This window comes from Triturus cristatus, chromosome 5_1, assembly GCF_964204655.1.
Source record: "Triturus cristatus chromosome 5_1, aTriCri1.1, whole genome shotgun sequence".
Classification (NCBI taxonomy): domain Eukaryota; kingdom Metazoa; phylum Chordata; class Amphibia; order Caudata; family Salamandridae; genus Triturus; species Triturus cristatus.
In genome coordinates this window covers 467808069-467880157 of record NC_140587.1, presented here as the reverse complement: position 1 = coordinate 467880157, position 72089 = coordinate 467808069, and positions in this window count along the sequence as shown.

Sequence of the window (72089 nt, the reverse complement as noted above, 5' to 3'; positions counted from 1 at the left end):
CATCCCACTTAGGGCGAAAAGCGTTACAACAAACAAATGATGGACGGAATGCTGACAATGCAGACATTCTCCCCCAGTCAAGAGATCTGGGTTAAATCCATTGTTCTTTTGCCCACTACGCCACCCCAGTTTAGACATGGCCATATGCAAATCAGTCTTGACCCTGTGCCTCATGGGAACAGTCCAGCCCGAACTGCCAAGCCATGTCTTCCCTGGACCGGAATCAAGCATCCTAGGACCGGTTTCTGGCTATCAGCCGTCATCAGCCAGGATAGCTTGACTCCAGTGGCGTAGTGAGCACGGGTCCCACGTCTGGGAATACCCATCCCACTTAGGGCGAAAAGCGTTACAACAAACAAATGATGGACGGAATGCTGACAATGCAGACATTCTCCCCCAGTCAAGAGATCTGGGTTAAATCCATCGTTCTTTTGCCCACTACGCCACCCCAGTTTAGACATGGCCATATGCAAATCAGTCTTGACCCTGTGCCTCATGGGAACAGTCCAGCCCGAACTGCCAAGCCATGTCTTCCCTGGACCGGAATCAAGCATCCTAGGACCGGTTTCTGGCTATCAGCCGTCATCAGCCAGGATAGCTTGACTCCAGTGGCATAGTGAGCACGGGCCCCACGTCTGGGAATACCCATCCCACTTAGGGCGAAAAGCGTTACAACAAACAAATGATGGACGGAATGCTGACAATGCAGACATTCTCCCCCAGTCAAGAGATCTGGGTTAAATCCATCGTTCTTTTGCCCACTACGCCACCCCAGTTTAGACATGGCCATATGCAAATCAGTCTTGACCCTGTGCCTCATGGGAACAGTCCAGCCCGAACTGCCAAGCCATGTCTTCCCTGGACCGGAATCAAGCATCCTAGGACCGGTTTCTGGCTATCAGCCGTCATCAGCCAGGATAGCTTGACTTCAGTGGCGTAGTGAGCACGGGTCCCACGTCTGGGAATACCCATCCCACTTAGGGCGAAAAGCGTTACAACAAACAAATGATGGACGGAATGCTGACAATGCAGACATTCTCCCCCAGTCAAGAGATCTGGGTTAAATCCATTGTTCTTTTGCCCACTACGCCACCCCAGTTTAGACATGGCCATATGCAAATCAGTCTTGACCCTGTGCCTCATGGGAACAGTCCAGCCCGAACTGCCAAGCCATGTCTTCCCTGGACCGGAATCAAGCATCCTAGGACCGGTTTCTGGCTATCAGCCGTCATCAGCCAGGATAGCTTGACTCCAGTGGCGTAGTGAGCACGGGTCCCACGTCTGGGAATACCCATCCCACTTAGGGCGAAAAGCGTTACAACAAACAAATGATGGACGGAATGCTGACAATGCAGACATTCTCCCCCAGTCAAGAGATCTGGGTTAAATCCTCTTTCTCCGCGTTCGTTGGCTTGTCCCCATCCTTACGCTGTTCCTCGGCGTCCTTTTCGACTTCCTGCTTCTGTTCACCGTTCTGGCTCTACCTCCCTTCCTCGGCTGGATTCTCTTCTTCAAGGCCGCCTCTCTCAGTTAATAGGCTTCCCAGCGAGACGGACCTGCCATCAACCTGCATGGGGGAGCTGAGAGTTTTAACCCTTTGGTCACTTCCACTTTTCTGTTCATGCCCACGTTCTGCGCCAGCTCAAGGGAAAACAGCACCAGGTAGGGATCGGGGCTCCGGTCGTGTCTTTCCCTCACATCCCTAGCTTTCTTGCCTGCAAGAGAGGGGTCTACAGTGTATCGGGACAGGTAGTCAGCATTGAGTTGGTCTTTGCCCTTCCTGTGATGTGTAATAAATCTGAAGGGTTGGAGCGCTAAGAACCACTTCAAAACTCTGTTGCTGTGCCCTTGATTTTTAGCCAGCCATTCTAGTGGGGCATGATCTGTATACAAAGTGAACTCTCTACCTTCCAGATAGTACCACAATGTTTCAACAGCTCATTTTATAGCCAAGGCCTCTTTTTCTATGACAGAATATCTGCTTTCTCTAGGAAATAATTTTCGGCTAATGAATAGTAGGGGTCTTTCCTGGCCTTGTGAATCATGCTGGGATAACACCGCGCCCAGACCATGATCGGAAACATCAGTTTGTAGTATGTAGCATTTGTCATAGTCAGGACTTAAAAGAACAGGCTGAGTAGTGAGTGCTCATTTTAACTGGTTAAACGCCTGTAGGACCTTGTGGGAGGGATGTCTAAGTTCCTTTTCCGTCTTTGCATTCTTCTTGAGGAGATCGGTTAGTGGGGTCGCGATCTCTGAAAAAGAAGGGATGACCCTTTGATAATACACAAGAAGGCACTGAGGCCTTTCCTATTTTGGGGGTAGGGTAACCTAGCTATGGCTGCCACTTTCACTTCTTGAGGCTTAATGAAGTCTTCTCCTAGGAGATACCCTAAGCACTTTACTGATCGAGCGGCTAGACTGCTTTTAGCTGGATTTATGGTAAGGCCGCTTTTTTCTAGGGAGTTAACCACAGCTTCCAAATGCATTAGGTGTTGTCCCCACGAATCGCTATAGATGACTAAATCATCATAATAAGTTGGCTGCAAAGGCTTGATGTGGGTTAAGAACGAGATTCATAAGCCTTTGGAAGGTAGCTGGGGCACCATGTAAACCAAATGGAAGAACCTTGAAGAGGTATAACCTTCCGGGAGTAGAAAAGGCATTTTTGTCTCTATCTTCCTTTCTTAAATGTACCTGCCAGTACCCCTTGCGTGGATCTAGAGAGCTGATGTACTGAGCTCTCCCCAACCTTTCAATCATCTTGTCTACCCTGGGTAAGGGGTAGGCGTCAAACTGGGATATTTTGTTGACTTCTCTAAAGTCGATACAAAATCTTACAGAGCCATCAGGTTCCGGAACGATAACAATAGCAAGCTCCACTCACTGGTTAAGGGTTCTATGATACACATATTCAGCATTTGCTGGACTTCCTTTTCAACCGCCTCCCTCCGGGATGTGGGTATACGATATGGTCGCAACCGCACGACCCTCTGTGGCTCGGTTTGGGTGGCATGTTCAATCAACGAGGTTCTCACCGGCTTGAGGGAGAATACATTCTGAAGGGGGGATGGATAAGTACTCAACTCTCATCGCTGTTCTCTGGGTAGATCGGGATCTATACATTGTTGTAATAAGGAGTCGTTGTTGTCTACTATCGACATTAAAGTCGGTCTGCTCCCTTCCCATCTTTTTATCAGATTGATGTGATATATCTGGGTGTTCTTTTTATTCCCTGGATCTAGCTCGAGACGATATGCAACAGGAGCTACCTGATCAAGAACTTTATATGTGCCTTGCAACTGACCCAATAGCTTATGGCTGCTGCTGCTCTGCGCTGTTGTTTGTTGAATAAAATAATCTGCAACAGGACCTGATTGGGAAACTTCTTTATATCCAATTACAAAAAAAAGGGAAAACAAAGGACACTCCAAACTACTATTCATGTTGCTGAGGTTGTGACTAAAACCTTTGGATTATAGTGACTCTACTTGGGTGTGCTCAGGTGTATTTTGACTTTGTACGTTGCCTTGGGACTCGTCCCATGGTTGTTTATACCCTGATGGGTGGGTATTGTTGACACCGTGACAGCACCTCTATATGCGATTCGAAATATATATGTACATTTGTGTGTTTTACTGTATTCGTGGATGTGCAGATCATATATGCAAAAACCCATGTCTTTTGTGATTGTAGCTTATGGTCAGAGGTAGGTCTCATTATCAGTACCCAATCTCCTATGTTTAAGGTGCGTTCTTTTGTGTTTTTTTTCCCTATTGTTTCCTTTGGGCTTCCTGGGCTTGTTCTAAGTGGTCTTTAACTATACTCCGTATTTTATGCAGGCATGATTTTAACCCTGAATATATATTCAGGAAGGGGTTTAGCCCCTTCTGGTTCTTTTTCCCACTCCTCCCTCATCATGTCAAGCAGGGTACGTGGCTGCCACTCATACAGTTATTCAAATGGGGAATACCCTGTGCTTTTCTGCTGTTTGCATCGGAGAGCAAACAAGGCTAAGGGTAGCATGTCCTCCCAATTCCTAGCTTCGATATTGAGCAGTTTGTTTAGTGTGATCTTTAGAGTGGCGTTGTATCCCTCCAACAGCCCATCCATTTGGGGGTGGTATGCTGCAGTACGTATCTGTTTTATACCTAGTTGGTGACATACTTTCTTCCGTAACCGAGAGACAAAGGGAGTTCCCAGGTCTGTTAAAATATCTTTTGGGAATCCGACCCTCGAAAACATATTAATCATCGGCCTTGTGATCTGTGTTGCGTTAGGTTGTCGTAGGGCTACAGCCTCGGGAAACCGGGTAGTATAATCAACTAAGACCAAAACAAATTGACATCCACTACGGGAAGGAGGGAGAGATCCTATGATGTCCATCCCAACTCTGGAAAAAGGCTTGTCTATTATCAGTAGGGGCCTCAAGGGGACCTTGCTAGGTTGTCTTTGGATATTCTTCTGACATATTGGGCACTCCCTACAGTACATTTGGGCCTGATGGTAGACACCAGGCCAGTAAAAGTTCTCTAGGATGGCTTTCTACATTTTTTCTCCCCCAAAATGGCCTCCTAACAAATGGCTGTGGGCAAGGAACAAAACTTGTTCTTGATACTGCTGGGGAACCAACGATTGTGGGGATTGACCTTGCCCACCTTTACGGTACAGTAGCCCTTACCTTTCCAAGGAGTGGGGACCTACTTGATTAGGATCTTCCTGAGTAGATGATCTTTTCCATGCTTCTCGCAGACTTGGGTCTTCTCTCTTTGCTACCCAGCGAGTCTTGGGCTTCAAATTCTTAAGGAAGCCCTGACATCTCAGGTGGCTTGTCAGAGGCAGGTAATCAATCTGCAGCATCTAAAGGGGCTATAAGTCTGCCTTTAAAAGCTGATCCTCGCAGGCGCCTCGCTGGATTGCGCTCTTCTGAGCAGTCAAGGAAACCGGGAACAGGCCTAGGCAATTATAAAACTCTGAAATTATGAACATTTCACACATCATGGCAACCCGAAACCTTGGGTGCAGGTAATGCTCTCCAATTACAGTGGGGTAGGAGGAAGCTCTGTTGAATTACACTGATGAAGTACTGCTGTGAAAAAATGAAATCATTCCTACGAAGCTTCAGACCAGGATAGGAATCAAGATACGTCGTAACCTCATAAACACATGACACTTCTGGCGGAAGGGGAGGGATGTATAACCAATAGTATTTAGATGATTGGTGGAATACACAGGACTTTCATTGGTTCTTCTTTCTGTTTACCCAGTGGTAAAGGTAGTTTATGGTGACTGGCTGCTTGTTAATTAAAGCAAGAAAATAAAACATAATATGGGCCATGCCGTCTGATAATTTCAAAACGTTCTTTTAATAATGCTAGGAAACGTATTATCTCTAGCTTCTTGAGCACTAAATCCAGTCTTCTTTTACTAAATTACTTACTTACCTTATGTAAAGTTGCCAGTTGCGTGTCACACATAGCTGCCAAGGTTTCAGATTGCTAAGTGTGACATTTTCATAATTTCAGAGTAATTATGAGTGACATTTCGACGACTATGAGTGACACTTCCTTGCGAACAAAATCAAGCAATGAAGATGAGGGAAACATAAAAATATTAGAAATTACACCCATTTGAGCAACGAGAAACTCTAAGATCTTACAACTGCAGAAAAGCACCAGATAATAAAGGGCACTAACTTAGTGCTCTTGTAAACTGAGCTCACGGTTTAACAAATGTATAACCATGATACAGCCTGGAAGACAGTGACTGCAATTAATGCAGACGAGCTGTAACTTTACTTATAGTAGAGGCTGATTGATGACACGCTGCGCTCTTCCAAAGCAAAACATAAAAAGCAATGAAAACAAAGTTATTCATTCATATAAGGATTATATTTCAATTTTCAATTTTATTTATTATGATTTGGCACTCCGAAGAGGGCCACATAAACAAAATACACAAATACGAATACATATTCCCAAAAAATAAAAATTGCAGCACTCTCTGCTGAGAAAGACAGACTAGGACACAGACCTCCACATTTCATCAATAAATAGCTAAAAAACCTTTAAAAAAGTTAAAAATGTTGAAGCAAAACATTTCATTAGGAGGGGTAAATAAAGCCTGCAGAAAAGAGTTCATATCCAGGATACCCAATTGCAAACATGTAGATCTTAACCATTTTAAACGAAGAGGACGCAATACCGGACATATAAACAATACATGATTACGATCCTGTGCAGACATATTACATAAGTTACATAAAGGGGAGGACCCATACCATTTTGCTAAAAGAGTGTTAAGTGGCAATAGATCCTGCCTCAAGAGGAACCAAAATCTCCGAATACCACGAGGTAAATTCCAAATAACATAAGGTTGGACAAACTTCCTTAGGTATGAATTAGTCAGATGCACACCTCCCTTCTTAGCTTCCATGGACTTCCTGTCCAACATAAAACAAAGAGTCCAGGAAGTCTGTTTCAGAAGAGATTTTAGCTGGGAGGGAGAGATAACAAAAATAGAGCTCTCATCTAATTCAAGAAGAGCTACAGCCTTTCTGAAGTTTTTAACAATTTGAGAGTACTCTTTAAAACTTCCCAACAATTCCCCCCTGAGAAGGGATCTCAGAGTCCCCTTTTCACCTCTGGCGAGGCAGGCAACCCATCGTACTAAAGCAACTAGGCCCTGCACCCAACAGCTGCGAAGACCAAACTCAAGTCTGCACGAAGCTACAGTACAAGCAGAATTAAGAGAGGTTATAGACCTTAATAATTTTCCTTCAACCGTCTGTAGAAAACCCCAATGCTTTAAATCGACCACTTCTATTCCATACAAAAGAGTTGATGGAATTTTTGCCCTATAAACCTCAAGAAAACAAGCAAAGTGTCTTCTCCCTGTAGCGGAATTAAGAGCACTCAAACTTTTACCTTGGGACAGGGCTTTACGAGAATTGTTATCGATATGAGGTTTCTCACTCAGGTTTGCAGAAATTATTTTTCCTAAAAAGGTATATGTTTTAACCACCTCCAATTTCTGACCACCGACAGACCAGCCAAAGTTCTCAGATTTGGATTTTTTCCTCCCTGTAATGCACATAATTTTACTTTTTGTGGCATTTATCCTCATGAAGTGGGACTCTGCAAAATGATGTAAAGCCTGCAGACGATTAGCTAAGCCTTTAGGAGTTAAATCTAGGATAAGAATATCGTCTGCATATAAAAGGCAGGAAATAGAAGAGCCCCCCACTACCGGGGCTATGCCAACACAAGATGTAAGCAAAGCTGGAAGCTCAGCAATATACAGGGAGAACAATAGTGGTGCCAGAAGACAACCCTGTTTTAATCCATTAATAGATGGTATGGCCCGTGATAAGCCCCTTTCTCCACCCTGAAGGACTCGACACCAAGTGTCAGTATGTAAGGCTCGGACTAGATCTAATAGAGGTGGGGGCATACCCAAAGTTGCTAACTTTCTCCACAGCAAAAGACAATCTACTTTGTCGAATGCTGTGGAGAACTCAATAAAAGCTGCATACACTCCTCCTCCCCGAACTCTTACATATTTATCCAAAATAACCTGTAGTGCTGTAAGGTTATCCAAAGTGCCATGCTCCTTACGGAAACTGGTTTGTTCGAGGGGTAATATCTGATTCCCCTCAACCCACTCAGTAATTAGGGATAGGAGACATTTGGAAAAAACTTTTCCAATAGCATCAAGAAGAGCTATCTGGCGATAGTTCATTGGCTTATCCCTATCGCCTTTCTTGAATAAAGGAACCAAAATGCTCCCTTTCCAGGAAGAAGGCACAGTTTTACTAAGGAAGGACGCTCTAAATAAAGGAAAAAGTATCTTGCTCCATAGAACAGGGTTTAACTTCAATATTGAAATAGGAAGTTCATCAGGGCCCATTGCTCCAGAGGAACGCATATCTATAATAGCTCTTTCAATGGTTTTCTCTGAGGGAACTTCAATGGGAAATTCAACGTCTCCAATGGCGCTAATGGGTCGCTCACTTTCCAGAACTACACCATTCCCGGCATAAAGGTTGGAAATAAAGGAGATCCATGACGATTCAGCAATAGGAATAGGGAGAGGCCTAACTCTGACTCCACAACCTTCACCAATAAGGGACCAAAATTGTCTGACTTTGCCATGGGAGACAGCCTCCCGTAGACTTATCCAAAGAGAGTCCTCTTTTTCTTTTTTTAGTTTCTTCCTAATTTTACTTCTCCGTCTTTTTAACAAATATATTTTATTTTTTATTTCAATGGATCTGCACAGGAATTGCTCCCGCACTAATCTATTTATTTCCCTATTTAACGGGATAATTGAACTAGGAACATGGGTCCTTTTTTTGAAGGAGGTGGATTTTTTAGCAACACGAGTAACCTCCTTCATAAAGTTCTCAAAAAAAATCAATTCAGAACCCTGCCAATCATTCAATTCTGAAATAGTTTTGCCTAAAATACACTCCAGGCCCTTCTTGGCTTTAAAATTCCAAAAACATTTTCCAGAGTCCTTATGAAAATTAACTATATCACTATTAAGGGACCAAGAATCGGAATCTGGAAAAAATAAAGAAAAGTTTATAGTAATCACATTATGGTCACTAAAAGAAGTCGGTGAAACCACCAAATCTTTCACTAGGGAAAAGATATCATAATCAGTAATTACATAATCCAGAATTGACTGGCTTTGAGAGGTTCTATGAGTGTATTTTGCAGGGACGTCAGAGGGGAGTCTACCGTTCACTATTATCCCCTCAGCGGCAGAAAGTTCTTCCAGCAGCAGCTTCCCTCTCTTATTAGTTTTAATTTTATTAGGGAAAAGAATCTGAGGGATATAATATGCTTCTTCTTTGCATTTATTGCTAAATAACTCTAAACTGGAGTTAGAGACCTTACAATTAAGGTCACCTACTAACAACACCTGGGGGGGCGGATCTAGCGCTTTAATCTGTTTGATATATGAAAAGACTTGCTTCAATAGGGAATTAAAACGTTCATACGGGGGAATATAAACATTTATTATTACCAAAGAGTTACTGTTACCCCTGCTGATAGAAGAGCGGAGGGTCACCGCCTGGAAAAGGTTACTTGGGTCAACATAATGTGTAAAATTCCAATTTAATCTATTCGACAAAAGGCACGCGATTCCCCCTTTTGCGTGCCCTTTCTTAGAAGGCAAAGCCATTGCCTCAAGAACAACATAATCTCTCCCTCCGCACAATCTACTGACACACCAAGTCTCTTGGATGCAAATAATGCTAGCTTTTAAAGAAAATAAGTATTGTAATTTCTCGGGACTATTATTTATCCCGGCAGCATTCCAAGAGATAACTGTTAAATTATTGCTAAAGGTGTCGAAAGAGCTTAGGATTGTTTAAAGATTTAGTTGCCAAAGCACCAGGCAACCAGTTCCACAGTAGGTTATCTTCTATTGGGGGAATATTCTGAGTTAATGGAACAGGCTTGACTTGCGTCACCAGACGTATATTTTTCGAGACCGAGATTTTTAAATCATCAGTTAAGGTAGGAAGATTGTCTTGGAGAATACCCTGCTGAGAGGATCTATTCTGAGGAAAGCTAATTCTCTCAGAGGGTAGAACAGGTAATACGTCAATTCCCCTACACTGAAAACTCTCAGCCTGTTGCAAAATAAGATTAACTATAAGTTTGGAATAAAACTTGACCCTAATAAAGGGTGCGGTGACTGATCCTGATATAACGACTAGATCAATATCGTTAGATTGAATTAATTTAAGGCTCTCTATATCCTTAAAATATTTGAGTAGCCATGCTCTATTTAAAGGTAAATCTGAGTCAAATAACGATAAAAAATCAATAGTCAAGGTGTCTACAAAAACTTGTGATATTTTTGTAGGTCGATAATGCGGCCATACCGCACCGCCACCCGGGGCATGAAAAGCAGGGGCGGAAGGATCAAGAGGTGCAGACAACGAGGGGATCAACCTGGGCAACTCTACCACTGGGTGAGAAATTGCCGACCCTCCTGCGTCCAATTGGGGGCCAATCCCGGGAGAGGCTGGACAATCAGGGGGGATTTCTATGCCCAATACTGAGGGCTCCAAAGTGTCACCCACAATTGTATATCATGTCATAATGCATACTAGAACGTGTGCCTTTTATTTTGAAATCCAATAAATGTAGTATTAGTGGAGAATGCTTGCCTGATATATTTAGCTAAAGGTGACTATGTCCATTATATTTTGAAAAAGTATACATGATAATATGTCCAATTATAAACTGATTCCTGCTAAATAAATCAGTGCTATTCTCATCTTTGTTGCTCTGCTCTCTGGCTATTTCCTGGCCCTTTTCATCTTGCACTGTTTGTCTCTTTTCAGTTGTCAGTGTTTTGCTTACAATGTGTCTACTTCTCTTCATTTGTCCCATATATTTAACTGCCTGTTTCTCCCCTGCCCCATGTCTCATCCTCATTGCTGCTCAGCACCTCCTTTCCCTTGCTCTATTTTCTCTCCCAAGCCTCACCCTTTTCCCTCTCAGCTTCCCCCTTTCTCTCTCCAATACCTCTGCAACCGTCCATGCTCTCCCCTGCCTTATTATACAAGTATGCTCTTCCTATCTTGACTTGTCTCTCTTTGTCTTAGTGTCTTGTCACAGCCTCATGAAAAATGAGGTAGGGGCATTCACTCCCTCACCCATCCGGCCGTGCTCTGTGACATGAAACTCTCTGGTGTCAATGGTGTCGCATTCAGGCAGTGAAACTCTCAGCATTGGAATATTAGGGTGGGATGTCCCCAGAAACCTATGACTCCCTAGCATGTCATGGCCGTTTACACACATCGAGTACGGTCAGAGCAGACAGCATGTGAGTATGTGCCTGCCATGTCTAGGGCCCTCTCAGGACTGGAGGCCACTGCAGCTGGCACCACCCACTGCAGCTTTGGGCGCTGCCAATGATAGTAATAACACAATTACCATACCACTCCGACAAGTGTGACAATTGGTACGATTACAGGCCCCCAAAGCTATAAGAATGGCTCGGTAACAGTAATTTTAAATGTATATTGAATGAATAACTAATTGTTGTTGTGATTATCTTAAAATTAGCCAGAAAGCGCCACCTTATGGCAGACTGTCACAAGCACCCCCGACTGACAATTTTCCCAGTGCCGAGCACCTGGCTCAAATGAAGCAAGCACTGCGCCCTACAGACATTAAATGTATATGTGAAGGGCTTGGTGTGTTCGCTTTTCTGGCAGCACATAAATGAACTCTGATTACCTCTGTGTTGGTGAATGAGCTGTATACTACATAAAGTAGAGAGAGTCGCGTGCACCTCAGAAACCATGACAGGTTGTGCTGGCTCAGTGCAGTGCTGAGCACCAGTTTTTTGCGTCTGAGGTGTGTAAAGTTCATAAATGTAATCAGAATTTCTCTGAGTTAGTACGTGAGCTCTAGGCAGCATTACATGGAAAGGAATCTGCAGCTCTGTTTTTCGGAGCTGTACTGTATGCAGCTCATGCACTAACTCTGAAAATCTCCTACATAATCGACATGCTGAACCGAGGGAAATTTTAGGACAACACGCGCACTGACCCCATCTGCATCTCTCCTCCGCTCTAATGACGTCATGATACTGCCCCGGATGACGTGACAAACGCGAACGCAGTTGGTGAATTCTGCGTTGCCACCTTCATAAAACGCACTCCTCTGGAAAAGAAAAGTTAGCTTGAAAGTTTCTTTTCTCGCTCAGGGTGGATACGGTCCACCTCACATGCGACTGACTTCCCGACACCTGACCTCTCTACTCTGTCGGTGTGTCAGTTTTACCGGTTTAGTGAACTCTCTAGCTATTTCCCTGGAGCCCACTCGGAGATCATTCCCCAGTGGAGCAGGACGTGAGTTTATGTTTGTAGGTTGGCATGGCAGGACGGAGCCTCGGCAAGTACAGCTCTATAGGGCACGTCAAATAAATGAGCAATTAACAATCACTGGGGACCAGAGGTGGAATGCAAAAAGGGCACTGTGCAGAGCAGCACAGACGTCGGACGCACGCAGGCCTGGCAGCAGGACGGCCTTCTGATTTTGTTGCTGGGGGCCGATTTTTAAAAAATCGGCCCCAGTAACAAAACCGGCCCCCTGTAAGGAAACCGGCCCTCACCCTTTCCGGGATTGCCCGGTGCCGGTATTACCAGTCCGGCCCTGCGTACAGGTACAGACGGGGAATTTGTCAGCAATATAATGGTCTCTGTTTACTTATCGGGGGTTCTTGGTGGACTTTGGCAGAGCTCCTCGGGAAGGTCTCCACGGGGCGTCTTCTCGTCCCCTCTGGGTTTCCTGTGCCCTACTATAGGCGCTGGCGATCTCTATGGCTCTTTCAAGGGTTAATTGGGGTTGTTGTCTGACCCACTTTTGTATGGGAGGGTGCAGGGATGATAGATATTGTTCCAGGTATACTTTTTCCATAATCTCTTCCTTTGTAGAGGTTTTAGGTTGTAACCAGCAAGCCGTCATATCCCGAACACGATAGTACAAGGCTCTAGGTGTCTCTTTGGGTCCTTCCTTGTTTTGGCGTAGACGGATCCTATATGTCTCCTTGTCCACTCCCAACCATTCCAAAATACTTTTCTTGACCTCCTCATATGGTGTTAACCCAAGCGGGTTGGCTGCCTGATAAGCGTCCTGGAAGTCACCTGTAAGGAGTGGTCCCAGATATTGTCCCCACTAATCAGATGGCAAGGAGGCAGCTCTTGCCATTTGCTCGAAATTGGAGAAGAAGAAATCTGGGTCCTCCCCAGTAACATATTTTCGTAATACAACTGACGGGACAGTGGCTTGGCTTTGTGGTTGCCCAAGGTGTCTGCTAGTTTCTGGACCATGGTTTCTTGTGTTTGGTTTTGCTCGGTCAGAGTCTTGTGTAACCTTCGTGATCTCCCTCGGCTGCGACAAGGAACCTTTCCATAATCTGTCCCAGCTTTTCTTTTTTTTTTTTTAAAAACCTTTATTCATCAAAAAATAAGGACACAGCTATTCAGCCGACAACCCGGAGGTACGGCAGCTTCAAGAGAGCAATACAAAGAAGCATCCACAGTACATAAAAAGGAGAAACAAAAAGGTTCTATTTTAAATAAACACAAACACAAACCAAACCCAAGCAAGGCGAAGTACACTGAATACACCTGGTGATTGCCCCTCAGGGGAGGCCGGACCCCCTTCGTCTATCAGTCACAGCGCTGTGATAAGAGGAAAAAGGTTAAAAGCAGAGGCCCAAGAAGTCAATTAACAATCAAAACATATGTACAGAGCTGGAAAGAAAGCTAAGGAGAGAGCTGCTCCTCGGGGGGATCCAGATCAGGGGCAAGGCATATGCCCCCCCTATATTGGTTCCACCGCCCCAAATGGCATGCCACTTCCGAGGGCGCCCTCTAGCGCAATATACCGTCTTTTCCCTGAACATATTCCAGTCCATGTTTTCCTTCCACGCAGCCAATGTGGGGGGTCCCGCGGAGCCCCACAGGCGCGCGATGTCTCGCTAAGCCACCATGTTACCCAGAGTCACCCACTGGGTCTGTGCCTCATCGTGATCAGCAGGCCCCCAAACGTTCAGGAGACAACACCGCGCGTCCGGCTGCATAACAATGCCCGTCACCTCCCCCATTACCGCATGGACTCTCCTCCAGAATTCCATGATGACGCCACATTCCCAAATGATATGCAGGAAGGTACCCACCATACCACAGCCCCTCCTACATAAGCCCTCCTCAGAAAATCCCATATGAACCAACCTTGGCCCCGTAACATAGACTCTGTGGAGTATTTTGAGCTGCACCAGCCGCAGACGCGACGGGATCGCAACCTCCTTAGGAGAGGAAACCGCAGACTGCCAGTCCTCGTCATCCAGCTCAAGTCCGTCCCTAATCCATTGATCCCGCAGCCCCAATAGCAGGTCAGCCCGAACATTAATCAATTTCTTATAGATAAGAGAGATCGTACTCTCCGGCATATGGCCATCGAGGATCCGGTCCTCCAATGGAGAGGATTCAGGCACCTTCTCACCTTCTACGAGAACTGACCGCAGGGCATGACGCACCTGAACATAGCGGAAAAACTCAGATTTCCCCAACTCATACTCCTTCTGCAGCTCTTCAAAGGACTTCACCCTCCCCTTGATCAGCAAATCTCCAACCCTGGAGATACCGATCAAGTCCCATTTCTCAAAACCTTTGGTATGCCAAAGCTTCCCTAGTTTGTCAGACTCAAACAACGGGGTAGCAAGGGTGAGCCTATCCTTCCAGCCCAGCGAGTCAGTCGCCAACTTCCACACCCGCACCGCCACCCCCGTGGGCCCTGTGAGGGACGAGTCCAGCGATCTCGAGTACAACGCTCGGTGATAATTACCGCCGCGCAACAACCATCGGTCCATGGCGTAGCCGGGGCTGAGAGCCGGACCATAGAAACCATGATTAATCGCGCTCAACTGGGTGGCCCAGTAATAGCGTAGAATGTCCGGAAGCGCAATACCCCCGTCGTACCACGGAAGCGTCAACTTAGCAATCGCAATGCGCGGCCGCCCATCCCACAACAACGATCGTTGGAGGCTCTCAACCTCCCGAAAGTAACTGGCCAGTACCCAGTCAAGAGTATTCTGCAAGGCGTAGAGGAACCGAGGAAGAGACATCATTTTGAACAAAGCGGCGCGTCCGAGGAGGGAGACCGGCATCCTCCGCCAGGCCGCAACATCCCGCCGCAAACGCGCCAGGGGAGGGAGCAGGCTCCTCTCATACCGCAAAGTGGAGTCAGTGGAGATAAAAATCCCCAGGTACACGAAGCCCTGCTGGGCGATCTGAATCGAACAAGTTCGCGGGACAGGTGGGACGTCGCCGCTCAGAACATACAAATATGATTTACTCCAATTGATGACGAGACCAGAGTTCTTACCAAAAGATATCAGAACGTCACAAACCACTATAAGCGAGTTCTTGGGCGAGGCGAGATATAACAGGATGTCATCGGCATAGAGCGAAATACGGTCCTCGTGATCAGGCGACCATCTAAGTCCACGTATATCCGGGTGCCAGCGTATCCACGCCGCCAGCGGCTCGAGGGCAAGGGCGAACAACAAAGGCGACAGGGGGCAACCCTGCCGGGTGCCCCTCCCAAGCTGGAACGGAGTCGGCGCTCGCCCATTTACCACAACACTCGCAAGAGGACCCTCATAAAGCAACCTCACCCAGCTCACAAAACCAGGGCCAAAGCCGAACTTGGCAAGCACCGCCCACAGGTATGCCCATTCCACCGTATCAAACGCCATCGTGGCATCAAGAGACGCCACAATAGCTGGTTCACGCAGCGTGCTCGCCCTGGCAATTACTCCATGAAGTCGCCTAAGGTTTAACGCAGTGTTACGGTGTGGAATAAAACCCGATTGATCCGGATGGATCAGGTCTCCAAGTACCCTGACCAAGCGGCCCGCAAGGATTTTAGCCAGAATTTTCGGCTCAGCATTAAGGAGTGATATCGGCCGATAGGAGGCACACTTATCCCGGGGTTTACCATCCTTATGGATCACAACAATCGTCGCCAGTCGCTGGTCCAACGGAAGGGACCCACTCCCCCGCGCCTCCACAAACATGGCGCGCAGGTGAGGAGCGACCCTATCCGGAAACAGCTTATACAAGTCAATCGGCAAACCATTTGGGCCTGAGGCCTTGCCCGAGTGCAGCGGGCGGATAGCACCCGCCACCTCATCAACCGTTATATCTCCATCGAGGTCATCTCTATCTACGTCAGAAAGGCAGGGCAGAGCGATGTCACGCAGGAGGTCACGCGAATCCTCAGTTGGCCTATCCGAAACCGAAGTGTAAACCATACGGAAATAATCCGAAAAACACTGTACTATACCCTCGGGATCAACAACCACCTCTCCCCCCTCTCTCGTCAGCTCCGGCACTACTCTATTAACACGTTCTTTTTTGTCCAGCCACGCTAGGAGTTTCCCGGCCTTATCGCCAACATCATACAAGCGACCCTGCTGTTCCCTACCGAGGGTCTTGGCGGCATTTGTCACCAGGTCCCTATATTCCACTTGCTTCAAGCTCAGATCATGCAGTGAGGCCGCTGTAACCTCCCCCTCCAGGGCCACCTCTAAAGCCGCGATCTCATCCTCAACCTGCATAACCTCGCCATCTCTCCGTCGCTTGGCGGCCACTACCAAGGAGAGGGCCTCCCCCCTCAACACGGTCTTAAATGCTTCCCACAACGACACAGCCGAGTCAACGGAACCCTGATTGTCCTTAAAATAGTGATCAACTGTCTTCAGCAGCGCACTACGCATCTTGGGATCGCGGAAGTACCAGGGGTTAATAGGAGCAACCCTGCCCCCTCCCTCGCGGCCGACATCCAGCTGGACCCACACTGGCGAATGATCAGATATGCCCCGCGCCATATGCCTAGCCTCAGATACCAATGAGGTGTGCGCAGCCAGAGTGAGCAGATAATCAATCCGGGAGAGACTACCATGCGCCCCGGAGTGGAAGATATATTGGCTCTGTGTGGGGTGCCGGAGCCTCCAGCAGTCTACCAAACCGAATGTATCTATAAAGTCTGGAAGCCACTTCTGAGCCCCCCCGGTGTCCCTGGGCGGGTACCTATCCAGCAACCCAGAGCCGACAGCATTAAAGTCTCCCCCCACCACTAGCATACCCTCCGGGAGGTCCAACAAGGCCCTGCCCAGATCTGCAAACATGGAGGCCTGCAGGGCAGGAGGGACATAAACCGAAACCAACACCAACGTTCTTCCCTCCCACCTCCCCGCCACCGCCACAAACCTCCCCCTATCATCAACAATGTTGGAGTCCACCTCGAAAGGTAGTGAAGCTCTAACTAGGATACCCACACCCCTGGAGCCTGAGGAGAATCCCGAGTGAGCGATGAATTTGTAATACGATCTCCCAAGCCATTAACATTCCAGCTAATAATATTGAAGCCCCTACCCCCCATCCCCACACACAAAGAGGCCATCCCCACACCCGAAGTGCCACCAGTAAACAACCCTGACAAACATTACTACGCCTTGCAAAAACAAACCCCCCAACAACAACCCCAAAATCCCAACTCCACTCCCCACCCTGCACCCCTGCTGCAGCTTACAAAGCCCCCCCAACTTGCAGTGTGCCTGTCGCCCTACCATAACGCAAAACTACAAAAAGTACCCTGAGGGAGGAAAGAGCTCCCATCTTCCTCCCGCAACCCTCCGTATTACTGCAATCAGCTCAAGTCATTGTCCGGAACCAAAGCAAGTCAGACTGGCCCCAAAGGCATCAACCCTGCCCATCCCGGTCACCCTCCATGTCTGTGGCAGCATCCCCGCCAGTCCGTCGTTGGGGTAAAGCGTCCATTCAGTCTCCGGCCATAGCAGGCGACTCAAAGAAGAAAGTCCGGTCCTCATACACCACACGTAATCTGGCAGGGAAAAGCATAGCATACTTCAGGTCCCGCTCCCGAAGACATCTCTTCACCCCCAGGAAACTCTGCCTTTGCTTTTGCACCAGCTGGGTGAAGTCCGGATAGAAACTCACTGATGCGTTCTGATAAGGGACCGGGCCCGTCACCCGCGATGCTTGCAGGATAGCGTCCCGATCTCGGAAGTGAAAGAGCCGGGCGACAATCGGTCTCGGAGGGGCTCCCGCTCTGGGCCTCCCGCCAGGAACTCTGTGAGCCCGCTCGACTGCAAAAAAATTTCCAAGGCCCTTAGGCTTCAGATGGTTAAGCACCAAGTCCTCCACGAGCAGATCCGCGGAGATCTCGTCCGAGGATTCCGGGACCCCAGTAATGCGCACGTTGTTACGCCTGGCCCGGCCCTCAAAGTCCTCCAGCCGGCGGGCGGAGAGGTCGTTCTCGGCCCGCAGCTTACGAACTTCGGTCTGAAGTTCCGAGACATCATCAGCGAGGCCTGTGGTCTTGAGATCAAGGGATTTAACCCGCTCATTAGTTTTGCCCAAATCCGCGCGGATCAGGTTGACATCTACCAAGATAGTATCCACTTTATGCGCCAGGGCATCAAACTGTCTCCCAATCGAGGCCTGCATCCCCTCGAGCGCATCCATGACATCCTGCAACGAGAGCTCCGAGGTCGGGGATGAGGCAGCCTTCTGTACGTCCAGCGACTGGCCCGAACCACCAGGCGATCCCTTCTGCTGGGCATAGCGATCCATATTATTGGATTTGGTATAGGCTCCCCGCCTGGTAGCCTTGGGTTTCAGCCTATCCACCTCTGCTTTACCCGACATATCTGGCACCGAGCAACCCGGTGCAAGGAGACGACCCTCTCTCAGTCAGAGGGAACAGGAGAAACCAGATCTGCAATAACCAGGCAGAGTAGGGCGCAAGGCGTCCAGAGGATAATAAAGCATCTGAAGACACTCCCGGGACAAGGCAAACAAAGGTCGAGAAAGTGAAAGTGAAAGTACGGCGTTCTCCGTCCGCCAGTTCACACCTCGCCAGGCCGCTGTTGTTCAATTAGAGGCCGGGCATCCTGCCAACGCCAGCCCCTGGCATCCCTCGGAGATAGGCCTCAATCTTCCGCCGTGCACAACTCCGGTTCCCGGTGGGCGATCCGAGCCCGGGCAGCATCAATCGCCTCAGCAATGAGTCATCTGCAAGATGCCGTGCATATAAAACAGGATTTAAGACAGGATAATCGACGGAGGGCGCGTGGGTCCCGGGAGCTCAAAGCTCACGCGGCCATCTTGGTCAAGCGCTAGGCTCCTCCTCCCCTGTCCTAGCTTTTCTTGATTCTCTGCCATCTTCTGTAAGGCGGCCTCCATGTCCCTTGATCCCACGTCTGACACCACTTGCCGGAGGGATGGTCAGAAATAAAATCTAGGAGGCCGAATTATGGGCTCAATTTTGACTGTTTATTGTGTTATACAAAAGAAAACAAAGTAAAGAAAAAAAAAGTTCTTCATTGATCTATAGTCCTTCTTTCTTTCTTTTCTAGGTATTCCTTGAGAATGTGTGCCCACAGACTATAGGGCTTTAATAAGATGATGAAAAGTTGTGAAGAAATAGATAATGCATCTCAAACACATGCACCCAGGTTCCCCTTTTTTCTCCTCCCTTTCTTTTCCTTTGTGAGCCCGGGGACACGATTTCCCGAGTCTTAGTGATATTTATGTATTAGATCTGGGTGAGGGACTTTGTGTGAACAATAAAGGTAAAGGTGAAAAAAAAAGAAATAATTAAAAAAAACAAAAAACTTTAGCCTTTCTAGCGATAATTTCATTATGTCTGGTTAGGTTCATGCAGCGCAATGAAGGAGAGAGGGAGTCAGTTATCACTCCCCCACCCACCTCCCCTGTCAGAGCACTCACCATGATAGCTGCAACTTTCCTGAGTTGCGGCAGCGCTGTATCGGCTCTCCTGAGGGTTCTGCCACTCTTCGGACCAGCTCTCCACAACGTCATCTTCTGGATCCTCTCTATCTTCCAGGACTTGGAATCGGCGTATGGAGTCCTCTTTCTCCGCGTTCAGCATCTTGTCCCCGTCTTTACGCTGGTCCTCTGCGTCCTTTTCGACTTCCTCCTTTTGTCGTTCTGGCTCCACCGCCCTACTTCGCTGGATTCTCCTCTGCAAGTCCGCCTCTCTCAGCTGATTGGCTTCCCAGCGAGGCGGACTTGCCGTCAACCTGCACGGGGGAGGTCAAAGGTTTAACCCTTTGGTCACTTCCCCTTTTCTGTTCATGCCCACGCTCTACGCCATCTCCAGGGAAAATGGCACCAGGCAGGGATTGGGGTTCCGGTCGTGTATCTCCCTCACATGGACTTAACTATTTGTCAAGTGTTGGCAGGTAGAGATTGAAATTACTACAGCTACCATGAGGCCCTGTTTCTCTAACAGAAAACAAGATGCGATAGTGAGTTTGCCCATTCTCACTTCTCTCACACGTAAAACCTGATGCTCATTTCTCATGGGCTGAGCAATCTAGATACAATTATCTACTCAGAGACATTTCTGCCTACTTAGTTTGATGTTGTCCTGGTCTTCTCGACTGAAACTATTGATGGCATGAGTGGCGCAATGCCAAGTGTCAACCTCAAATATTTGTAAAGCATTAAGGTAACTCAGCTGATTAGAAGTGGCAGGTTACTCATTGGCTCTGCACTGGTCACATGATGACTAGTATAAAATATACAACCAAGTTGTGTGTTCGCCTGTATTGTACACAACTAGGCCTTGAAATGCTCAAATGCACATGATACCTCTTCACTGTGTTGCTTTAAATGTTTGAGAGATGTCATTTTCATTCCTTATTTCAAAATGCAAAATATCAGCACATCTAATGAGCTTCTCAATTCTAGTACATGTATTGAATGTCGCCAAATGACTTCTTAACAAGTTCTATACCATGTAAATATATCTCAATAGTAATCTCTACCTATTTTGTTTTTCCTATGTCTCTACTTACTGTGCCAAAAACATTTGGCTGTAGGTACCACACTTACAACTACAAAACTGTTTCTATTTCTCAAAAGGTCGATCTAACACAGCACATGCCCCGAGCTTGGCCAACGAACAGACTCCCACTCCACCTCTGGATGAAGACCTCAGTGTCGACAACACTACTGGAGATGTGGACATTAATGACAGTCTTGGCACATATATTTAGCCCGGGCAGACAGTAATAGTGAGTCTCATTGTGCCCACAACAACACCTCCCACCCGAGCTGCAACACCTCAGCCAACCCTTATCCCCCCAACCTATGTACCTAGCCCAGTCATTAACACTGTGTGCCCCTCCCCCAGTCCTGGATCCTGAGATGACAATCCCCTACCCAGTCACTCAGGAACCAGAAACCAGTGGAAGGGTGCACCCTGTGCCAAGGGCACAGGCCCATAAGGGTAGGGTTTGTGGAAGGGAACTATGGGTCCACTGAGTGAGGCCTCTGGTGCCACTCACACCCAGGCTGCTATCGACCAAGTCTTGGAAGCCTATTAGGAGTCCTAAGGTGTGATGGGCCAAGTACTAATTGAAATCTGATAGATGAAGCAGCAGCAGAGGGACATATACCAGGGGCTGTCCACCCACAACACCAAAATGGGCCATCTAATTTGGGTGCTGAGGACATACACACAACCCTCTGCAGGACTTTTCCACCACCATCTAACTCTTCTTGTGGTCCAACCACATATGGCCCCTTTACATCTGTGGCAGCCACAGCAGGAGAGGCCCTGTAAGAGGAAGACAAGTCTGCACACACACCTGCCTTAGCAGCAGCAGCAGCAGACCCCCCCGCACTAACAAGCTGGGTCATCCACGCAAAATTCCAGGATGTACATATGACAAGACATCCACCACCGCCAGTAAGAAACCTCAACCTTAATGTCCTCCAGTGTATGCAACACATTCACTTTGTGGACTATTTCTGGACACTTTCCCATTTCTAACGGGAGTAGTATTTTGGACTTTGGAATTCAAACAATTTGGCATCTACAACTATGGTTTCATTCACCATGACTGACTTCTTCACTTTTGGTTTTCCCAGTTTGGTTTCGCACAATGTTTATTTTCTCTTTGTTCACTGCAATACATACACTAGTCATAAACTCATTACCTGCTATAGTATATCTCACATTTAGCTATTTATTTATGTAGTTGTATGTACACAGTGTTTAACTCAGGTGCACAACCATGTCACACCAACACATACATACGTCAGTGATATTATGTTCAGGTGCATACTTTAACAACATGGAAGGGGGGGATACATAGGAAAAATTCCTACTGAATAGGCAAAATAACATTGGTTTATGTTATCAGCTGGAGCCATATCGCCTACCTCACAAAAGGAATACCACATAATTGAAAACAATAAACTACTAACCGTCAGTACAACAGTTTCTGATCACAGGCTCATTCCAATCCAGTGTTGCACCATCTGGTGGAATGTCACAAACATATGTCAGTGATGTGCCACAAACACTTTGGCCTACAATAAGAAGACATAGCAGCAGCTATATATAGTTTATATACAATGAGGATTTAGCCCATGTGAAGGGAGACTAGCATGATTTGGGCCCACAACAACATTTTGTTGGAGCACATGATGGCACACATTTCATATTAGGACCACAACACGACAAGGAACAAGTCCAATGGATTTCTCTTAACTTTCATCCTGTCGCTGTAGAAGCTGTCTTGGTAGTGACTTTGTACACCAAAAGTCTGTGCCAGTCATTCCCAGGAACAATACATGTCCACTTCGTACACCCAAACAGCATCATATACCTGCTAATGTCACACCTCTGAAATTTCCAATGAAGATGCCATGGTGAAGTACCTAAAACAGACCAAAACAAAGAGATTAGCTATCAAACCATACATATAAGACAATTTGCATAGTCAACTTCTGGTGAGTCCTACTGCTTCTGTTACACCTGCATCCTTATCAGCTACTCACACTACCATCTACCCCCTCCCTCTTGCTCCCCCCCCTCAGTTAGCATCTGCTTCCCTCCAGGCACCTCACCCTCTACCCCTATTCACCCTGCTGTGCTGAGTGAGGAGGCTATTGACTTCCTCAGGAACATCTCTGTAGGCCAGACTGCACAGCTGAATGCCATCTAGGGGCTTGGCTGCCAATTGTAACAACATGTAGCCTACCTGGAAGGCATGTACAGTGCTGTGTCTGGCCTACATAGTTATTTTTAATGTCTAGACTCCTCACTGACCACAGCCTCCCAGCCATCCCAAACTTGTGCCCCACCTCCTGTCCCTGCCCTTTTCCCATCCAAATTCCTTATTCCCAGACCTGTCCCAAGCACACTCACACCTTTGCACACACCCTCTCGCACATACACAATCAGCACACCCACACAGAAACGCAAACACCACAAAAAGCACAGGACCACATCTAAACAGGCAGACACGTCCCCCCTCGCAACCGCAGACACTGCAGCTGGCACCACACACATATGCACCACTCACCACCAAGACACCCACAGAAACTGCAGCCACTACCACACCCACATGAATCACACCTACATCCAGAACCTCAAGAGACACCAAATCCACATCACACCCGCAGCATAATCTCAGCCACCAGCACCTTCACAGACACCCCAGATACCCCTACACCCACAAGCATCACACCCAGCACCTCCACAGAAAACGCAGCCACCACCACACCCACATGCACAACAGCCCACATGTACCACAACCACACCCACACCTCCACAGCACACATATCCACACTCACACACACATCGGAATTCACAGCCACAAAACTGAAATGGCCACACTCATCCAACAGTAGACACCTATGATGTAAGACACACCCAAACATGCACAACATACACCAGCCCTACAGACACCTGCATCCTCAATAGACATATGCACATCAGATACTGCCACTCCCTCTGTCTCCCAAACTGAACTCCCTCCCTAACACCCTACCCATTTTCTCATTGAAGATGTCTTTATCACCCATGCCCTAACCCCTATCAAACTCCAACCTACCCCTATCAAATACCAATCTACCCCTCCCACACCCCAATCCACCCCATCGACATCCCAATCTACACCTACCAAATGCCAATGTATGTCTTCTACACCCCAAGCCACCCATCCCACATCCCAAGCCACCCATCTACCCTTTCCACATCCTAAACCACCCCTGCCAAATGCCAGACCACCCTTCCCAAAACCACCCCAGCAAACTGAAGGGCAACCCTCCCAACCCCCCCATGTAACATCTTAGAGGTGGCTGGTCTGCCCACTAGATGCCCCTTCCTGAGGGGAATACCCTGGCTGTGTATTTGGAGGCAAGCTTTTTGCCACTGTATAACAGTGCAGAGGTTTGACTTTATGGACTGCCATTTGGCTTAATTATTCTTTTGACAGCCTTATCTCATTTTGTTTAATAAATACATACTTTTGATTGAACCAAATTTGTCCTAGCATTAATTTTCAATTCCTAGCAATGGTTTAGAGTAAAATGTGAAGTACTTATTTTTCTTTACCACGATGGCAGGAAATTCAACTGATTTATTTAACTTCTACTTTATTAAATGATTTAGGAAGCTGTCTCTGAATATACTATACCAAAATAAGGTATAGTGTGTACACGGTCCAGGGAGTCCCCAGAGGTATAGCAGAGGCTAAATTAGGTAAGTACTAACAGCTCTCTTTTTGGTAGTGTGTGCGAGCAGTTAGGCTTATCCAGAGAGTGTGTTAAGCATTTATTGTGTTCACTCAATCAAGACTGATGCACACACTCAGAGATTGAATCCAGACCAATTGGCTAAATATATAAAAAAATATATACTCGTTTTGTTTTTCTTGAACCAAGCAGGACTTGGTACAGGTAGGTAAAATATATTTTCATTGGAAACCTTTACACAGAAATGCAATTAAGGATGGATTTGCAGTTGTTACAGGTTGGCATCACTTTGAAAAGCAGTATGAATTACACAGTAATTACTTTTAGGATACTTTTTGATTACTTTCTGATTGCATTGAGTACTGGGGTGGTATGCCTAGATACCACATCTAAGGATCTTACAATACAAGGTAAGTAAGACTTTTTAGACTTTTCAGTTTATGTATCTTTTCTCCATCCAAACATCAATTCAATACTTAAAAACATTTCAGGCACAAAATCTCATAACATGGGAGAAAAAGTATTAGCGGTTTCTCAGGTGAGTACATGACTTACGAGTGGGAGTTTTAGGGGTGAGAACCATGGTTCCCCAAGGTCCAGGTAGGCATACAATTTACACCACCAGTGGCAATGAGGTGGCCAGGTGCAGAGTGCAAGATGCCAATGATAGCCAATGGGGCACCTCGGTTGGGGGCTGCTCACAGGCATGCCACTCGGTCTCGGGAGCCAAGCTCCTAGGGTTGAGGTCAGGGCAAAGGGTGTCCTAGGTCAGCACCAAGTCCACACCACCAGCGGTGCAGGGGCGGCCAGGTGCAGGGTGCTTAGGAGAGGCAGCAAGCCTAATGCAATCCTATGGAGGTTGCTGGTTTTGGCTGCAGACCAGGTCCTGGAAGTCTTCCGGGAGGAACCAACAGCAGGTCAGGTAAGTTAGAGGGCTTAGGGATGTAGGTGCACCTCAGGTCCTCTTCTCCAGGGTGCAGGGCGGCCAGATGCAGGGGTGCCTTTGGAGGTCGGATTTCACCTTACCGAGCCACTCACGGTTGGTGGTGTCTCTGTGCAGAGGCTGTAGTTGAGGTTGGGGAGTACTGGAGGGATCAGCCCGGGTGGACACAGGTTCTGGAGTGCTGGGGGACCTTGCTGGGACCAGTGGGCCACCTGGACTTGGACCGTTTGCTATGAGTGCAGTGGTGTTTCCAGACGTCAAGTTTCTTCGGTCTCAGCAGGCTCAGAGTCTGTCTTTGGAGTTTCTTTTGAACAGAGTTGCTGCTCACAGAAGATCCGGCTTTGTTGAAAGCTGTCAGTTCTCCCAGGGGTATTAGAGGTCGCTGGCTGCAGGACAAGTCGACTTTTGGCGCAGGATCGCTGGTAACTGCAGACTGGTCAGTAGGGCTAGGACCAAGTAATTTCTTCTCTGTAGTCTCCTCTGCTGTGCAACTTCTCCCGTCCTTCTTCTTCATAGGTTGCAGGAATCTGCCTTCTTGGTTCAGGGCTGCCCCTTAAATGCTGTATTTAGGAGGCGTTTTAGGGGTCTTGAGGCAGTAGCCAATGGGCTACTGACCTTAGGGTGACTCTACCCTTGGTGTGCTCACCCCACACGGGGGAGTGGGAACAATCTCTAATCCTGATTGGAGAGTGCCTGCCATCTGCAAGATAACGAGCATAAACTGGTTAACATTGAATGTGATGATCATTTGAATTTAGGTGCAGACATTCATCAATGCAATGGCAACTTCCACCAACTAATTGATGTTACAAATATTTTTGGGATGTGTTGCTGCAGGTGTGTCTGTTTCACCTTGATTACTGATCAGTTTGAAATGTTTTGTGACTATTGAAATTAGATACATTAAAGAACTTGCACTAGAAAAGGGGGGAAATGTTACATGGATGTATATGTTCAATACTTCTAATTTGAAAATGACATTGATTTTACAGGGAATTTCCAAGTTAAAGGTTATACCTTGTAAGGTAAACATCCTTTATGATGAATGCGTTACAACGCATGCCATTACCCCTCATTTTTTACTCTGCTAAATCTTTTACACCGCAAACCATTACAACGCATTCCTCAAAGCAGGGCCCCAGTGGAGTTACAATAGTAAATTGTGTTGAAATGGGGATGCGTTGTAATGGATTGCGTTGTAAAGCCCAGCGTTGTAAAAAAATTTGCGGAGTAAAAAATGCGGGATAATAGCACACGTTGGAAATGCGTGCGAAGTAAAGTGTCCTATTCTTCTGTAAACACAACTGTATGGTGACTTTTTGATTTTTATTTAGAGATCCTTTTTTGTGATAGTGTCCATTTTTTTGAAGGCAGCTTGCACCAAATTTATACATGCAATAGGATCATACAGGTGTGTTTGTTTAAATTTCTTAAACATCAGCATTACAGACATATGCATTGCACATTGATATACTATTGCTTGTAAGAGAGATTTATGAATCCATGAGTCCTCTGGATATGTGAACAGACAAGTCAGTAGGTAACAGGTAAGAGTGTTAGCGTTGTGTCCTCAACGGTATTGGTTTTGTTCGTCATCATGCAGCAGTGGCAGGACTTGGGATATCAGATCCAGAGAGGAACAGGAAGTGTGTAGGTGAGAAAAGTTGAGTTTCTGTCTTAAATCCCTTCCATTCCGCCAACTCAGGTGTGGAGGTTTTACCACCACAGTCATGTTGACGGGAAAGCACATTGTGTTTGGTACGGCGGGAAAACTGGCGATATTCCCTCCGACAGCCGCTTTTGCCTCTTCCACTGTCGACGCGATTGAGATTTCCTGGCGTTGATGGTGGGACCAAGGCAATCTTTTGTCTGTAGACCAGCTAACATCTAAATGGGGCATGTGGTCCGCCAAGCTGACAGGCGGGAAGACCACCAAAAAATCCACGGTGGCACTTGATCCACCAAGATCTAAATCAGGCTGTTGTGTTGCTTGGTAACTAGTTACCTTGCATCCTCGTGATGTATAGAATGTTTGGGTTTGGAAGGGATTCTGGTTCCACTGCGTGGGCTACCAGAATCGTGGTTGGAGTTGGAGATGAAGATGTACCTGACAGATGCTCCTCAGTTATTAAAGGAATCTACATATTAACTGTGCCATCGTCTTCACTTCAATTGGCGACTGAGGAGCTGAGGAGCATCGAACCCACGTTGGACCCCTGGACATTGGATTTTTTTCCTTTTGGATCATTTTATGGAATCGGAACGTTCGTTTTGCATATGAAACAGTGGATGTACTGAGTGATTCTTCGATAGAGTGATCGATTCATGTGTTCCCGGTGTTTTGGCTACTGTGTGAGAGCGCTCAAGTAAAGTGCTTTCATTACTGTTATCGCGATCGCTAAACCTTAAGGATTACCTGCCGTTGAGCGATCGCATCTTTCGAAGTGGTTTTGGAACCCTTCGCGATCTTGGATCTTCGGCAGCGTTGTGTTCGGGGTGACGTTCTCCATGTTCCTCACTGAGGCTTCGTAGCTGTGGAATTTCGGTGACGCCCGGCTGGATAACAAGCGTCATCACGTGGGGTCATCACGTCACGCAGCGCCATCACGTGCTCACGTATTGCGGAGCAACATCCCCACGCTGCGTGACCCCTTTGTCGGCCATTTTGTTGTATATTTTGTTGCCTGGTTACCAAGGACCGGAGCCGAGTGATCGAAGAAATCTACGGCCTGAACTGCTGGAAATTGCTGTTTTTGCCTCACATAACTTACAAGAAGGGATTTGTTTTTCGTGTCCATCATATTGAGGTATTAAGAATAAAATTTTATGTACTTACATCTTGCTGGAAACTGGTCATTTGTGTGTGCCATTGGATTTCAATTATAAACGAGACCTCTAGCCTGTATTAATAGTCATCATGTCTACAGAGGGCACAAGTTCAGCTCAGACAAACAATGCTAATTTTAGCATTTCTTCCCCTCAACCGTTTTGGGCCACAGGAAATGAACCTTCCCTCAAGTGGTCTGAGTGGAAGGCGTATTTCGTTAATTACATCGAAGCTGTTGATGAAGCAAAAAAAATGGCAGCTGAACAGAAGAAAAGATTGCTACTACATGCTCTGGGTGCTATGGGACTTAAGACCTTCCACCAATTGACTGGTAGCATTACTTCTGGGGATTTTAATGTTTTTGAAATCGCATTACTACAGCTAGACAATTATTTTAAACCAAAAGTATGTATGGGTGTTACTAGGTACCAATTTTTTCAGAGGAAACAGTCAAAATCTGAAACTATTGATAACTATGTGTCTGATTTAAAAAGGCTGGCTCTTGATTGTAAATTTGGGGTTTTGCACGATGATTTAATTAGAGATCAGGTTGTTATGCATACCGCCAATCCTGCAATCCAAGATAGATTGTGGGTGAACGCCGATGCCCCACTGGATGATATATTGGCTATTGTGAGGAAAGCTGAGATTTCTGGTCGATGTGCTGTTGCTTTAAAGAATGATACTCAAAATGTTGCGCTAGTAAGTAAAACAAGTATCCCTAACGATTTCAATAGAAGTCCGCACAAGTTTAAAGATAGACCTCCTTTTAAAGAGCGTGCTAAATGCTATAGGTGTGGAAGCTTAGACCACCTTGCTCATAGTAAGACGTGTCCCGCTTTTAAGCAGAAATGTACTAATTGTGGTTTGGTAGGCCATTTTGCGAAAGTGTGTAAGAGAAGAAACTACAAGGTTAAATGTGTCACGGATGTGAACTGTGAAAGTGTGGATGAATCGAATCCTGATCCGTGGATATGATTTTGAATGAGGATTTGTCTAAAAACTTTAGAAGCAATTTGATGCTAAACATTAACGACATTGTATGTACCAACAAACCGATTTGCAACATGTTGATTGGTGGTGTGAATATTGACATCATAGCTGACTCAAGGTCACCTTACACCATAATCGAAGAAAAGTTGTGGAAAAGTAAATTTATTAGTAAGGTGGGTGAACAATTGTTCGAACCTGATATCCATCCTGAGGGTTATGGGGGTGAGAAAATTGACCTCGTTGGTTTCAGATGGTTTGTTTTTGAGTTCAAAAACAGACGTTGTTGTGCTAAATTGTACATTGCTAAGAGTGGTCCTCCTGTTTTGGGATGGTTGGATCAGAAACTGTTGCATATTATTCTTGACCCTAACAGCAAGGAACAAGTGTGGATCCTAGAGGAAGGTGCTTCGTTGGGCGAGAGAATGATAAAACAATTCCCATCTGTTTTTAGTGGAAAACTGGGCAATTTACGTGGCTTTGAACATCTTATTCGCCTTAAAGAAAACGCTGTCTCCAATGTGCACCGTTATCGCAACGTTCCCATACTGGTTAAGGAGGATGTAGCCAAGGAGTTAGAGAAATTAGTGGCATCAGAGTGGATTTCTCCAGTTGTGATTGCCAAACGTTCCAATGGAAAAATCCGACTCTATGTTGACCTCCGCCACCTCAACAACAATATTGTTATCAACAGGTTTCCCTTAGCCAAAATTAATGAGATGGTGAGTTGTCTTAAGGGTGCGAAGTGGTTTTCCACGGTTGATCTATCTTCAGCCTATCACCAAATTTCATTGTCCCATGATTCCAAACACCTCACGTCATTCATAACACCTTTTGGGTGTTTTCAGTTCACCCGCGTGCCCTTTGGCCTTGCAACAGCGGGCGCGGTATTCCAACGTCTGATGTTTCACTTATTTAAAAAGGAGATGGGTGTGACCTTTTTCCAGGATGATATTTTAATTTATGGTGGAACCAAGGAGGAACATGATTCTAGGCTTATCAATGTTTTGAGAATCTTGGAGGGTAAAGGCCTTACTATTGAGTTTGCTAAGTGTAAATTTGCATGTGAAAGCGTAACTTATCTGGGACACTTTATTGATCGTAATGGTGTTAGACCCAAGGCGTCTTTAGTTTCAGCTATTGAAGAGGCGCCAACTCCTTGCAGTAAGGATGATGTTAGATCCTTTTTAGGCATGGCTGAGTTTTGCGCTAAATACGTTCGTAATTTTGCGGACAAGTGTTTCAATATTCGGCAGCTTCTGAAGAAAAATGTGAATTTTGTTTGGTCTACCGAATGCGATAGGGATTTTAATGCTATCAAGACCGCTATTGCCAATGCAGCCTGCCTCAGTAGCTTTGATCCTGCTGCAGAAAGTTTTTGTGACTACTGATGCAAGTAATAAGGGATTGGGTGCAGTTTTATCTCAGTACTCGAGTAATGGCAAAGAGAACATCATCGCCTTTGCGTCTAGGTCTCTTTCTCCATGCGAGGAGAAGTACCCTATAATTGAGAAGGAGGCACTGGCGTGTGCTTGGGGTCTTGACCATTTTAAATCATTCATATGGGGGAAGGTGTACACTCTAAGATCTGACCACAAACCCTTGGTCAAAATATTGTCCTCAGATGGTTCTTCTAATGTCTCGTCTAGACTGTCTAGAATTTCTATGCGGATGCAGAACTTTACGTATAGAATTGTTTATACCCCAGGTAGAGACAACCTGGTTGCTGATTTCTTGTCTAGAATGCCTGTTATGCTGGAAAAATGTGAAGATGAGGAATGGAATGACTTTCAGGTTGCTTTAATTCACAGTCAGGGTCGCCCTGCTATCAACAAAAGTGAATGGGAATCTGAATTCCGTAGTGATGAGACATTATCTAAAGTTGTGTCATTTATTTTGAATGGTTGGCCTCGTAAGGATAATATAACCGACTTGGTCAGGCCTTTTTGGGAAGTCAGATCAGAACTCTCCTTTTGTGATGGTTCTCTTTTAAGAGGGGAAAGAATTATTCCGCCTATGAGCCTTCGTTCTTCCATTGTGGAACTGTGTCATGAGGGTCATTCTGGTATTACTAGAACCAAGGCAGTAATTAAAAAATTATTCTGGTGGCCTGGTTTGGATATTGAGACGGAGAGAGTGGTTAGAAATTGTACTACATGCGGTAATTCGGACAAGTCTTTGAAGACCTTTAGACCACCTATGTGTGATACTATTGTTTCAAAAGAGCCGTGGGACACGGTCGCTATTGATATTTTGGGTCCCATTAAAGACCAGTGTGGTGAGTCTCAGAAGTATGTTTTCGTGCTTATGGATCTTTTTTCGCGCTGGCCAGTTGTAAAAATTGTGGCTAAGGCTGATACTTCGGCGGTTCTTGTGTTCTTGGATGAGGTTTTTTCTTCAGAGGGTATTCCGGCATCATTAATTAGTGACAATGGAGTCCAATTTGTGTCCAATAGGGCTAAGGAGTACTTTGCAAAACTTGGCGTGAATCACAGGACTACTTCGTTGTATAACCCTAGCGGGAATGGTATGGTAGAGAGATTTAACCGTGTGTTAAAAGGGCTTCTAGTAATGCACAAGATTGGATTTCACAGGTGGGAAAGACTGTCTGGGTTTACTGAGTGACTGCCACCGAAGCGACCGGTTTACCTCCATTTATTATTATGCTTGGACGTAAACCCCGCGCTAAATTTAACCCTAGCTGGTTATTTCCATCAGGTTTGGTCAATTGGCCGAAGGATGAGGTGTGGAATAGGATGCAGCGTGTTCATAAAAAAAAACAGTGACTACTATAATGTCAACGACTCCACCAAACCAGTTGTGATTGAAGTGGGAGATTGGGTTAGGGTTAAAAAGCCTGGGTTTGTATGCACGGGTGATAGCGCTTTCTTTGATGCTGAAAAAGTGGTAGAAGTGCTTCACAATGCTGTGAGACTTAAAAATGGTGAGGTTTGGAATTTAAAAAGGATTGCTATGGATCACCCTGGTAAGTGTAGTAAGAAATTGGGGGATGATCCTTACAAGTCAGATTGGTTGGAAGATGATTTTAATGATGTGGCCGCTTCTTCCTCTGGTTTGGCAGATGGCTCTAATGTGCAGCAGCCTGTTGTGGTTCAGGAGGGGGATGGGGTGGTCTCGGAGGTTCCAAAGTTGGCTGGTCCTAGCTCTGGTGAGAACATTCCTATCTCTGGTGAGAACATTCCGTCTTCTGATCCTCCTGCTATTAACCAGAGGGCGCCACGTTCAAGGAAGGCTCCTGTCTGGCTTAGAGATTATGTGGTTAACAATGAGTGAGGTTGAGTTACGATGATAATATGTGCGTTTAATATTTCTTGTTATTCTTCTTGTCCTTTACCCTTTGTATTTTGTTATTCCCTTGTGTATATTATGTATTTCTTATTTTTTATATAAAGAAGGGGGAAGTGTTGTGTTGCTTGGTAACTAGTTACCTTGCATCCTCGTGATGTATAGAATGTTTGGGTTTGGAAGGGATTCTGGTTCCACTCCGTGGGCTACCAGAATCATGGTTGGAGTTGGAGATGAAGATGTACCTGACAGATGCTCCTCAGTTATTAAAGGAATCTACATACTAACTGTGCCATCATCTTCACTTCACAGGCCCTATATCATAATAAATAGATCAGGCCTATAGCACTGATCTTTTGCTTACCACGCCAATCAACTCAGTTCTGCTGTATGAAGTATAAACTTTACCATAAGTCAGAAAGTGCCATACAAGAAGTCTTTTAAGTGAAAGCACACAAATTCACCCCTCTACTAAAAGGGAACCAATATGTGGATAGAGCTTAAACCCCTCTCTCATTGAGGCAAAATTTGCACTGTCCAGCCAGACCTAGAAATCTATGTAGAGCAGTGTAGCCCTGGGCATCCTATACTACTCTCAAACACAAGGCTGCACTCTGAAATCTAACGTTTATGATTAAGAGGAGGGATCAGAGACTGCACTCTCTCCGATACATTCCTTATTGCTACCCTTCTACTATCTGTGCTGCTGCCAGATAAAGACAAACATAGTAAATTTTCTAGCTATCCACAACACTTTAATAGCATTATAATGTCATGTGTGTGCCCTTGAAAGTTCAAAATTGGGCATGTTGATAAACAAACAAATGATCACAGCTGCGTGAAGGTCAAAACATGTATACTTGGCTCCCATCAGGTGGGAAAAGCCAAAGCCCCTCTCTCTTGGTGATTCTCACATAATTTTATGGCAACAGGTGCGCTGTGAAGCCCGACTATAAAAAATTAGTGGGAGGATGGAAAGTTGGTGAATTTGCTCACAGCAACCCTATTGGTTTCTTTTTATGTGGCACATGCCTGAGCATTCTATGGTCCTCATTCTGTGTGGGATGTTGAGTTCTGGAATAGTCGGGTGCAGCAAGGATAGTTGGAGACTGAGGGCTGAGGTCGGACAACATTTCTTGTTTTTGCCTTTGCCCAGTACTTCAGTAAACAAAACTTTTCCGCTGTTACTCCAACACTTGCATCTTTTCTTCTTACCTTAAGACTGGAGACGAGCGGAACAGTTATGCGTGTCGTCCTACAGTTCAATCTGCAATTAATCTGCAGGAGTTCGCTGTCTGGAGGTAATCTATGAAGTGGGCAGCAGCTTCACAGCACAGTGTACTTATCTGTGGGCGTCCTAACAGCATTTTCTTATCTGACTGATAGTTCAAACTATGCGTCATCGTGTGCATGTTCATTGCTAGCACAAACTTGTTTCAATTGATGCTCAAGGCAGCCATCTTGGATCAGGCAACTTTTCCTCATCTACTTCGAGAATTCAGCAGCCATTTTGGATTGGGGAAGTTAATCGGCGTGATTAGCTACCATCTTTGTTTGGGCCTTTTTCTTTATTTACCTGATATGTTTTGTGGCCATTTTGGATTGGGGTCTTACTGAAAGGAACTGAACCCCTATTTCCTAAAATAATTATTTTGCCAATATTTTCAAGTTGAATTACTCTGGATTTTTTTTAGAACTATTTCCTATCATCCCTGGATGTACTTAATTTTGTGTTCCTTCTGCATTAATTTTTCATCAGTACTCATAGTCTTAACACTTCACTGTGACTATTAAGCAGTCTATAATTCTTCAACCACTGTTTTATCAATTGCCTGTTGAGCCTCCCAAAAGATGGGCACAATCGTTTACGGCTTTCACTGCATATTTAGGCGCTGTAGGTATGTTTAAATGTAAATGGTATTTCAAGTAAGCATGTACCTGAGTAACTGTGTGCATAGCCATGTGTATTTAACATTAACAACATTTTCCAATCACTTTTACATCATGTACATGATTATGAGTAATCACACATTATAATTATTTTTAAACCAACTCAATATATACAGAAAACAAACATCAATGCAAATTATATTGTTGATGAAAATTCCTCTTGATGTGACTCCATCCTATTCGTATGAAGCCCTATGCATTTCACGATACCTGGTCCCTTCTTCAGGGGCCTCTAAAACATGATAAAATAAAACCAACATCATCAGTTAAGGTACACTGACCTCCAAAAACTTCCATCGACGGAGTTCCGATGCAACCACAATAGGTACGGAGACTTGACAAATGTGTGACAATAGGTCGGGCCCTTACAAGGAATTTATGGGGCATTTTCCAGAGAATCTCTGAGAAATGCGCCGCTAGAGGAAACTATCCTCTAACACATAACGCACCTTAAAGTGTGCGCCACATAGATTGTCTTTAATACACTATTTCTTTAGACCACCTTTTAAAATTCACTCACATAAGGTCCTGAAGAAAGCCAGCCCAATATTGAGAGTCTGGCTAAAACATGTTGACCATAAAGGATAACGGAGCCACTAAAGACCTCCGCTGATATCCACCTCTCTTTTTGAACCACTGCCCAGGACTCAAACATTAAAATAGTGTTCTTGTGTAACCTGGGACCCTCTGGACAGCTTTTAACTCACACTCCTCTCACTTTCACTGCACACTCACTGCACAAAACCTGCTCCGCTGTATCCAGGCGTCGAAGCACACCCAAGGTGCATTCGGTGCCTTGGGTGGGACCCGATGATGAAGCATGTCACCAACTAGGTTGGTGAGTAAGGGTCTTCTTGAAACACAAGTGTGTTGTCCCTAAACAAACATAAACTAGGAGCTTCCACCGGTAGCTAGTTACCGTTAATACATACACTCCTAAAACTTCCAACATCACAGTGAGCCAATTGCAGAAAATATTCTCATTCTCTACCATGGGGTTATTAGCTTGCTGGAATGACATCCAAGCTGCGTGCCAACATCCAGTGGGATCACTGTGAAAGCATACTATCATGGACAAATTTCCTAGTCTTCAGTGACTCTAATGTTTATTAAACGATTACCACTGCGACCCTCACCAACTTTGTGTGACCAACAGTACTTCGCTTGTGATATAGGGAGTGCGATATTCACAGGGTTAAATATACTCACTGTAAAACGGAATCTTGAAATACGATCCTAGGAGAGACCGACTCACTCCTTAGAATCTGAAAGAATATAAGTATCCCTTAACAGCTAACCAACCCAAACACTTGCTGTGCACAAGCGGCACCGACATACCTTATGAGATTGCTGTCACATGTTTAACTTTAAACCTGACAGAAAAGGTTGGCTTTTTGAACACTCTCCTGGCCAGGAGATTTGCGAGCACATACCTGACTTTGTCTCCAACAGTATTAAGGATGAATTGGATGAATATGAAGAAACAGTCAAGAGACGTGAGATACATTTTGCAAAACCTCCTGATTTGTTTGTTGGAAGGCATACATTTTTTTCTCGTGAACAACAAGCTAATGAAACCATAGAAATGTATCTCGTGTCTCTAGGAGCTTTAGCTGTGAAGTTTGAATTTTCAAACCTTACTGAGCAACTTATTAGAGATCAATTAGTTCTCAGATGTTTTAAAAAGACAATACAGGAAAGACTTTTGAATTGCAAAGATGGTTGTTCGGATAAAGCAATTAATAATGCTAACAGTATTCAAGATTCCAAGGAGTTTGACAAAGTTTTTAATAACTCCTTCGAAGAAACAGTATGCGTGGTCAAGAGTACGTAGATTTGTTCTGATAAAGATGTATTTTTCAAAAAGAAGAATAGTGTTTTTTTAGGGTGTTATTAGGTGTGGATGGAAAATACACATTGCTTTTTTAAAAATGTATCCGACAAAAAGAGAAAGATGTATTAAATGTTGCTAGAGTGTTTTGTTCCTCTGAAACTTCTAGTAAGGTTATCACCATTGGAAGAATGCAAGAAAATCAGTGTGTGACAAAGTTAACAGTTTGGTGTTGTGCGCGAATGCGTATGAGGCAGATGTACCTTTAGCTAAGAATTCCACTGGAGATTTTTGTATAGGAAGAGGTACAGTTCGCCTGATGACTGATTCACGCTCTAAGATTACCGTCATTTCACAAGCTACTGTTGATAATAAGGGTCTGATTCATCATCTCAGTCCTATCTTTTTTTCTTTTTGTCCTCATATATGACATAGGCAGGAGATGTGATCTAGGAGTGACCCGGTGAAGCAGCATAACCATTAATGGTTTCAATTCCTTTAACTGGCCTACTTCAATCAGTTATTGGGAGGGGGTGCTGCAGCAGCCACCGCTATCTTTGACGTTTGTCCAAATCCTTGGACATTTATTAGTATAATTTTAATTATAATGTATGCCCTAACCTCCTAAGAACTGATTAACCCAACCCTACTATGCATAACTTTAACCAGGGATTGAAAGAAGGGGATCCCGAATTATCTTTCTCCTTGCTGAACCGTTTAAACAGTCCAGCCTACCAATATGTTTAGCAGATTCCACCCGTCAGAACAGGAGGATGGTGAGGTGGAAACCCATTTTATACATATTTCTCTTCATGTAATAATTATTAAAGTGAGGAGCAGCTGGGTTTGTAGTTTCCCCAGTTTTTAAAAGCCCCGTCATCTGTCAAATTCCCACAGGATTCTAGTTAGCACCTTACCCACATCTTGCCAGAAGAGCAGATATCTGGAAACTGTCATAGGAGATGAACATCATCTGTGTTTTCCAGAGCACATTTAGGGTAGTACCTCTTCTTGTCTCCTCCCATGTTTGAGAGCTTCTTGGGAGACTAGCACTCCCTGTGTAAGGTGCATAAATGATTTCTCCTAAGGAGTGCAGATCTCACTGATTTTTGTTTAAAAATTCTTTGTTTAGGTCCTCATATGCGACAATCCCAAAAAAAAGGTGTTGGTTATGGTGCGTTCAGGGGCAGGAAAACGAAGCATGCACTCACATTCTGCCGGATGTTCCCTGTCCCTAATACACCTACCTTTGACCTTTATGAGGCAGCAGGGTTACCCCCACTTGCCTTCCCTTGGATTAGAGTGTCTTATTCCTTGGACAATTTAATCCTCTATTGCCTTATTGGGTATGACTGGTATAGTACAAGGGGTTCCCATGTGCTGATTCTCTTTTCCAAGCCGTTTATACATTCTAACCTACCAAATCATCTAGCTGCCTTTAACCAGGCTGCTCAAGAGGGCGGACTGCTAGAGGTCCAATTAATGCATTTTTCCCTATGGGCAGTGATGATCAAAATAAATAGCAACTGCTCAAGTTATTTCCTGTTAAAACTAACATTATCCAAGATTCCCAAAAATATCAGAGATAGGCTTACCTCTATTTTCCTTTGTAGGATAACTGTTAATGTCTTACCCACGTCTAGCCAATAAGCATGTACTCCAGAGCATTGACAGAACATATGTACATCGTCTGCTTTGCCAATCTGCAGTTCGGGCAGCACCTTATTTCCCCTCCTATTCTGGACAACTTCTTGGGGGACCAGAATACCCTATGTAAAGTAAATTGATGATTCTTCCTTAATGGAGCATATTTGACAAATGAACAAAACACATCCATAGATACTTACCAAATAGTTGTTAAACCAACGTCTGGTAGGGCATCTTTCCTTTTTTCCTCTGGTGGCATGTTGTGAGTATCTTCCTCCTGGACTAACATCCAATACCATTTAGAAGTCTCTTTTTTCTGTGAAGGGTTGCGGCATAGTGCTGTTTCCCACTTGTGTGAGGCTCCTACAGATGCTTAACATTGAGCCCAGCTTGTTAGTTGCAGATATTTAAATCTAGACAGTTGATTGTTAGTTTTCTTCGATAGATAGTTCCAAGCAATTTTGTTCTGTTCACCCATTACTTGGCCCCATTTTTTTATTTCGGCATTCATAAGTGGTGTAGACAATGAGATTTGTAGACATAAAGGGGTCCCAGGTGATTTCCAGTTTGGGGCTAGCTGACTGTAGTGGGGTAAGTTCAATATTCTCCTGACCTGAATCCAAAGCCTACACACCGTACTCAGGACCTTCAGAAGGATTTTTTTTTAAATTTGGGATGCCCATACTTGAACAGGACATAACTGCCTTGTTTAGCAAGGTCGTTAAGTAGTGCTCCATAACAAGATCAAACTGATTGACCGTGTTTAGTTAATAGGGATCTAAGGTTTTTTAACTGAAAAGCCCAACAATATAGCTGAAAGTCAGGTAAGGCAAGCCCACCCTCTATCTTTGTTTTACAAAGCTTTTTCCAGGCGATTCATGGATTCTTACAGGCCCAGATAAAACTTGTCAAGTCACCTTGTAGTTTCTTAAACCACTTTGACTCAAAATGCAGTGGTAGGGCATTAAATATAAAGGTGAACTTTGGGAGAATAATCATCTATATCAGGTTGACCCTGCCATTGATCGATAAAGGTAGGAAAGACCATGTTTGCAAGAGTTTCTTGGTTTCTTTCATGAGCTCCAGAAAATTAATCCGTGCCATTTCTTCCAAAGTTTTAACCACCTGAACACCTAGATATCTTATCTCTCTCTTCACGTTTTTTCTCAGGGTGGCACCACGTTGTAAATTCCAAGCCAATATCTCAGTTTTTCCTTCATTTACCTGGTATTCAGCTACCTTACCAAAGTCTTTTAGTATACATATTATAATCGGAAATGATTTTATAGGATTTTGTGTATATATCATTAGCCTCTTTCTTAACCCAGCCTTGATGTTGAAAAGGCTGGATAATGAAAAGGCTGAATCTGCTGTTCTTTCCTGATCCTCCTACCTAAGGGCTTGATGTACAGGTTAAACAATAAAGTGTATAGGGGACAGCCTTGCCGTGTGCCTCTACCTATTCCTAATTCTTGAGTAAGTGAACCATTAATTAAGATTCTTGCTGAAGGGCATCAACACACATTTTTTACTGCGTTCTGAAATTTACCCCTAGCCCATTATGAGACATGACAGCATAAAGGAAAGGCAAGCTAACCCTGTCAAATGCCTTGGTGGCATCAACAGTCAGGACAGCTAGTCGGGGATTTCTGTATGTAGCCAGGTCTATGGCGCAAACCAAGTCATGGGTAAGATCATTTAGCTGTCTGCCTTTCCTAAACCCCTTTTGAGAGATCCCAATTAAGTCTCCTAATACTTTATCAAACCTTTTAGCCAATATACTCGTAAATAGCTTATAGTCGTAGTTAAGTAAGGATATTGACCTATGGGACTCATATTTTTTTAAAATGTTATTAGGTTTCGGCATAAGGGTTATCGTGGCATCATTCCAAGAGTCCTGGACAGCTTCTTAATTTATATATACTGAGTTGAGTAATAAGGTTAATAAGGGAATCATTTAATCTGCCAGAGCCTTTACAAACTTTGCTGGGGATTCCATCAGGTACGGGGGCTTTCCCATACTTTAGATTTTTAATTGCTAAGGATACCTCTTCAGGAGTAATTGGACTAATAAGTATGGATTTTTTATCCTGCAAGAGTTTTGGTAAAGGGTCATCTAAGAACCAGGTGGATAGCTGATCGATGCTGTCTCTTCCTTATATAAATTTTGGAAGAAGTCGGAGAAAGCGGCCCCAATGTCTTTGTCATCGTAGCAACTTACACCCGACTCCTCCAAGACGACCTCTTTTATGGTGTTCCTTACCAAGCCTCCCCTGGTCTTCCATGCCAATAATATCTTGCACCCCTCACTATACTCATAATGCGTGAGCTTACTAGAGAACCATTTCTTCTTTACTACGCCTTCCAGATGCTCCACTAGATCTTTTTTCCCCTCATCAATTTGTGCTTGGATCTTATTGATTGCTGCTGAGTTACCTGCAACATAAAGATCTTTATGCTAGGAGATTATTTTCTTCTCTATCTCCATATTTTTTTGTCATTTTCTTTCTTCCTGTGTGAGACATAGCTGATTATTCACCCTCTAATATAAGCCTTGTACGCATCCCATATAGCCCGTAGGGAGGAAGAACCAGCATTTAGTTCAAAATATTCTTGGGTATCTTGTTTCAGATTGTTTTGTATCTCCTGTTTACCTAAGAGGGATCTATCCATTGTCCATCTAAATTAAGGTGCCTCATGATCTAGGAGTAGCTCAAGTCTAACCGCTGAGTTGTCTGATAGATGGGCGGGATGATGAAAAGCTGTCTTAACCTTATTATTTAATCTTGAGTCAAAAGAGATAATAGTCTATCCGAGTTGCATGCCCATATTTGATGTGTAAATTCTTGCTTTCTGCCTCCAAAGGTCTATTAACCCCAGATTCTTCATGATGTTCTGAATGAAAGCTCACATTTTCAGGGTGTTAACTGTTGGCCTAGGGGTGGATTTATCCAATTCAAGATCTATTAAAGTATTAAAATCCCTTGCCATTATGATGGGGTTATCATCATTCAGTATTTGTTGAAGCAGATCACGTAGTGATGACACTTCATCCATGTTTGGGCCGTAGTAACTTATAAAATATTTTATGCTGTGGATCCTAACTACAACAATATCCATCTACCTTTAAGATCTGAGATTGCTTTTATTATTTTTGCTTGAGCCAAATTCTTAATCAGAACTGCAACCCCTTTAACATTAAAGTTCTGATTAGTGCATGCAAACTGCTGAATCCACTTATGGCCCTTCAGTATTGACTCCCATTCACAAGTGCGTCTCTTGCAGCATTATTATATCACTCTTAGATTGTCTATAAAATTGCAGAATTCGCCTTCGCCTAACTGCTACTCTCAACCCGTTTATGTTCCAGCTTAATATCCTCAAGATGTGTTTATTATCTAGGTTCGCTATTTTCTTACAGCAGCATGCGTCCCATGTTTTCATAATGTAGGTTTAATTTTCGCATATGAGGACCATACATTTTTTGTTTTTTTCCTCCCAATACTCCCATCCCCACGTGCTATTTACATAATATATGTGAAGCTTCCTTACCCCGATCTTACAACTCCCAAGCCCCCTTTCCAGGGGAACAATCCCTTCGACCAAAATGGGCTTAGAAATTGCCCATCTGCCCTCCTCTCTCCAGACTTATGTAACATAAATGTGTGTGTGGACTTAGCTCATTTATAATTTTATCTGTTTGGCAAAGCCTACAACTTCCTCTGGATCATTAATGTGGCAGGAAATGTAATCTGAGCGGTAGCTCCTAGAGATTTAGGTTCCTTATATGCCTGCCCAGCTCCCACTGACGTGTTTGGATTTCTTTTGGTAGGTCTGAGTGAATGCAGAATGACCAATCATCTCTAGTGTATGATCCAACTTTTAATGCCTCAAAAGGTATCTTTTCCTTAACAGAGTAAGTGTTGAAATGAATAAGTATTTTCCTATGTTTATCTCTGTTGGGATTCTGTCTAAAGGGATCTATGTGAATATGTTGAATATCCTGGGAAAGATCTTATTCCCTGGCTTCTGGAATTATTTCTTTAATCAGGTTTATACAAAATCCTTTCAATTCCTCACCCTCCTTTCCCTCCAGCACATTGAGAAGCCTTAAATTATTTATTCTCGAGTTATTCTCTAGCATTTCAATTTTCTCTTGGAGGGCTTTCTCCTTTTCCTTACAGTGTTGGATCCCCTTGCAATTCTCAGGCCCCTCCCTTCTCATATCCTCTTAGGAAGTTTCAAGCTTCCTAATCCTTTCAGTCAAATCAGAGAGTTTTTTTCAAGATTCTCACACACATCACAAATTTTGGCTTGATTCGCTTCTGACATACCAAATCTATTTTTAATTTTCTCATATAATGTTTGCAGTAATTCCCCGATATTCTCCTGCCTCGGGACATGCGTAGGTGCCCCCTCAACTGACTGGGGTGCAGATGATGTGAGTTCGTTCTCATTCCCAATGGGAGGTGTAGATTTGAGGAGTGAGTTATCCATCTCCAGGGTTTGGTACCTGTTGGCCAGGGGTAAACTGGACAGTTGTTGAGGCTCTCCACCTATTTGTTGAGTCATAGTGTTGGTGCCGCCCGGGGGGTCTAGTACCCCTGTTACAGTAGCAGGTAGGTTTACACTCCCATTAACCTTGAAGAAAGATCTTATTGAAGGCGTTATTTCAAATCTAGACCGCCCCGCTAGGGCTGCAATATTAGCAACTCGTTTTTTCCTATGAGCTTGTTTGGGAGTGCAATCTTTACGAGGTGCCACTAACAGGGTGCCTGGAGCCTGGAGTAACAGGGAGATAGCTGGTGGGGACACTTTTTGCACAAAATGAGTTTCAGCAACATCTATACAATGATTTCTTAATGTGCACCCGTTGGTTCGTTGTGACCTTGGCTCAGCAGGATTTACTTGCGGCTAGTCCTCCAATTTCTTCCTCGGCAATAATTTATAGTTGGGACCCTGTTTCCCTGGTGCCTTCTGCTCTTTTTCAGACACAGGCACTTTTTTAGGGCTCATGTGCCACGTCAAGCCAGGCTCCAGCACACCTAATGATGTTTGTGTAAGAAGCTGTTGTGGTTGCACGCATGTACTGTCTCCACCACTTTGCCCCCACAGAGAAATTCGTGCAACTGCCCTCCGGCCCCAGCTGAGCTGCAGGGTGGCCAGAAACCATGGAACCCCGTGCGTGGCTGGCCGCGTATTGTGTGGTGCCTCCAGTGTAAGCGTTTAAAGCAACCCCCTGCCGCTACCACGAGGGGGGGAGAAATAGCTCACGGTGAAAGTTCGGCTCACGCCAGGCAAGAGCCGCGCAAGCATGAAAGCCCACGTAGCCAACTGAGCACACCAGGATGTAGTAACAGCACCCCCACCCCGATAATGCCACGGGAAGAAGGAGCGGCACTCCGGAAAGAGGAGAAAACACAGACCCGGTCAGCAGAAGTGAAGCCACCAGTCAAGCTAGAACCGCTCATCCGGGGCGTTTCCAGCCGCAACTGCCAGGCCAACCACGCCCGCCGCCGCGGGGGAGAAAGCGGGAGAAAGCAGATGGAAAAAACAGCCCAGTAAGCAGAAAAAAAAGGACACAGGAATGTGATTTTCTCAGGTTCCCAATATACTCTGGAGTCCTGAAGCTCTATGCACTATACCCCTTAGTTTAAATGCTGCCGGCGAAGTCCAGGTTTAGAAGAACGAAGCACTGGAGGGACGAGAGCTCACAGCCGCCTCCTTAGCCGGCCGCCATGTTCCCCCCAAGGTAATGTTTCTTTTAGAAATGAATTGCCCCAGATCTCACTGTTACCCAGAGTGTAGACATGGATACCTGTCATAATGAAGAATTTTAGATCCCGGCATGTCCATCTTCCATATCGCCTATGGTAGAGTAAGGGGGCCATCTTCACCTTGTACTAAGGCCCAGTACTATTTGGATACATGGACACTTCCTTTCTATATTTTTGATTTCTCTATAGCCCTTTCTCCACTTCTATTTAGATCCCTATATTTGATTGTTCACTAGACCAACTTGCTAACTGATAGTATTTAAATCTAGATAATCTGTGATTCGTGGTTTTTAGTAAAGAGTCCCATGACACCAAGGAACCTTGTTAAAATAGCTGACCCCATTGTACCTTACCCGCCATTAGCAGTGGAGTGGCTAAGATATCTTATATCTTGTCCACGGAGCCACACGGTGAGGTCGTATTCAGGAGGGCAGCGAACCTGGGAGTTATAGCCTATCAGGCACTCCTACGACCCGTGTATCAGGCTCATGATGCTGTTGATAGTACAGGAATCAAGTAAATTGGCCGTGAAGACCCATTGAGGCACGATATACATTATTTTTATATATAGATTCTTTTTATATATAGATTCTTTATATATAGATTTTTTTCAACACTACACTTTATTCACGTTATTACACAGCACTGTGAGTTTAGGGAGGGATCCTTATGGTCCTGAAGAAGAAGCTTGGGGAGCTTCGAAACATGTCGGCAGACATAGGAGACACGGCTCATTGAGGCATACACACCTCCTCCCCCCACTTTTTACTAATACCAGCTCATAGGTATATTAAAAAAATTTTAGACCGACGAGCCAGGTATTTTTTATCTCACTTTCTCTATTCACCCCCGACCCTTCCTCTCACACCCTATCAAAACACATAGTTGTCTCACAAAATCAGTGCTCCCACGTACACGTAGGTCGTAGCACGCCCCGTCCCGTAGAGGGGCGGGAAGACCCCTATGATGAAGCATGACACCAAGGGCCCTTTTGGTGTGTGAGGGGTATTTAAACAACTAGTGTGTACTTCCCACCATTGTGGGGTTCTACACTTTATCTGGGGAAATTTTGACTTACTTACACATCTGTGGGTGGATCACTATGTTTATTGATTGTAAGATATCTTATAGACATGGGGGGGTGTCCCTGGGGATTTCCATATTGTGCTTTAGTACTATAATATGGGATTCCTAATATTCTATTAACTTGGATCCACACTTTGCACGCTGTGGTTAAGACTTTAGATTTGTTCTTCCTAAAGTATTTAGGGTGCCTGAATTTCAATGAAAAAAATCAAATAAATTAACTACCTGGGAGATTTTTTGTTAATGCCCTGAATCGTAATGATATATGTATATGATTATCCATTAACAGCAGTCTTGTGTTTTTCAAAGAAAAGGCCCAATAATAATATATTTGAAAGTCTGGGAGTACTAGCCCTATCAGGCACTCCTACGACCCGTGTATCAGTTTCATGATACTGTTGATAGTACAGGAATCAAGTAAATTGGCCGTGAAGACCCATTGAGGCACGATATACATTCTTTTTATATATAGATTCTTTTTATATATAGATTCTTTATATATAGATTTTTTTCAACACTACACTTTATTCACGTTATTACACAGCACTGTGAGTTTAGGGAGGGATCCTTATGGTCCTGAAGAAGAAGCTTGGGGAGCTTCGAAACATGTCGGCAGACATAGGAGACACGGCTCATTGAGGCATACACACCTCCTCCCCCCACTTTTTACTAATACCAGCTCATAGGTATATTAAAAAAATTTTAGACCGACGAGCCAGGTATTTTTTATCTCACTTTCTCTATTCACCCCCGACCCTTCCTCTCACACCCTATCAAAACACATAGTTGTCTCACAAAATCAGTGCTCCCACGTACACGTAGGTCGTAGCACGCCCCGTCCCGTAGAGGGGCGGGAAGACCCCTATGATGAAGCATGACACCAAGGGCCCTTTTGGTGTGTGAGGGGTATTTAAACAACTAGAGTGTACTTCCCACCATTGTGGGGTTCTACACTTTATCTGGGGAAATTTTGACTTACTTACACATCTGTGGGTGGATCACTATGTTTATTGATTGTAAGATATCTTATAGACATGGGGGGGTGTCCCTGGGGATTTCCATATTGTGCTTTAGTACTATAATATGGGATTCCTAATATTCTATTAACTTGGATCCACACTTTGCACGCTGTGGTTAAGACTTTAGATTTGTTCTTCCTAAAGTATTTAGGGTGCCTGAATTTCAATGAAAAAAATCAAATAAATTAACTACCTGGGAGATTTTTTGTTAATGCCCTGAATCGTAATGATATATGTATATGATTATCCATTAACAGCAGTCTTGTGTTTTTCAAAGAAAAGGCCCAATAATAATATATTTGAAAGTCTGGGAGTACTAGCCCTCCATCTATTTTCTTTTTCCGGAGTTTTTTCCATGATATCCTTACACTCTTGTTCCTCCATACAAAACTCCTTAGTTCTGTGTGTAGTTTTTTTAACCATTCTGTTTGAATTTTGGGAGAATCATCATTTTGACTATGTTCATTCTACTTAAGATAGAGAGAGGTAGGCGAGCCCACAAATACAAAAGCTATTTAGTTTCCAGCATGAGTCTGGTAAAATGTATTTACACCATTTTCTCCAAGTCTTTGACCACGCTTACCACCAAGTATCTAATTTCTAGCTTTTCTAGAGGGCTGTCAGTTGGACCATTCCAGGTCATAATCTCTCTTTTGTTCTCATTGACTAGGTGACCGGAGACTCTCCCAAAGTCATCCAGCAATTTCATTATTATGAGTATGAACACTTTACAGTCACATGTATAAATTTCAAGATCATCCGTGTATATAGCTTCTTTTTTAACCCAGTCTGAGTAATGGAATGGCACGATTTCCTGTTCTGACCTTATTCTTCTGGCCAAAGGTTTTATATACAAATTAAATAACAGTGGACAACCTTTCTGGGTGCCTCTACCTACATGAAATTGTGAAGTGAGAGAGCATTTGACCAATATCCTTGGTATAAAAGTATTGTATTTGGATCTTATTGCTTTGAGAAAGTTATCCCGTAGGCTGTTTTGCTTAATTACTTCATACAAATAGGGCCAGCTGATTCTGTCAAAGGCCTTTGCAGCATTCACTGTTATAATGGTTAAGGGAGTTTTTGTTACCAAATCAGTCATACTAACCAAATCTTGGGTTAAATCGTGGAGCTGACTGTGTTTAATGAAGTCTTTCTAATTTTCATGTACCATATCCCCTAATACATTATCCAATCATTTGGCTAATATTTGTGTATATATCTTGTAGTCATTATTGAGCAAGGATATTGGTCTGTACGAATCACATTTTTTGGGGTCTTTATTGGATTTTAGACTCGGTGTTATTGTTGCTTCATTCCAAGAGTCTGAAAGGGGCAGATGGTCAATATAAGTGGTGTTCAGCAGTTTAATAAGAAACGGAGTAAGCTCCTTCTTACTCCCTTGTATAACTCATTAGGTAGATCATCCAGAACTGATGCTTTCCCCTTCTTTAAACCTATAAGTGTTTTATCCATTTCCAGAAAAGTTATTTTGTGGTTAAGGATTTGTCTAGATCTAATCTGGGAAGGGTATACTGCTGTAGCCACTCCTTAACTTCTGCTTGTGTTGCTTTTGTGTCATCAGTGTATAACTCCTGGAAGAAACCCACGAAAGCCCTCCTAATATTATGATTTTCCAGGCATCGTTCTTTGGTGGTGCTGAGCACTACTTCTTTAATCTCGTTCTGAATGCAATCTTGATTTGTTTTTCAGGCTAACAGTGTTCCACACCCTCCCCCCTACTTGTAATGTGCCCGCTTGCTGGCGTTTCATCTCTTCTGCACCTTACCTTCCAGATATTCTGCAAAGTGTCCCTTAGCCTCTTTTATTTTGATGTGGAGCTCTAATTCTGTACTAGGGTATGCACTGTTTTCCAAATCTTTCTGAATTTCATCAGTTCTCAGCCTATGTTCTCTAAGTATATTTTTGCTTTCTTTCCTTCTTTGTGCCGCGTAGTTAATTAGCATCCCACGGATGAAAGGGTTGTATGTATCCCACACAATATGTGTGGGGCAGAGGCCTCATTTCAAAAACTCAACGATAACTTTCTTCATGGCATTTATGACTTTCTGCTCCCCTATAAGGCTTCTATCTTGGGTCCATCTAAGCTGGGGCTGGAGACTCTCAAAAGAGAGCTCTAGTTTTACTGCGGCATGATCTGATAAATGCTCTGGTTGGTGGGCTATCCTACTGATATTTTTACTTAGCTTAATGTCTGTTAAAAAGAAATGTATCCTAGAATCGTGAGAGTATTTTTTGTTCCGATAAGTAAATCCTTGCCTCTGACCCGCCCTTAGCCTCCAAATATATACCTGGCCTGGGTTTTTTTATTAATTGGTGCGTGCACTCCCTCATTTTTTGTGAGTTTGCCATTGGTCTAACTGTGGTTTAGTCCAACACTGGGACCAACAGTGTATTAAAATCTCCCCCTATGAATATGTAATTCCTTGCATCGACTAGATGGTTGAACAGTTCCTTAAGCGAGGACGGGTCATCTATGTTAGGCCCATAATAACCTACAAACGTGTACCCAGTTTTGTAGAGTTTGAAATTTCTGATTAACCATCTGCCCCCTTGGTCTGCAATGGAGCTCTCTTGTTTAGCTTGTGCCTACCTTGTAAACAGAATCACCCCCCCTTTCACATTGCAGGATTGATAAGTACAGGAAAATCGAGTGATCCGTTTTTGTCTCTTAAGGACCTCATCCTATTCCCCACAGCGTAAATTTGTTTCGTGTAGTATCATAATATCATTATCAGAGAGTTTAAGCAGTTCCAGGATCCTCCTTCTTCTGCTATTCAGACCGTTTATGCTCCAGGTCAATACCCTTATTTCATTGTTCTTTTTCTTCTCCTTTACCATCATTTTATATATATTTGAATGGGCCATCCTCTGCTAGTGCTCGACCTAATGCATTAAAGATGACTTTAATTTTATTTATTTTTTTCCCATATGCTCCCCACCCAGTGCTCAAAACAACTGTCCATCCGTGACCCTCCCTTCCTTACCCCACGCTAGCCCATCCTGGGGAACCCTCCTTGTATGCAGAACCACAATCTGGGTTAACATGTCGGCCAGCTAGCACGTTGGCCACAAGCTCTTATCACTCAGGCATTTTAAAATTGAATCATGATGAATAAGCCTATGCTGCTATCAAACCTTCCACTCTGAACGTACCTCAAATTCGTATCACATGGGCTGTCTCTTGGTCCCTTTGGTTGTACACATAGCCTGTGTGGTAGCAGCCTCAGGCTCTCCATGGTCACTCGGCACTTCACAGATATGCCATAATCAGCGCGCGGCTGCCCGTATGGGCTTCCCGGGCCCTACGGTCATAGCTGGCAGCAGAGTTCTTACATGTCATTTTGAAACACGCTGCTCGCCTGAAAGTGCTGAAGCTGCGGGGGAAGAAGTGCTGCACAAGCATATGATCCCCAACAAGAGTGCCAGGGCCTGCAATAAATGAGACAACGGCATTGAAGCCTTCCACTTCAACACGGCAAGCTGGAATCCACCCCAAAAAAGACAAGTGGCCAGCTTGACAAAAGCAGCCCCTATTGAATCCATCTCCACAGTCACAACAACAAGCAAAAATAGGTATTCATTGAGGAACATCAGGTTTGAGGTACTTTAATTACAGGGCGTGTGAGGAAAAACAATAAGCACCAGAATTTAATCAGCCTAACTATTTCTCCCACCCTTGTTGTGCACACACCACTTTGCCCCATAAACACCCGACCCCAGATCTCATCCCAAAAAGGGAATCAAACAGGGAATCAGGGAGACACCAGATTGACCCGAGGCACTATTAATAGATTGGGGAGGAAAGTTAAAATCACCCCATCATTAAGGTTCTATTTTAAAGTTAGAGAGACTGGACTCCAGGATAGTTTGCGTAAGCTTACTCACATTGATCCTCACCAGAATATGGACCTATCTGAGGTCTCCTGAGATTCTCGGATAGGGGTCTAGATTTCCCTCTCTCAAACCATTTCTCGGGGCACAAACGATCTCCTGCAAAGAAGGCATGGCGTCTTCCAATAGCACAGAGACTATACACACGGGTTCTTTATTGCTCTCACTGTCCAGAGATATCAAAGAAAAATTTGCAATTTCAGAGAATAACCAAGCAAAAATTCAGTAGGCAGATATTAGGGAAAGACTATCCACATTGAAAGCCTCACTCAGGGTACTGCACGAGGAGGTTAAGTTTAACCATATAGAGATCCAAGTTGTAAACACTGGAGTAAAAGAACTCAGAGAAAAACTTGAGTCGTTAGAAAACAACTCCAGAAGAAATAACTTAAGGCTTCTAAATATCCCTGATAGGGCAGAAGGCGGAAATCTAAAAAGCTTTGTCATAGACTTGCTCAAAGAAAGTATCCCGGAAACTTTCGCTGTTGATCTGGAGCAGAACATATAAAAGTGCACCGGGACCCAATCAAGAGGAATCCCAAAAGAGCAAAAACCTTGGAAAATCTTAATACATTTCTGCACCTATACAATAAAAAAAGGCAACTCTCACAGCAGCTCCTAAGGTGAAATGCTTCCAGAAGAATGACTGGTCGTTCATTAGAAGGCCAGATATTGCTAAAGTGACACAAAATTGACAAAGGGAGCTAAGGAAATATATTCAAGACTTGAAAACTCTGGGGGCAAACGCACAGTTAAAATTTCACGCATCGCTGAGGGTCATGTGGAATAACAAAATGTGCAACATGGAGGAGGTATCTGAGGTTGAGGGCTTAATTAGTCAGATGAAAATGTAGAAAGATCTATAGAAGGTAAACCGGGGAGTAAGGGCTCTAGGGGTATAAACGGTCCTCTTAGTCCTCTTAAAATAAATCCAGGAGGATACAATGGTTCTAAGATTTACTTAGGAGTTTTTTGTTGAACTACAATTGAACCCAAATACAAGGTTGTACATGGAAAGGTGTATGTGTCAGTGGAAGGAGCTGACATTCTTGGTTGGCATCACCAGGGAGTTTGTCTATCAATCTGAAATCTGGATGTTCTCACATGTTTTGTGGTTGAGGGATGTTGAATAAGTTACATTTGAGAATAAGATTTCCAATTTTAAGGCTTCTTTTTGGATGTTTTCCAAGATGTGTTTGCAGAGATTAAGGGGTTTGTGCATGTCATCAGAGTGAAAGATAGCTGTAAACCAGGAAAACATACACTGAGATCAGTTCCTTTAAGTGTACATTATAAGGACTTTTACAAAAGTTGTGTGAGGAGGGTGTGATAGATCCCATTGAATCCTCTTTTTGGCATTCACCTGCCATGGTGGCATGGAAAAAGAATACAGAGTTGAGTATGTGCATTGACTTGCACAGTCTCAAGAAAGCTATTTGGGTGGATGGGCATCCTTTGCCAAAAATTGATGATTCAGTCACCACTTTGGGTGGAGAAATAGTTTTTTCCAAACTGAGTTTACGCTTTGCTTATCACCAGGTACTACTTGTAGAAAACTCTAACCATTGACTGCAGTTGTTACTTTAGATGGTGTGTTTCAATTGTGTGCAGAACTGTTTGGTCTTGCTTTAGCTGCAGCACTCTTTCAGCGATTGATGAGGCATGTTTTACATGGAATAAGTGGGTCGTTAGCATTTCAAGATAATGTTTTGATGTTTGGTAAGGAAAATTTCCAGAGATTGAGTCAAGTTCTGAATGCTCTCAAAACATGAGATATTCAAGGATAAGTGTGTTTCTAGAGTCAATGCTGTCAAGTATCTTGGCCATGTGATTACTGGGGATGGTATTAAGCCTAGATCTGGTCCTTTAGATGCAATTAAGAAGGCACCTGTTCCCACTGATCATGATCAAATGTTAGCATACATGGGAATGTGTAAATTTAGCTCTACGTTTATTGAGAATTTCGCAACTATTGCAGAGCCCATGTACAGGTTGGTTATAAAGAATGTCCAGTTTGTGGGAGACTTGTTTGTACTTTGATCATATCCCATTTGTGGCATGCCCCACTTTTGAGCCTATTCCTTCCTGGATAAAACTCTGTGTCACTGTTAATGCCAGTAATGTGGCAATGGGGGCTGTTCTGTCCCAGGGTAGAGACAGCGATGACCACACCATTGCTTTTGTGTCTCACTCATTGAAACAAAGATTAAGGGGGAAGTGCACACCTGTTATTCCTGTATGTAGATTTGAAAGTATTACTTAAAGAAGGTGCTACAGTGTTATGCTTGCTGGTTTGTCAAGCACATAGAGATACACAAAGAGAAAAAAAACAGCCAGTAGGTTAGTATACACTGTGCACAATACTGTGGGCTCCTAGGGAACCCTTTTGCTATTACATTTTTTTAAACCATAATAATAGGCTAGTAAACCAGTAGGATATGTGTATTGATATTTGTATTTTATATCCAATTACACATAAAATGCATTTAAACCAACTGAAGGAATATATATGCAAGCCACAATACAAACTTTGGCTAAATAAACAAATCAACAGGTAAATACATGACAATTGTTACATGTACACAATATACATGGACATTTTTAGAAAAGCCCGATGCATTTCGGGACTGACACGTCCCTTCCTCAGGGGCAACCTCAGGCAAAAGATGTGGTTTGTAGCCATTGGTAGTAATAATTTGAAGATAGCACGCGTGGCGTGTGAGATATGGGTCTCAGAAAAAAGAGTGCAACGAAGGTTGTTGTCGAAATATCAGTCGGTTTAAGAAATGCTCATGGCTGGACACAAAGGTAAATGAGTAGATATGGTGGGAGACTTGTTTGTACTTTGATCATATCTAACCCTGGGCGTAGTTCGCAAAGTAGCACTACGCGAAGCTACGCAAAGTGCACTTCGCACTACGCGAGCTACGCGTAGCACTTCGCAAACTGCGCAGTACCCTGTTCGCACTGTGCAAGATGTCGTTTTCAATGATTGCACACTGCGGACAAGCAACCGGCACTGTGCAATCATTGAAAACGGCATCTTGCACAGTGCGAGCTGTAGTTTTCTGCTGCTCAAGTAGATTTTTACTCGAGCAGCAGCTTTCTCAACGCGGACTGGTAGTTTCTCATCGCGAGCGGTCGCGAGCATACGCGACCACTCGCAATGAGAAACATGACCTCCTCGCGTTGAGAATCTCGCTGGGAGGTTTATTTTCCACGCTCGCGATCGCCAACTTGATGGTGCTGATCGCGAACGAGGAAAAAGTCTCGCCGGGATGTCATTTTGCTTGCTCGCGGTCGTCAACTTGACGTTGAGGACCGCGAGCAAGCAAAAAATGACCGCTGCACTACGCAACACTACGCTACGCATGTTTGCACTGTGCTACGTGCAATTTGCGTAGTGCGAAGTAGCGCAAACTTCGCAAACTATGCGAGCGTAGCGTAGTGCTCCATTTGTGGCATGCCTCACTTTTGTGCCTATTACCTTCCTGGATAAAACACTGTGTCACTGTTAATGCCAGTAATGTGGCAATGGGGGCTGTTCTGTCCCAGGGTAGAGATAGCGATGACCACACCATTGCTTTTGTGTCTCACTAATTGAAACCCCATGAACGTTAATATTCTGTAATTGAAAACAAAATGCGTGCTTGTACATGGACTGATAAAAGGTTTAGGCTACATATATTTGCGTAACAGAATTTCTTCTGCAGACTGATCATGAGCCTTTATTGCCAATTCATAATGGTAGCCATGTTAATTCAACTAGGGCAACTGCAAGATTGGTGTGATTATGTACAAAACGTTTGGAACATCATTTTCAAGTTGAACATTTACCTCTCGGTAGAAAAAAGAAAGCAGACTTTTCTCGTCTTCCCAGTAATGGAGCTCCTTTGTGCTACCATGAGTTGGATGATAAAGATGTTGAATGTCTTGTTGCGAGTGTGTCCTGGATGTCTCATAAGCATGTAAGTGAGAATGAGTAAAGAGATGACTTGGCCAAGTATAGTGAATTCACCAAGGTCATAGAGTATTTGTTGAACGGTTGGCCAAGTGCAAATTTGTTGCATGTTCATTTTCAAACTTATAGTAAATTCAGATGAACTTTCAGTGGAAAAGGGTTTCTTATTACGTAATGACAAGCTAATTCCTCCTGGAAAGATCAAGAGTAGACTGGTAGAGTTCTTTAATTAAAACTGTTCAGGAAAGAGAGAAAGAAAGAAGAGGTTAAGAGAAAGGTTTTGGTGGACTGCTATGGATAGGCATGTTAAGTGTTGGATTGGAAAATTTACTGATAGGGTTTACAAAGCACAACACCACTCATGGGAAATGTTGCAAGTCCCAGTGAAGTTTGGAAGAGGTTGAGTGTTGATTTTCTTGGACCTTTTCAGATTTTGCCAACACAGCAGAGTCATGGTAAACTATGTTTCTAAGTGGTTGGAGGTAAGACTTTTAAGAGAGATGAACACTAGGAGAGTGATTACATTTTTTACTGATATTTTCTCCAGGGAAGGTTTTTTGTCTGAGGTTCTGCTGGACAATGATGTGCAATTCACTTCTTGTGAGATGTAACGTTTTTTGAATGATGCTGGGGTGAGGCACAAAACGGAGTAGCTTGTATCATCCCAAAAGCAATAGCAATGTAAAAGGGACTAACAGATTGATGAGTGAATGTATTAAGGGTTCTATGTCCTCAGGAATGTTTGCTGAAGATTCTTTGAGAGCAATGTTGTGGGCTTATCGCAATACATAGTATTACTGGTGTGATACTCTTTATGGCTTTAAGGAGAAGGACAGTGTTAGAACTATTATTTCTGGTTGGCTTAGGCATGCACCCAATCCAGGCAAAACCCACCACTTTAGTCAGGGGGAACAAATCAGATACAGAACAAAGACAAGCTGTGCTCATCCTCAGGTAGCTTGGCACAGAGCAGGCAGGCTTCTCAACAAAGGTAATGTGTAAAGTAGTTGAGCAACACACAAAATAACACACTGAGAACAGAGCAAAACAACTCCACACAGGTTTAAAAAATTAGGGAATATTTCCTTGAATAAAATAAGACCAATACAACAAAATCCAATAAGTAGTTGATGAGATATCAATTTCTAAGAAATAATTGCATAAGCAGTATTTTAATTGACTTAGCTCCTTTTAGAGTCTTTAAGGTAATTTCCTTCGCAAGAACAGTACAGTAGCTGTGCCCATGTTGGGACTCAGAGCATCTTTACGAGGTCTCGAAGAGACTGGAATGGAGCTGCCCCCAATGTTGTGTGGGTTTTCAGTAGAGACCACATGGCCCCTACATACTACCTCTGTTGACAAACACAAGCCACCATTCGGCAAGTCATGCTGTGGCTCCTCTTGTGGACAAAGGAGCGTACACGGTCATCCTGCATGCTTTGCTTTAGGAGAGTGACTCACTTGGTGCGTCTTGGTTGTCAGGACAACAAGGAGGGGCCATGAGCCGAGCTGGAGCATCTGCCTGGGGTGCTCCAACGTCGAAGTTAGGATTGGGACACACACTCTGGTCTATGTTCACAACAGTGCTCTCTCTTTTGTAGCGGGGAATGCGGAGCCCCAGATGCTCATGAAGAGAGAATTGCTGCTCCTCAAGCGCTTGTGAAGAGGGAAGCGCTGATCCTAAAACACTTGTGAAGAGGGAAGTGCTGATCCTCAAGCGCAAGATCTTCGGAGTGCAGCAGCAAGACACACGAGTGGCAGAATTCCACAGCAGCTGCTTATGGAGGAAATCTTTGATGGTCTTGAGATTTTCCATAGAATAAGGGGCAAGCCAACAAGCCCTTGGAGTAACTTTGAATTTAGTCCTTGGTCCTTAGCAGTGCAGAGATCAGCAGGACAGACCAGCAAAGCCTCTGGAAGGTGGCATGGGCATTCTTCAAAGGGAATCACCTTAAACTGATAGTGGCCCTCTGAAGTGGAGAAAGCTGACCGCTCCTTGGCTCCCTCTGTTAGAGCGATTTGCCTGTATCCTGATGTAAGATCAAAGGTACTTAAGTACTGGGCAACCCCCAACTTGTCAATGAGCTCATCTAGTTATAGGTTAAATGCAAAAAACCCAAAACCGGTCCTAGGATGCTTGTTTCCAGTCCAGGGAGGACCTGGCTTGGCAGTTCGGGATGGACTGTTCCCATGAGGCACAGGGTCAGACTGATTTGCATATGGCTGGGTTCAAACTGGATTGGCATAGTGAGCAAAAAAACGATGGATTTAATCCCAGATCTCTGTACTGGGGTGAATGTATGATATTGTTCTGCATTCTGTCCATCAATTGTTGTTTTTGCATGTGTCACTCCGAGTGGGACGGGTATGCCCAGACATGGGTCCTGTGCTTTCCATGCCACTGGAATCAAGCTATACTGGCTGAGGAGGGGAGAAACCCCGAAACTGGTCCTAGGATGTTTGTTTCCAGTCCAGGGAGGACCTGGCTTGTCAGTTCGAGCTGGACTGTTCCCGGGTTGAGTGGCACGCTCAGTGCACCTTGGTTGTCAGGACAACAAGTAGGGGCCATGAGCCAAATGGGAGCATCCACTTGGGGTGCTCCAATGTCAGAGGTAGGATCGGGGCACACACCAGTCTGTGTTCACAAGAGCGATCGCTCTCTCACAACAGGGAGCACTGAGCCTCAGACACACATGAAGAGAGAAGTTCTGCTCCAAAAGCGCTTGTGAAGAGGGAAGCGCTGACGCTCAAATGCTTGTGAAGAGGGAAGCGCTGATCATCAAGTGCCCATGAAGAGGGAAGCACTGATTCCCAAGCACTCGGCCTTCAAAGTTCAGTGGCAGGATTCACAAGTGGCAGAGCCCCACGGCAGCTGCACGTGGAGGAAATCTTTGATGTCCCTGAGACTACCCACAGAATATGGGGCAAGGCAACAAGCCCTTGGAGTCACTCTGAGTTTAGTCCTGAGCAGGGCAGAGATCAGCAGGGCATCTCTGCAAAGCAGGGAAGCAGTTCCTCAGAACAGTCATTCACAGCAGAGTGGCAGTCCTTCAGCAAAGCAGTCTATACTCCTGCAGAAGTTCCTTCCAGGTCCAATAGTGTACTGATTTGATAGGGCCAGAGCCCTGGTACTTATACCCAAAAGTGCCTTTGATGTAGGGGTGACTTCAAAAGAGTTTTCTTAACTGTACACTGATCCCTTTCAAAACGGCCGAGACTCCAGCCTACCAGTAGGCAATAAATCAGCCCTTTGTTTGTGCAAACACAAGGAGATAATGGACGGAGTGCTGAAACTTTTCAAACACTCACCACCAGTCACAGATCTGGGTTGAGTCCATCATCATTCTTTAGCTCACTTCGCCACCCCAGTTCAGACACAGCTATATGCAAATAAGACGTGGGTCCCGGGCTCACTGTCCCACTGGATTCAAACTATCCTGGCTGATGAGGGGTGAAACCCCAAAACTGGTCCTAGGATGCTTGTTTCTGGTCCAGGGAGGACCTGGCTTGGCAGTTCGGGCTGGACTGTTTCAATGAGGCACAGGGTCAAGACTGATTTGCCTTTGGCTGGGTCTAAACTGAGGTGGCTTGGTGAACACAAGAATGATGGATTTAACCCAGATCTCTTGGCTGGGGTTGAATGTTTTGATTTGTTCTGCATTCCGTCCATCAATTGTGTGTATTTTGCTTTGTTTGTGGGCAAGACACAAACCATTCAAATGTATATGTGATACACCTCTGCCTCTTCCTGGCCATGAAGATATCCCCTGTCACATCCAGTACTTCCTGTGTTGTGGCTGTCAAGAGAGTATGCACAAAGTGTAGCTGTCACCCAACCGGGAGGTATATTGGATACAGGCTGCAGGCACCCGGAGCAAAGTTGAGAGCAGAGAAATGGTCACTTTCTAAAAGTGGCAATCAGGGGCGGGTCCTCAGCTAAGGCGGAGGAGCGTCGCCCTACTGTTCTCAGAGCATTGAAAGAAGGAAAAATGAAATGAGAATAACATTGTTATTATCATTTTATTATTCAAAGCTGTGGAGATGGGTTAGGGTTGGGCGGGGCTGGTGCCACAGGGAGAGGAGTTGTGACATGCACAGCCTGGTGGGGAACATGCACTGGCTCGCTGTCCTCGTGTGAGGGCTGAACCACGGCACTCAGACCAATCACAACGCTAGAGGAGCCTGTGTCCTTCCTCCTTCCAGAACTCACCACAAAGAGAAGCAACAACGCAGGAGAGACAGCGGCCATAAAGAGGTAAGTGCTTTTTTGCTTTATGAAGTTTTTTTTTTGTCACCCCTTCACCCCTCTCCCCCACCTCGCCATCCCTGTTCCCTGCCAGCCGCCACTGGTGGCATTTCTAAAATGATAATGTCAAATCCAACTTTACCACTACCATTCCAAATACATTAAACATGAAGTAGCTACTGCATTCTAATCAGGAATTACAGTTTAAAAGGTTTTTAAAGGAATCCACAATGCTTCCCTATGGAAGTAGTAGGCCTCACAGCCGTGAAAAACTAAATAGGCTGTTTGTCACTAGCAGCCCATGTAAAACTTCAAAGTACATGTCCTGCCTTTTAGTTACACCGCACCCTTCCCTTAGAGTCACCTAGGGCCTACCTTAGGGGTGACGTGTAATAAAAGGGAGATTAAGGCTTGGCAAGTGGTTTTAAATGCCAAGTTGAAGCTGCAGTACACTAAACACACAGGCCTTGGAATGGCAGAACTAAGACTGGTTTCAAAAGCTACTTGTTTGGGTGGCAAAACCAGTGCTGCAGGACCACTAGTAGCTGTTAGATTACAGGCCCTGGGTACATGGGAGTACAACTTTACAGGTCTTACAGGTAAACTAAATATGCCAATCAGTTATACACCTATGTCAACATGTTTAAGGGAGAAGCACATGCACTTTAGCACTGGTTAGCAGTTGTAAAGTGTTCAGAATCCTAAGGCCAGGAAACAAATACAGCAAAAATTGGAGGCAAAAAGCAGAAAGTTGGGGGAAAGACCACCCTAAGGATGAAAGGTTTAACAGAGAGTTTGTGATATGCTGTTTCCCAGATGGTTACATTTGGTCAGATGTGAATTGGCTGTATTCTTCGAGGGTGAATGTGAAAAGATTCTTGATAATGCAAAAAAGAACATCATAATGAGTCATGACAAAAGCAAGAACAGACAAATTGTGGGTTTTTGTTGATCTTGTATGTGTAGAGTTACCCCGGTGTTGGGTTAAGAAGGGTCATTTAAAGTTTGGTCCTGTACATAATATTGTGGAGATAAGTACAGATGGTTGTGCTGCTAAGCTTGAGAATGGTTAGTGGTGGAATTGTGAATGGGTGGCCCAAGAAAAGAAGATTGATGAAGATGAATTTGCCAGAGATTGGTCAGCACAGTCTAAAACATTGTTAGATGAAGATTTTCAAATATCTGAAAGAAGACTCAGTCAGTGAAGCATTCATTGTTTTTCTTCTGAATGTAATGATTTTATCAGGGGCTGCTCCTCCATTGGAGTGGAGGAGCATAGCCCCAGTTAAATTATTCCCAAAACTCCCGAGACGAAAAAGAAGATGGTAATTCATTACCATTTTATTTTTCATGCCCCTCCCGAACAGAGCCTCAGGATGTGGGCTTGGCTGCTACTAAGTGACAGCGGCATGTCACTCAGCAGGGTGGAGGGAGGACTGGCAAAGCACTGTTTATAGTGCACATGTCTTTTTGGCCGGCAGTTTTGTGATGGCCAGCCACACATGCGCACTTTAAACAGCTCTAACAGTTAGAACAAGCCAAAGCCTCCAGAGCCTGTGGAGTGCTAAGTGAGGCCGCTCCCACCAGTCCTAGCATTGCTCTCATGGGAGAGCAGTGCCGGATTGGTCAGGGTGTTTCCTGATGGCCGGGCTGCAGAGGAAGAAAGAAGAGGAAGGAAGAGGTCCAATGCGTCTCTCGAAGTGTTTATTTTTTTATTATTATTATATTTGCTTATTTGTGCTTGCTCGTGCTCGCTTTCCCGCTCCTTCCCGCCCTCCACTAGATGCCAGCCACCACTGGATTTTATCTTATCTTAGAGTGCTCTCATGCACTCAGGTTTAAGGAATTTATCATTCGGTTTAAGAGTGTTATATTATCCTTGTTTATATGTATCTAGTCGTACTGTATGTTAGAACAAATATCAACAGGGTTCATCAATGTATTGTTAGTTATATCTTTGTTGTTTGCACTTATTTTGTTTTTTCTTTGAATGTGTTCTTTTATATTTGGAAAAAGGAGCTGTCTTATGTCGACCATTCTTAAGACTTCATCGTGTGTGGGATGTGAGGTTCTGGAGTGGTCGGGTTCAGTGAGGACACTTGAAGACTGAAAGTTGGGGTCAGTTGGAATCTGATGTTGTCATTATCATCTTGTGTGTTTTGCTGTTCGCCCTATGTGGGAAGGTGTATGCCCAGACATGGGTCCCGTGCTCACTACGCCACTGGAGTCAAGCTATCCTGGCTGAAGAGGGGTGAAACCCCGAAATCGGTCCTAGGATGCTTGATTCCGGTCCAGGGAAGACATGGCTTGGCAGTTCGGGCTGGACTGCTCCCATAAGGCACAGGGTCAAGACTGATTTGCATATGGCCATGTCTGAACTTGGGTGGCGTGGTGAGCAAAATAACGATGGATAAAACCCAGATCTGTGACTGGGGGTGAATGTTTTGCCAATGTGCAACATTCCGTCCATCATCTTGTGTGTTTTGCTGTCATTGACCCGGTACCCCGTTAAATCAAACTTTTCACCGGTTACTCTCCGGCACCTGCATCTTTTCTACTCACCGTAAGAGGTTCATTGTGATAATTGCTGTTTGAACGTAAAGTTGATTGTGCCTTGAATACTTCTTCAGAAAATGCCCTTTTTCAGTTTCACTCCAACCAAGTAAGGATTTTATGAATGAGACTCATTAATGGAAGCCACAAAGCAAGAATACAACTTGAAAGGAATTTTGTTCATCACATAGGCACAAGTCTCTATAGAAGTTAGCATGGTTTAATCATAACATACATTCCCTGCTTTCTTCCAGTATTTAAGTTTGTGATTGTTGTCTGAAGGTGTTGGGGTAGTAGGGAAACTCTGCACAGCCCATGCAAATGCCACAGGCATGTGGGTTTTGTAGACCTTGTTGACATATTACATTATTTATTTTGGTCTGCAGTTATCACAAAACTTTATTCTTTTGTGTCAGAATTTGAATTCTGCTGCCCCTGCTGGTGTTCAGTTTGTCATAAGTCCAGTTGCTTGGTCAGCAACCAGCCTTTACTGTCAGGGGGACCAGAAACCCTTGACGTGCCAACCCCTTATACTCTTCGCACATTGTTCATTGCATGGCCATTGCATGAACATTATATAATGCAGTGTTCAGTTTAGTGCTGCGTTTGCTGATGATTTGGACCTTCTGAGTGTATAGCAAAATCTTTGCTAGGGGCAAACAAAAATAATGTACCATTTTTCCTGCGTTTGTAATAAGAACTGGAGGGAAAAGCATTTGCGTGGAAAAAATATACAATGATTTCTCCATTTTGCTAAATTATTTTGTCTCACTATTAACAGCCTAGTTGTGATAACAATGTAAAATGTTTTTGTTTTTAAGTTTGTTCTTCCAGGACCGGGATTTGTTTGTAAGCCTCTTTGTGAGACTAAGAAAATTAAGTTTATGCACAAGCATTTGAAGTGTATATTTAGTAATGGTTCCTCAATTAGTTTTCTCATTCCTGGTCCGGCGTAAAGACTTTTGTGTTGTTTGTATTTTGGCAAATATTCTTTGAACCATCCACATTTCACATGCAGCAAAACTGTTGTCACTGGTGCTTGTTTGCACAGCAAAGATTTCCTGACATGGCAGTTGGCACTAACATTATCCTTTGTAGTAGGAGCCATAGGGTAGAACCAAGCTCCAAATCTGTTTCTGTGCTCTGCATCGCTATCTGGGTCCAGGCTTTAACTGTATCCGCATCAGCTGCCACAAAGTCCACCGGCCCATCCTGCCCTGGCCTTTGTTTCATCCTAGTTGGCCCACGGTGGCCATCATGGAGTCAGGCGCAGCACTGGCTACCTTTGATGGGAGCGGCAGCGGATTCATGGAATTCTGCAGCTCTCTTTTCCCAGGCTGGCTGTTGATTTACAGAAATGTACAACCAAAGAGGTACTAGTGATAACAGATATTTTAAAGCATGTAACATTAAAGTGGAATAAACCAGGCGCCGTGGATGAGAAATGTGCTTAAAGATAAGTGGTCTATCCGAAACGCCTGTAAGACAACTGCAGACAAGATGGCACATAGTTCCGTTTCACGTATTCCCAGAACCTCTCTCTCATGCATAGCACGTTAAAGCCGTAGTTCGCTTGTCTGGTGCGAAATTGCATACGCTGGCCTAGACAGTGCCTTGCTGTTTAAGTCATTATAAAATGCATGCATATATGTCTACACAGAGTGGCTTTCACAAAGCCGTCTTCCTCCATTGTGCAGCTCAAGGTCATTCGCATTTTGTTTCCGGCCACCACCGCCCACTGCAGCTATTGGCTCTCCTCAATGTCAGTGAAAACCTTTTCACTTCAGCATGTGCACATCCGCCTAAAAAGTAATCCACTTTAGTACCATGATTGGTAGGCAAAATATTGCTTTCATTTCTGCTTTCTCTTCAAGGTTTTTAATTTATTTTTGCAGATTGGACATTTTTACATACTTTTATTTTTGTAAACTTATTAACGCCACTTTAAACTGTGGCATTTTTCATTTCTGTTACTTTTACACTTTTACTTTTTATTGGAGGTGTGTACAAAAAAAGGAGTAAAACAAATGAGGCTTACCACCGCCCGAACAATTGGCTTTGCCAGTGCTTATTTTGGATCTGGTGTCAAGCAAGTGCACTCTGATAGTTCGTTAACAATGCGTGGGGTTGGGGATGGCTGCGTATTTCAGGCCTCTTGATTGTCGATCACATCAGACCTGAATGATAGGAGCGGGAACACAAAGACTCACAAATCATCAGAGAGCAGGAAGCTGCCTCCATCTTGCAAATGGCCAGGCACTGACAGATGAGCCACTGCGGGGCTCTGGCAATGCATTGCTTTTGCTGATTATCGAGCGGGAGAGAGATAAAGAAACAGCTTTTTGTGGTTACTAGAAATCTTACAGCGGGGCTTAACGTACTTGGAAGTGCACATGCCTGCTTTGCTCAACGGCAGCTTCGGAGAGAAGAAACACGTTTTCGTTGGGTACTCGTGACAATCTCAAGCAGGCGCCTGTATTAGGTCAAGTTGTGTTTTATCCCTGACTGCAACACAACATCGTACCACACATGGTTAAACAGGTAGGCCCGTGTCACAGGGCTCTGGGCTCTTTAAGTTGTGTTTTTTTAAGATATTGGAGTCGGATAACAGTCTCAAAGATGAGCAGGGACACACTGCCACTGTTTATACAAGGAGAGCAAAGTGAAGTCAGGTCAAGGAAAAGTAAATACAAAAGAATAAATAGGTTTAACTGGATTAATGTTTCCTCTGAGCTGCCTCAGTTCCTGGCACACAGCCAGGGAAGAGGAATGAAAAGAAGACACCACGGACGTTCTTGGTTTCATAAATGTGCTTCTTCTAGGTCTTCAGACATACATTCGTGGACAACATGTTGAAAAATATAAAAACATTTGAGGACATCATTTAAAATATAAAGATTTAGAGATGATATCTATACACGTGACACAATCCTTTTTTTATTTTTTTATTTTTTATTTGCAGTTTGAACACATCAGTACAGAAACATATCAAGCCAGCATAGAATACAATACATACTATTAATGAGCGCTGTATAAAAAGACTTATAAAAGTAGGTTTAAAATCTTATGACCCTAACTCGGCTAACTACTAGCTGTCTCCCTCCAAGTTAATATCGGGGCCCATAATCTATTTCCAAAATCCCGCTTTTTTTTACTTTTCAACTCATATAGGCATCTCTCACTGTTATGAATGCTCAATAGTCTAGAGAGCCACATTTGAAAGGAAGGGGGCGATATATCTTTCCAGCCCGAGGCAATTAAAATCCGCAGCACAGCCACAGACATAAAAACCAGCGCTTCCTCAGCCTGTGCCAATTTCTGCTTATGATCACAACCCAGTAACATCAGGGTCGGGGATAGATCGATCTTATGACCTAGCAGCCCCTCCCAAAACTTTCCAACTTCTCTCAGTAATGAGGACAATGAGCTGCAATTAAAGAACATATGCAACATATCAGCTTGAGCGGCATTACATCTGGGGCATCTATCATCTACCCTAACCCCCCCAGGCGAATAATTTGGCGGGAGAATGATATAAATTAAATACAGTTTTGTAATGCTGGGCCCTCAAGTCTGTAGATCTGAATACTTTTCTGTTCAGAGTAAGGGCCAGATCAAAATCTACATCAGGGTCTCCCAATTTCAAAGCCAAAGCTGCCTCAGTTTTTTCCAAATCATCTCGCGATTCTACGATTAGCTGCTTATAGACCCATTTTATCTTCCTACGTCCCAAAATTAACAATTCAATTATGGGGACCTCCTCCATTGACAGGGGTTTTGGTCTCAGTGCCTTTAATGAACATATAACTTGACCATACAAAAACCAATGATTAACCGAGATGCCAAACCTTTGTTGGAGGTCATCAAAACCGAATGGTTCGGGGCCCCCCCAGATATCCCCAAAGGTCCTGATGCCGAGATCCCTCAATACCTGCAGATTCCTATCAGCCCCCACATAAGGGAGCAGACTAGAGTTACACAGGTGGAGATAACGATTTACCCATGGGATTTTGCAAGACTTAGAAATAGACCTCCAAACCCCCCAGACCCCTTCCAAAATCTTCAGGCGGGGCCTCTTATAATATCTACGGTCGACTTCACGCCGGAGCAACCCTATGGCCTCTTCCCCAATTAACAGCTCGAAAATAGAGGGTATGTCCTGGACCGCCGAGTTAATAACACCGGGAGTAATCTTATGTTGAAACAGAATAGACATTTGAGTCAAAAGACAGGACCAATGATATAATGTCAAGTTTGGTAAGTCCAGCCCTCCCCTCTCCCTGGGGAGCGACATATAATTTGTAGACCGCCTGATCCTGCCAAACTGCCAGATAAATCTTATAAAAATAGAATCCAAACTTTTAATTAGTTTGTCCTCCAAAAATAGGGGTATAGCTCTAAACAAATAAAGAACTCTAGGAAATATTGACATTTTTAAAACATTTACCCTCCCAATCAGGGAAAGATGAAGCACATCTATCCTCTTTAACTCCTTTTCGATGGATTTCAAAAGTGGAGGATAATTCTCGGCTAATATTTCCTCTACTGAGGCATTGATCTTAATCCCTAGATATGTTGCTGAATCCACATATCTTGTATCGCTTTTGCATAAATTCCTGGTACAGATAATTTGGGTTTTGGATTCGTTTAAAAGATAACCCGACCGCTTGCCAAACTCCTCTGCTATTTCGACCAGGGCCAAAAGTGCCTGCTGGGGATTGGTAGTAATAATTGCTATAACTCAGGCTTTTAAAAACTTTTACCAACGCCTGTATGATGAGGAAAGGCGGCATGAAAATCAGGGGGTCGGGGTGGTTGATAATGGTCCCCGTCTCAATATTTTGGAGAAGGATGAACTGGATAAGGATATTAGTGGGGGTGAGATAATTGAGGCTTTGCGTGAGCTAGCTTCCGGTAAGGCCGCCGGCCCGGATGGGATCCCTCTGGAGGTCTACAAATGTTTTGAACCAGTGATTATACCATTATTAGTTGATCTATTCAATGGAATAATGTGTACAGGAGTGGTTCCAGCCTCCTGGCGAGAAACCAACATTGTAGTCTTCCATAAGAAAGGGAAACCCCGTGAGAAACTGGGCTCCTATCGCCCAATCTCGCTAATCAATGCGGACACAAAATTATACTCGAAGATTTGGGCGAAGAGGTTGGGCAGGATCATTGGTCGTCTTGTCTCCCCCTGGCAGCATGGGTTTATCCCGGGTCGTAGTACTACGGACCATATTAGAAGAGCAATAGCGTTGTTCGATGCCCAGGTAGCAGGGGGAGGGGAGATGGCCATGATCCTGCTCGACGCAGAAAAGGCCTTCGATAGGGTCGTATGGGATTTCCTATGGGGTGTGCTGGTTGGGAGAGGTTTCGGGGAGAAAGTTATCAGAGCTCTCAAAGCAATGTATGTAGATCCAGTCGCGAGGGTGGTGGTCATGGGTGAGAGCTCTGAGAAGATAGCCATTAAGAGAGGCACCCGCCAAGGCTGCCCTTGCTCCCCGATCCTCTTCGCACTGTACATCGACCCTCTTATCCAGAAAATTCTAGGGTCCCCCAGGATTAGCCAGGTGGTATGTAATGGCCATTCTAGTAAAATCTTGGCCTATGCCGATGATCTGGCAATTATTACACGTGACACAATCCAAAGTAGAAATATATGTGTACCGTGGTAATTGCAATGCCATACATTTAAAGTCAGTACTTGGCGTTCTTATACTTTTCCCTTTTTTACTTCTTTTCCTTGTTAGGTTTCTCCTGCACAGCGCTGGCGCCAATCTTGAGAAATCTATTGTTTTTAATATAAACTTAAAAGTGACTTACATCCCACCTCCTCTCTTTCCTGGCCTCTCATTGGTTCCTGTGCGTGACACTTACTTTTCCTCTATTTTGTATTGGCTGTAGCATATTTTCCTGCATTTAACAATGCTTGATTCTTGTTTGCTTCTCTTATCAGTTTCCTGCCCCCGAAATAGTGTTAGCATTCACTTTGGTGGAACTATATTTTCATAAAGTTTTGCCTTTTGCTCTTGCAGCATATTTACATAACAATTTATCACCCAGAGAGATTTAGGGCCAGATGTACGAAGCTTTATAGCGGGCCCCCGGCCATGGGGATTCATTGAGAGGGGCATAACGTGTGCCCCCCATCTGTAGTTTGTATTCTCCCAAAGTTCCAGCACAGCATGGATATCACCGTCCATGCCGTGTTGGAATTTTTTTGCCGTTCCCATTGTGGTGCCTGTTTTTCAGGCACCGCTATGGGAAAGGTGAAGGACCATCCACTGTACACAGGTTCATCTCGAAATACGGTGGGCGGTCCTAGCGCTGATTTCGCACAGCTGTGCATGAAGAGAGCCTGGCGCAACTGTTCCCAAATTCGTAATCAGCCCCTTAATTCCTTGGTGTGTCACTCTTTCACATGAAAGAGAGAGCATGTTTGCAAACATGACGAATAAAAATAGAATCTCTAGTGCAAAGTTAAACCACATCAAAACAGCTGTTAGATATTTGTTGCAGATAGATATTAATCAGCATAATACAAATCAGTTTTAAAAAAAATAGTACAGTAGATGTGTAAAAGCATGCAGAAATATTTTTACATTTCTATAATTACCTAAGAATTGTAAAACATAAACATGCTGTCATAATTATCTCTTTCTGCTTGTCAGTGCACAGCTAAAAAACACAAAGCAGAAAAAAGAAAAGCAACATTTTCATTCTTTAAACAGCTGGTTTAATTATGCTCTTTGCCCTGACCTACTTTTCCTCTTGTCTGCTGGCTCTGGCAGCAGGCACTGTGACTTCAAAACTCAACTTTAAGAAGTTATTTCAGTTGAGTTATTTTACCATTTCTTTATAATCGCCCGCTGTGTGCATCACAAGTCACAAATTGTCAATGATTTCTTTTCACTAGAACAATCACAAATACTATTAAACAGTTGAATGTAATTTTCTTTTAGGGTCATACGGCTATTTATTATACAGCAAGTCCATATTGTATTTCTATGAGTGTTTCCAAAAATAGACCTTGCATTATTGAGAACAACCAGTCAACCTATTCCCAAAGACTCTATGCCTAAATTGTACAGATTAATGTGGGGGTAAAGATTGACATTTTGGTCTCCTAGTGTATCAAAATCATAAGACCATCTTCAGGACAGAAGAAATTGAATAGGACCCCAACGTCTGGGCAAAAACCACAAGTTTCATGGACATACGTTGCGTGCACAGATCCCAATTTCTTTTTAGATGGACCCTATCAGAGGCTCCTATTCCAAGAAGAGGCACAGGTAAGGGCTAACAATGATCGGTGGCACAAATCACTAACACACCTGGAATTTCAGGAGTGCCCATGGTCCTTAAAGCAGCCATCTGAGGTTGCTTTCCACCACTATTGTATTTTATTGGGCCTTGAGGATGCATATTTTTGAGTGCTAGATAGAGCACCAGCTCGGCACCAGTGGTCAATTTACAGAACCTGAGCCCTCCTTGTGTCAGACTTCAATATCATTTCTCTCCAAAACTTAGAAAGTTGTATGACAGAGGGCAACATCTGAATCTGAATGAGAAGCAGAGAGAACACTGTAATTATGTAAATACAAAATTAATCCCTTGTATGTTATTCATTTTATAAATTCATGAAGTGTCATCCTAATTACATTTCACTCTGCACATTTAGGTGCAATTGCACCTAACATTCCACTTAACATGAGCTGGTCAGTTTCATTGTTCCAGGGTCATGTAGCTAAAAATCATGTGACATGATCATCTAAAATGTTACATCTCACTTTTCATTAGTTTAGGATTTCACTACTCAAACTGTGCTATTGAGCTTCTTGGCCTTAATTTTAATTATATTATATGTTAGATGTGTAGTCATTTTCTTAATTACTGTTCTCAGGTTTCATTCATGTCTACATACACTGTCTTCTATTTTTAGTAACTCAAAATTCTCTAGCATTACTTCTCCCTAAGTGGAGGGAGACCCTGCTCCCTTCATGCACCTGCACAACGGATATATGACAGAACCACAACAGGATTTACACCGTATGCCTTTACAATGACACTGAAACAATGACAGACTCTTTACAACGAAAGTCTCTACAATTACTTTTTTTTACCACGAGTATGCCTGTACCATGAAAATGTAAGTATTTTACAAGTATGAATAACATTATTTTTACATATATATTTTTGTATGTATCTATACATACAAAAATGTATGTAAATATATATGTGCGTTTGTGTGCCATGGGTTTATATTTACTTATAAAATACTTACATTTCCATTGTAAAAGCATGCATAGTAAAGGCAAAGAAGTAAGTGTAAATCCATATATATATATATATATATATATATATATATATATATATATATATATATATATATATATATATATATTTTCCAAACTGTCGCTCCTTCCGATCGTCTGGGACCCACGAGAGGTGGCGCATGTGCCGGCGGAACCTGCCGGCGATAATATCCAAAATAAATCACCAATGAATGCGCTCTCAGCAAAGCAGTACTCAGCAGTCAAAATTCACAAGAGGTGTTTAATCCAATACGACGCATTTCAACTCCCTGCGGAGCCTTGGTCACGTACAAGTGTGTGCAAAACAAACAGGTAACTGATAAAGTTTATCACAGACATTAACAAGGGACTAAACTCTTGTCGTCACGGTCTCGGACATTTTGGAAAGGTCAAATCAAATATCAGCTGAATTCACGTGCATGAAATAAAGTACAACAGCAAAATGCTTTTCAACACAGATCAATGTCAAAATGTCAAAGTAATGTACATAATGTAAAACTGTAATGTTGAAAGCAATTTAACAGCCCTGAAATCAAAAGGCTGGTACGTACGAGTACATGGACTGTAGTGGATCATGGGCAAACAAATATTGAAGTATAATACATAGCAAGTGCTAGAAAAGAGCCGTGCATGCAAAGAAGTAAACAGCAATCAAAATGAGGCAAGCAGCGAGTGTTAACAGAACTGCAAGCAAGCTGGAACGTTGGGCATCGACAGGTGTCGCCCAGTGAATGTAAAGAGATAAAACATTCAATCAAAAGTGACATCAGTGGCCCAGTGGCCTGAGACTCCCTCTGTAAGAGAGAGTAAGCAAAGGGTCTGCAAAGATATGTATCCAAACTGAAAGTACGGCTAGAAAGTCCACATAATCTCATAATCAATCAAGGTCCATGTGAAGTGATATACTGTACCCATCAGTTGCCAAGTGTAGGTGATGATAAGGGGAAAAGGGTAGGTTGCCCGTGAAACGTGAGTGCCGGTGTCTGGGCCCCTTCCTTTCCTCCTAGAAAATAATAAAGAAAAGAGAAGATATTAAAAACATGGGGCACGGATAGTGCATCAATACACTGCACAATGCATGATGGTGTTCTCTATCTTCCATGCATATAAGCAACCAGACGAAAAGACGAAGGAATCTGAGAGAAAACCAAATAATTGGAGGTAAAGTTAAAAACACATAATTGGAGGTAAAGTTAAAAACAAGTACAACTAAAATGCAATAAACATGGGCATCAGAAATATAAGCATACAGTAGCTAGATGTAAAGACGGGGCGTGATCCTGTAAAGAATAACACAAGCGTCATCAAGGATTATTCTCTAAGATGTATTGCTAACTCCTCATCGAGGTTTAGCCCCCCAGGATGTTTCGTTTGAAAATTTACTATGTACTTGGATTCTTTTTGTCTTAACTTGAGAGTGCGGTTCCCACCCCTGGGGCTGTGGCAAATTTGTTCCAAGATGAAAAATTTCAACAGGGCAATAGTGTTCAAGGATGCGTTTCTTGGCCATAAGAACACTACCGGGCAATTGTACACAAGGATGACAAATACCCCGTGGCACGCCATATTAGAGATTTACATTTTTCCAATCCTGCCCTGTTGAAATTTTTCATCTTGGAACAAATTTGCCACAGGGTAATTCCCTGCTGGTGATCTATCATAGTTAGGGACACTAAGGACTTTCTGAGTAAATTGGAAAATACCAAATGGGAAACAGGCTTGCTTCTCATCACCCTCGATGTACATTCACTGTACACCATAATAGATCACTAGCAGGGACTTACCGCATGCAGTCATTTTCTCAAATCTAGACAGATGAAATATTGGGAACACAACTGCATGATTATCGAGATGATACATTTCTGTCTCACGAATAACATCTTTATTTTCAATGGTACCATCTATAAGCAACTGATTGGTACCGCGATGGGTTCATGTCTCGCCCCCAGCTTTGCGAACCTATTCATGGGCCTCTGGGAGGAAGAGATATTCTCGGAGAAAATTACCATCAGAGATCTCAACAAGGTGGAACTTTGGCTTAGGTATATCGACGACCTTTTCATTATATGGAAAGGGAGCCACTTAGAGGCTCAAGCGTTCATTGAAGAACTGAATTGCAATGATCGCAATATACAACTTACAGGTAACATCAGTGCTAATATGGTCGAATATCTAGACGTCAGAGTTGAGGTCAAGGACAACACACTGCATACCTCTCTTTTCCGCAAAACTACGGCAGGTAACAGCATCCTACATGCCCTCAGCAGTCACCCTGACACCCTTAAATGGAGTATTCCTTTTGGCGAACTGCTGAGGGCAAAAAGGAACTGCAGTAGCACCGAAGCTTTCAACAAGGAAAGTGCAGAGATGATTGAGAGATTTAAACTCCGTGGTTACCCTACTTGGGTACTCAAGAAAGCCATTAGTAGAGTAGAACGGGTGGACAGACAAGAGACATTGAGAGAAGACTCTACCAGAGTGGAGGAAACTAGTGTAACTGAGACTAGAGTGATCCTAACCTACAATGCAGAATCTGACAGCATCAAACACATTCTCTCCAAAAACTGGAATACCCTTAGAAACGACAACAGCATAGGTCACACGTTTAAGAACAGACCCAACATCACTTACAGGCGAGGTAGAAATCTGAGGGACATATTGGTACGCAATGACATCACCTCAACACCTGAGAGAGGGATTCAGAACCTAATGGGATTTTTTCCTTGCGGTCATTGCAAAACGTGCTCTGCTAGTACCTGTCGCAAAGAATACAAACAAGGCCTTAACCGCAGAGAAATAACCCAATTCCTCACATGTAGTACAACATTTGCTATATGCGCAATTGAATGTCCCTGCAACCTATATTATAGGGAGCACTACCCTTACGGCCAAGAAAAGGATATTAGAACACAAGCGGGCCATTAACAACAAAGACCCCAAATATTGTAGCACGTCATTTCCAGGAGAGACACTACTCAGATTCCTCACTTCTTAAGTACTTTTTTTTAGAACAAGTACTAAGTGATCACAGAGGAGGCAACAGAACATTAAAACTCAGACAGAGGGAGTCCAGGTATATCATAAATGTGCAGACCAAGGCTCCAGGGGGAATGAACCAAGATGAGGAACTGTCGATCCATTTGAAAAAAGAATAATCTATCACTGACATATGAGGACTGATTGTCTCCTAGTAGGCTTACTCACTCCTGTTTAGATCTGGTCCGGAGCTTTGTAGTTCCTATTTCTGTGACAATGATTATCCTTCCATGTTTTTTATCTCCTCTATCTAATCTCTGTTGCTTGCTTAACATTAATAGAATCTTCTATTTCTAGTTTTTATCATAGTCATACAGTGTATTGTAATTTTGCAATTCCGTATTTTAATCCTTGCATATTATGGTTTCTTTACAGGAGAGAAGGAAGGTACCTACTCACTTCACAGGCTACCTAACCTTTTCTTCAATGTCACTCTATCACCACCACGACAGTATTGGGCACTGTATTGCGACTGGACACTTCTAAGATGGGCACCTATCAACAACAGGATAAGTGATTTTGGGCTACATCACGTATTATGA